The 69,122-nt window shown below is 50.6% G+C and overlaps 5 protein-coding genes across 6 annotated transcripts in view; 4 read left to right on the top strand and 1 right to left on the bottom strand.

The window, feature by feature from the left end:
• LOC120708572 (protein NETWORKED 2A-like) overlaps positions 1–1,675 on the top strand; it is a 3,426-nt gene extending 1,751 nt beyond the window's left edge. Inside the window, exon 2 of the mRNA XM_039993884.1 lies at positions 1–1,675. This exon is cut by the window's left edge and continues 1,089 nt beyond it. Within this exon, the coding sequence (XP_039849818.1) occupies positions 1–1,409 (1,409 nt within the window). The 3' untranslated portion in view covers positions 1,410–1,675.
• A 3,641-nt stretch (positions 1,676–5,316) lies between these two features.
• On the top strand, positions 5,317–6,924 carry LOC120708571. The gene is made up of 3 exons (XM_039993883.1): positions 5,317–5,846; positions 5,954–6,127; positions 6,239–6,924. The coding sequence occupies exons 1-3, from the start codon at positions 5,382–5,384 to the stop codon at positions 6,629–6,631; spliced, it is 1,032 nt and encodes a 343-aa protein (XP_039849817.1). The 5' UTR covers positions 5,317–5,381; the 3' UTR covers positions 6,632–6,924.
• A 5,859-nt stretch (positions 6,925–12,783) lies between these two features.
• On the top strand, positions 12,784–15,369 carry LOC120708570. Of its 2 annotated transcripts, none has more exons than XM_039993881.1 (2): positions 12,784–12,991; positions 14,256–15,369. In XM_039993881.1, exon 2 carries the CDS (start codon positions 14,259–14,261, stop codon positions 15,126–15,128), a length of 870 nt encoding a protein of 289 aa, XP_039849815.1. In that variant the 5' UTR covers positions 12,784–12,991; positions 14,256–14,258; the 3' UTR covers positions 15,129–15,369. The 2 variants fall into 2 exon arrangements, with proteins under 2 accessions (XP_039849815.1, XP_039849816.1); XM_039993882.1 differs by lacking the exon at positions 12,784–12,991 and adding an exon at positions 13,024–13,256 and having other exon boundaries at positions 14,256–15,295.
• On the bottom strand, positions 15,073–19,653 carry LOC120708569 (putative respiratory burst oxidase homolog protein H). The gene is made up of 14 exons (XM_039993880.1): positions 19,123–19,653; positions 18,442–18,604; positions 18,317–18,365; positions 18,093–18,206; positions 17,200–18,006; positions 17,005–17,100; positions 16,751–16,866; positions 16,562–16,664; positions 16,364–16,452; positions 16,118–16,268; positions 15,885–16,031; positions 15,662–15,790; positions 15,505–15,583; positions 15,073–15,428 (listed from the first exon to the last, which is right to left on the bottom strand). The coding sequence occupies exons 1-14, from the start codon at positions 19,514–19,516 to the stop codon at positions 15,319–15,321; spliced, it is 2,547 nt and encodes an 848-aa protein (XP_039849814.1). The 5' UTR covers positions 19,517–19,653; the 3' UTR covers positions 15,073–15,318.
• A 25,307-nt stretch (positions 19,654–44,960) lies between these two features.
• On the top strand, positions 44,961–66,249 carry LOC120708568 (TBC1 domain family member 8B-like). Its single transcript, XM_039993879.1, has 18 exons — positions 44,961–45,331; positions 45,768–45,837; positions 45,929–46,447; positions 46,527–46,712; positions 46,799–46,912; positions 47,219–47,277; positions 47,390–47,456; positions 47,588–47,639; positions 47,736–47,828; positions 48,179–48,262; positions 48,360–48,772; positions 49,464–49,525; positions 63,331–63,400; positions 63,662–63,742; positions 63,825–63,926; positions 64,287–64,426; positions 64,609–64,726; positions 65,744–66,249. Exons 1-18 carry the CDS (start codon positions 45,288–45,290, stop codon positions 65,999–66,001), a joined length of 2,532 nt encoding a protein of 843 aa, XP_039849813.1. The 5' UTR covers positions 44,961–45,287; the 3' UTR covers positions 66,002–66,249.
• Positions 66,250–69,122: the final 2,873 nt, after the last annotated feature.

Raw genomic sequence — 69,122 nt, 5'->3', positions numbered from 1 at the left:
AAACAATACGGCGGATTGAGAAGTCTGTGCACAGTGAAAATGAAAATATTCACAAACAATTGACTGAAGCATTCAACAGTCTTACTGATTTTGTGGAGAAGTTGGATACTCCTCCAAGCGAAGAAATTCTTGATTCATCTGAAGAGTCTAAAGGAATTGCTTCTCAAGAAGATACAAATAAACCTAAGGCACTCGCTGAGCCATTACAAGCTGATTCAGGAACTGCAGATAAATCGATGGATGAAGACTCATTGGACTCATTTGATATCTGTAGCGAGACGCACGAAGAAGAGGCAGATGACACCTTAGGGTGGCAGCAACTAGTTTTGAATGGGTTGGAGGGAAAGGATAAAATCCTCCTAAAAGATTATGCATCCATCCTTCGAAACTACAAAGATACAAAGAAACAGCTTTCAGAAATTGAGAAGAAAAATCGAGAATATCATCTTGAGGCCATGACAGAAATGAAGGAGTTAAAAAGTGCCAACGCAACAAAAGATGACGAGATTCGCTCTCTTAGGCGAATGTTAAGCTCTTTACAGACCAAGTTCAACACTTCTCCACTTCAGTGTGCTGAGAAGTCTGAAGAATCACCCAAAGCTAAAACTGATCCTAATCTTGAAGACAAAGAGATTGGTGCATTAGAAGAATACATGAAAAATTGCCAAGATGAAGAACCACCTCTGTCTTCGTTAGAAGAGAAATTCAGAGACGAAATTAGTAGAATATTGGAGGAAAGTTTGGACTTCTGGTTGAGGTTCAGTACATCGTACCGATATATCCAGAAATTCCAGGGTTCATTTGATAAAGCGAAAGCTGAACTGGATAGACTTACTGATCCAAAAGCTCAGGAGGGCTTAGACCCTGGTTCTGCTAATCAGTCTGCCAGAAAAGAAGAGTCATCTGCCCTTGAAAAGACATTTCGCGACCTTAGTACTGATTTACAAGTTTGGTTGGAAAAGAATGTGTTGTTACAGGGGGAGCTAGAGGGTAGATTCTCTTCGCTGTGCAGCATACAAGAGGAGATATCAAGGATCACAACGGTGGATGAAACCAACGAAGCTCACTTTACCCCTTTCCAGGCTGCAAAGTTCCAAGGAGAGGTGAGTAATATGAAGCAAGAAAATAACAAGGTCACCAAAGAGCTACAAGCTGGGCTTGACCATGTAAGGGGCCTCCAAGTGGAGATTGGGAGGGCTCTTCTGAAGCTCAAAGACAATATAGAACTATCCATTGGGAGAAGCAACCGAGCACAACAGAACTTCAGATCACTGTCAGTGAAAGCTGGGGTACCTCTACGAACTTTCTTATTTGGTTCTAAGCCGAAAAAGCCATCATTATTTTCATGTATGCCTGCAATGCCGAAGCCGGTTTCTGACATGAGGCCAAAGCCAGGGCTTTTTAGATAAGACTGGTTAGATTTGTCAGCTATTTTTTTTTCTTTTGTTTGAATGAGTGTTGTTTTTAGGAAACATGCTAGTTGCGATTGAATGTTGTGTCTTTGTAGGGTTTAAGACCGTAGAGGGTCATGTAATCAACTTTTTTTGTCCTTTCTTTGACCTGTCATTTATGTGTAATCTGTACATCCTTACTGCTAGAGTACTAGAGGAATCTGACATGCGAATGTATCAATGCCAACACTCACTTATGCCATTATTGTGACTTTTGGGTGGGATGGTGTTGAAATGTGTTCAGTTGAAAACTTGTTTTTTAAGATCTAACATGGATTTGTTATTTGCTACCCATTAGAAAAAGTAGTGGTGCAGCTATTTGCAGGTTGACCGCCATCTTTGAGAAAGTTTGGTCTTATACTCTTGTTAGTGCAATTTACTGGCTTCTCCATCAAATATTGCTCTCACCGGCTTCCTTCTCCATTTTCAGGTTCTTTTAGGTAATTGGTTATCATGAATGGAATGCACAGGTTATGCATGTAGTCAAATCAAATATCTAGTTTCTCTTTCAGAGCAACACTCACTGCTGTTAGTGTGAAGCTACACATAATATTCTTGTCATTCCTGATGGTGACATCACCATTATCCATTTATCCGATGACCTTTGCAGGCAGGATTTGGAGAAGCTTCACGATCTCATTGATTTTGCTTTCAGGTGACAATGCCATTCTGCATGCAGGGCATCCATAGTGTTAGACATAAGTGTGCGAAAGCTTCGTCGTGTTTCATTGATATCTAGTTCAAACTTAGTTTTGCCCCCTGCTTGTTTCTATTAAGAACAGTGAAATAAGTTGTGTTTCTTCTGCAACTGAAAGGCACTTGTTATGGTGGATGAGGGAGTAGGAGTAGCGCAGGCGCTCGACAGGATGGCGAGCTCAAGCCTCGCCGCCCCGGAGCTGAGGAGTAACATGAACATGATAGCTTTTGGGGATAACAGATTACTTGCTTGATGTTCCTGGTTACAACCCTGGCTTATATACTGCCGGAATCCAGATGACTCATGTGCCATGTTTTCAAGCCAACAAACTAACAAACCAATCTAGAGTCCAATATGCTAACTAAATCCCCATATGTGTGGCCCCCATATAACATCACTAATATGTTTTTCTTGTATTACTTCATTTCTTATTTAACAATTTTGCAGGCTTTTCTGTTCCATTAAGCAAGAAAGAGATGGCTGATGCTATCATCTAAGGAATATTAACATGGCTGAGATGAGTTTGGTAAGTTCTTTTTTGAAACGGAAAGGTAACTTCATTTGTGATGCATTGGAAAAAAAAAGCTTTTGATACAAGACGAAGTGCCATTGGGCTTCTTGTAATCTTCAGAAAATAGTAGTTCATCTAATGTCTCACTGATAAAATAAAATGGGAACCTTAAATGCATATTCTGGCAACCCTTCCAATAAATAAAACGGGAAAAGAAAGGAAAGAAAATATCAAAGTAAGGCCTACTCTGCATCAGAATTTGGATTGTCAAATTATTTCCATTTGCATTAATAATTGAATATGCCATTCCAAAAGGATAAAAGTTATCAAACTAATAAGTTGAGCTGTTGGAGAAAGCATCTCAAATGTCCAATCTTGATGGATAATGTGCTTATCAACTTAAGCCTTTCTTTAATAGGAGGATGTATTTGGCTAGAACATGCATTTTAAATCATATCTGAACATGTAACAGTTCATGTATTAGTAAATCCACTGAATGGTAGGAAAAACTTGTAGCTTAGAGAGGGCATGTTATAGAGAGATAATTAGCATTGAATCAGGTGGAAATGCAGTTAATCTAAACCAGTAATAAAGTATTCTACGCGAGCAGTTACATAGAGTGAGAGCTTACTGTGAGAATGGAAAAAAAATGTATAAGGAGGCCCATCATACGTACTGCTGCCCCATGCACGTCTTGCCTCATCGTGAGGAAACAATCTAGTTATTACCTCTTTGTCTTAACAGGCATGCTCAGTGGTTCTTCTACTTCAAGAGATAAGTGGTGAGCAGGTGAGGTATCTCCTTTTCTTTTCTGGTCCAATGCAAACTGTGTAACATTGAGACCTACAAGATCTTTGACAACGACGCATATCTTTCATATCAAACTGTATCGGAATAATTCAGTAAAGCATCTCTTGTTCGTCTAACACTGGCACTATGTCTTATGGGGCTACATGAACCTTTGTTCTGCAGTACCACCGGGACCTTACTGTACTGAATGAAGATAAAGGCTGCTTGGCAAAGATCAAGCTGCTTCAGAGTTAAGCTTAGCCGAATCGAAATTGAAGGTTGGAGTCCCAGCAACATATCTATATATCTTTGTCCAACTACAGTAGGCGCTCTACACCTTTCGTTGCATGCTGCGTTTCTGGTTCGCACTCCTGTATTCACAGTGAGTATCTGATCGGCATATCGACAATTGAAGTCAACTGTCAACACAGGTGCTGGGAAGAGTTGATTGTTGTCTGTTCGAGTCAATGGCTATAACAGTTCTCTGTTTGACATGTGCAGCCAAAAGTTTCTCAAGTGGCGCTATATAATTGGGTAACGACCACTTTTTCTTCAGAAGCTCATCGGAAGGTTGTTGACTTGTTAAGGTCGCATTCTCTGATCTTATTGACAAAGACCATCTTATTCATATTAACTGCAGTGAAAACAAAATTACTGTGAACTTGATTTCAGATGGTCGGCAGATGAAAAATATCTTTCAGTAAGCCGAGGCTCAGTACCCTATTGATCCCATTTTATATGGAAAGGGACACTGCATCAAGCTGTTTGTGATTGTTAATCGACGTATACTTAGTTCATTAGTTGGAGCATATTCGCTAGCTGTGACAGCTACGTTCATTCCTCTAATTGTTAATTTTAGAATGACCTTTTTTTTATCAAAGGGCTAGAATATGTGTCTTTTGTTCTGAAGGAAGAGCATCTGGCTTCCAATAGCACCTTAAATTCATATATAGGACAAAACAACTTGTCTAGGAACTGTTGCCCTATGCCTCATAATGCAGCAGTAGAAGAGTGCGTTTGATGCTCTTCAGTGTAGTAGACTCTAGACAAGCTTATAATGGTCAAATTGCGAAGGACATGTGAAGTTCTTAATAAAAGTAACCATCAAAACAAGAAAATAAAGTTAGAAAGTTTGACCACCGGTAATCTCTCGTCACACTTTTGGAACAGTGTTTGTGGTATAATGTCCAACCATCCCCCTCATCCTTAGCCGTTGGATTCTACGTGGACGGCTCAGCATCTTCAACATGGCTTACTATAAATGGATAAATGCTGTCCTGCATCTTTGGGTTGCTGCTTTGCTATATATGTGCAATGTTTCGTGTCAATAGATCGGATGGTTCAAATCACTCAGATGATGCCTAGTTATTCCACCAAAATACATATTTCAGGCACCTATGGGGTGTGTTTGGTTGGTTTGTGACCACGTATGTAAGCCAAGCTTAAACTCCAGCACATTTGATCAATTTTTAGCCACTAGCTAGGTTGGCTGTTAAAATTTGGACCAAATTTAGCTGCCTTTGAGCACCCTAGTTGATTTTAGCAGACGAAGTCACAGCCACCGACGTTTTGACCAAATTTTGGTTTGGCTAGCAGTAGGTGCGCACCCATATCATGTTTCATAGTTCCTACCTTGGAATGGTACAATACAATGTCCCACTGTTGAAGATCGATCTGACTGCGCAGACACATTCCCAGGAGCAGTACAATTATATTGCTGCCACAGAATCTGATAAGATTTTTTGATTTAGAGGCGACCCCGCCGCCCCCTTTCAGCGCACAGCGGCCTGCACTACCAGCAGGCAGCAGAGCACACGGCAACGGCAAGCCTCGCTCCCACTTCTTATAGCGCGCTCCCTCCTCTCGGGGCTCCCCCAAACCAAAGTCCGCGCAAAGTCCCAAGCCTTTTTTCCTCACGTCCAAAAGCGAAGCCATGTTCCGCCACTCCGCCGCCTCCCCCTCGTCGGCGCCGTCCTACAGCGACGCCCTCATGCACCACCAGCACGCGGCGGCGGGCTTCCCCGCCGCGCTGTCCGTCACCGTCCCGGCCCAGATCCCGCGCGGCGCCGCGGCGGGGTACCTCGACGGCAATGTTGGCGCGTTCTCGTCGCCGCCGTCGTCCTGCTACTCCTCGTCGCTGCCTGCTGCTTCGTCCTACTACAACAGCATCCAGAGGAGCATCAGCTCCCACTCGCTCCCGATGCACATCCAGCTCGCCGACGTGTCCTTCGGCGGCGGCGGCAGCAGCAATGGCTTCCTGTCGCCGTCCTCCCCGTCCCCGCACCAGCTGCCGCTGCCGCCGCTTTCCTCCTCCCCGTCCTCTTCCTCCGGCGACCTCTTCGAGTTCACCTCGTCGTCGTGCCCCGTCCGCCGCGTCTTCAGCACCGGCGACCTCCAGGTACTGCTGCCTCATGCATCTAAACAACCATGGCACGCAACAATTCAGAGCTGCACTGCATGCATGGGAATCAGAAACTGAACTCTGCTGCGCTGGCAATGAAACAGGGGATGAACGGGTCGTCGCCGCCACGGCCGGTGCGGGCGGGCGACGGCTGCGGCCAAGAGGGAGGCGGGCCCTTCTCGCAGAAGGTCGGGCGCTACAGCGCCGAGGAGAGGAAAGAGCGGATCGAGCGCTACCGCGTGAAACGGCATCACAGGAACTTCAACAAGAAGATCACTGTAAGAATCGATCGCGTCTCCCCTGCAAATGCTTTGCTCTCTCGCACTCTTTTTTCTCGTTTTTGTTAGCTGACGTCCGGTCGTGCTCGCTGGTTTATTTTTCTTGATCAGTACGCGTGCAGGAAGACGCTGGCCGACAGCCGGCCACGGGTGAAGGGGCGGTTCGCGCGGAACGGCGAGGCCGAGGCGGAGGCCGACGAGCGCGAGGCGTCGGACATCAGCTACGAGTACTGCTGCGGCCACAACGAGCTCAGCAACGGCAACGGCGGCGGCGGCGGCGCCAACCACTACAGGCTGCTGGACGGGCTCGGCAGCAACGGCGCCGTGTCGGCATTCAGCGGCGGCGCCGGCGACAATGGCGAGTGGTGGTGGCGGGCGCCTGGTGCCGCCGCCACCGCGGCCGACGATGCGCAGCGGCTGCCGCGGCAGGTCGGGTTCGACGACGAGGACGAGCTCTGGGCGGCCATCGGCGACATGCTGTCGGGGCACCAGCTGGCGTCCTAGGCCGGCCGCGCGCCTGCAGCTAGCACTAGCAGGCAGGGTCACCAGTCTCTACTAGCCAGGCAGCCCGCCAGGGCGACGGGACGAGCGCGGCGCTGGTGGCCGGTGGGGTCCGGCGCGCGCGCGAGCACTGAGGCTCCGCTCGATCAGGGGCAGTGCGGTGCGGGTGAGAAGTCGGCCCGCCCGCGGTGGCGTCGTTGACCTTCCCTAGTGTATGCATGAATCATGATTGATTTGCCTTGTAACTTTTTAGCCGGAAACATCATGAAGCAACAAAAAAAAGGAAGTTCAGAATTCAGAACAAACTTCCCGTCTCATGTGAGACTGATAGCAGCTCGATCGTGCCCCGTGATTTCCGAGCTGCTTCCACAAAGCAGCTCGGTTTAGCCGGAATGAATTCGTTCTCACTTCTCAGTGCTCCCTGCACCCTGGAAGTGCAGAGATCTAAGCAGGCAGGTAGCTTCCGTGACCGTTCTTGCCTGTCTTCCTCGCACGCACGCACCCAACAATCTGCACCACACTTGACACTTGTTTAAGACTTGGAGCACTCTGTGGATGTGGAGCACATCATATGAACCGTCCCGTCAGTGACACGACGTGACAAGTCATGTCCTCATGGCAGCGTGATTGCTCGCTGGCCTACCTCCCTCCCAAAAAACCAAACCCACCCGTGTGGGGTGCGACTTCTCCCGTTGTTGCGGGAGACGGGAGATCGATGGCGATGGCAGGTGACGACGGAGGCGGCCAGTCAATGGGGCAGTGGCGGAGCTGGCATTGAATCGGGGGGGGGGTTCAGTGCTACAGTGCCGAGCACGGAAGACAAGAAGCTGAAGAACCACCTGAACAGTACAGCGGCTACATGAGCAGCTTCTAGATTGAGCTCTCGAGGAAGAAGAAAAAGACAAGCTGTCGAGGGACGCGCGCTAGAAGCTCCTCCACTGGAGGCAGCTCCACTACAGGTGGCCCTACCTCTTGGTATGTAATCGAATTATTCGCACGTCAGCCGATCTCGATCATGCCGACCGGCCCAACGAGATCATGTCCGCCGTTGCAGCAGCAGCTTGGAGTATCACGGCCTCATTGTTTTTCGTGGGCCAAGAGGGGCCATAGCCCAGTTTCGCCTCCGCAGCCCTCCGCCGCTGCAAAGGGGTGTGGAGATCGCTGTCGCGGCGGCGAGGGCGCGAGCACCGGGGGCGAGGCGTCCGTGACGCGCAACCATCTCGTCCGGCTTTCCGGAGGGGTTCCATCTATCGATCACTTCATCAATGGCCGTCTCGAGGATGTTCGATGGATCCCATTGGCCTGCCGGCGAACACGTGATCGGCAGCTCGGGTTCAGCGAGAGTCGCCGCGAGATGGGATACGGGATGGGATGGCTTAGCTGTTCGGTAAGGGTCATGTCGAGCAGCGACTCTGAATATGTGTTGGGTGGGGCCAATAATTTGGGTATCAACGATGTGCTTTGCCATCTGAAAAAAAAACTCGCGAAATGACATTCCCAGCAATCCAATCCAATGTGTCGTGCCAATTGAAATACAGATAATCGGCAGTACGGAAATACGCCCTGTGCTTGAGCCTGGTGTGGTGAATCATATGTCCCAACCCCACCCGCAAAAAAGAAAAAAAAAGAAAAAAAAGAAGACACCCCCTGATTCGTTCTTGCATTTTAATTCTTTCTTATGTCCCTAGAAGGCAACGAGAATCATATGCAGTATACTAGTATTAGAGAAAAAAAAGAGAAGGAAATTGTACATGGCATTTTTCAGTCAAGATAAGCTGAAAGTTGTGTATCGCAACCAGTGTTCAAAATTTCGGCGAAATTTCGCGAAATTCGCTGATTTTGGCCCCCTCCGAAATTTGATTTCGGAAACAATAATTTAAATATATTTAAAAGTATTTTTAAAAATAGTTTAAAAATAAATTTCGGCCGAAATTTCGCGAAATTCGCTGATTTTGGCCATGTCCAAAAAATTTTGTCAAACGAAATTGAAAACCCTGGTCGCAACCATATTACTCCGCAGGGCAAAATTCGATTCCCCGCGGGAGCTGAAACACGCAATTAATCTCTACTACTAGTAGTAATGCTTTTGACCACCCAAAGGCATCGCAAATTTTATCGTCAGGGAATAAAGCAGCAGCGATCAATTGCGCCTCCAGATATGTAGCACGACAAGGAAATGTAAAGGGACATCCGGGCAGGGAAGACGAGGGCGGGAGAGAGAGAATTCAGTTCCAATCCTTGCCGATATCTCGAGTATATTTCCGCAGGCGTGATCTTGGGAATCATCCATCCAACTATCCAAGAGTTAGAAGAATGGGGGAGAAAAATAAACTTTTAGGCGATCGCAACGGGCACGATCATCCGTCCGTCCAGGACAGTGATCGAGGACAGGATACCGTAAAGATGAGTCAAAAGAGAATAAGAAACCCGATGAGCAAGTGCTTATGTTTCTGCGTCTCCATGATTAGAATTCAGAAGAGCAATGGAGAAGCCTCTCCACGCTTTCCAGGGGAGAGGTGCTAATACAACTATGCAAGATGCAGCGGACAGATTAAAGAGGCCAATTATGTTAACGGCTGTTGCTCTTGAGTCCTAACTAGCAGAAGGCTAGCTAGCTACCTGCCTCTCCCAATTGTTGCATTCCAATGGTGACAAAGCCGTCAATTTCTGACTGTAAAAGGTAAGAGGTCAGTTTGACAGGCGATTTATTAATTACTGTCAGTCAAAAAGGTAAAACAAATCCAACACAAACTCACCTGCATCCTCATATATACGGCATGATGTGATGACGGGATATAGCATTAACCAGCAGGAACTCAATTCAAACTTTAACCACCACATGTCAGTGCTTAACATACTTTTGCAAGGGTGACATTGGGTTTCATGTGATCAGTTGCTTGGGTAATTACATCATGACAGTGACTAATGCGTCTTTAGTTTGCACTTGCAGGAGGTCTCTGTCAATCGACTGTCTCCCTAGTCTCTACTGCTATAATAATTAAGCTACTGGTCTTTTTTCTAGCACAAGACATTCTGAAACTCTGCATCACATGAAGGCCATTACAAACGCAGTTTCTTTTTGGCCGACGAGTAAGTTTCCAAGGGGAGATGTTTTTCAAGTGCTCCATTCGTAGGGTAGGAATTGGGAAAAGGGATTAGTGTTAGCTAGGACGAAGAGAGCCCTATAATTAAGGGCGCACTAATTCCCCCCCACTCGGCCACTCTGGTCAGTATTTTAGAGCAAGCAGCGGACTGCATCTTTCTCGCTGCTGTCTCTTTGGAATTTCTAGCTTTGGCCGAGGCTATCTCAGCTCTCTCTTCCTTTCCTTCGTCTCCCTAGAGGCGGGGAGTGTGGCTGCCGATTCTTTGTCGGCCGGTAACCGGAGTACTTTGTGCAGATAATCTTTGTTAACCAGCTATGATTTCGTTGTAATCAGTACTGCCTTTGTTCATGAATTCTTGTTTTGATGCTAAAGTTCATGGACATGCAAATGCCGCTGCTGAAAATGCTACAGACTGATCTACTACTGAAGAATATAGGTAAAACGCCGCCTTCTGCAGCTGCTAACCTGAGCATTTTTCAGGCAACGCGGCGCGACAGTTGATGTTGCCTAATAACGCGCTAATCTTTCAGGTAGACTAGTAGCGCCAGTATATAGCTCCATGATGATGAGAACTGGGGACAGAATGTAACAGGCAATTGTGTTAGTGCAATGCGTACTAATTTTATAGTGGTGAGTAGCATTCAAAAATAATAACTTACAATTAACTAGAACATTTAGAATTGGGAGCACCAATCCTACCACTTTCTCAAGTGGGGGAAGAAGCAAAAGGGAATCATGTGAGGTGTTGCATTCCCTCTCTATATTGATATATTATACAAATTACTTATACAAGAAGTGAAGGCCCAAGAATCAAATGATGGCCTTGCTTTTGTGGATAAATCAATCATAAGCGAAACACATGGTATGAACATCAGAAAGTGCACACTTGGATGCTATTGTTGACCCTAGTAAGAAACATAGGGGAATAGCCCACTACATACATCACCCAATTAGCAACCTCTTACTTGGGGGGGTTAGAGCAAAACCAAAAAGATGTGATCTTTTTGCGCACTCAAAGGGGATCCTGAATGGGAAAGTAACATTAGTCTAATTACCGGAATCGAGATTAAAGACTCGGAACGCAAGCATAAGGTCTAAAAGTTTTACAGAATTCCATGGAAAGATGGAAGGTCATTGTAAGAAAGATAGAATCAGAGCAATGTCGGAACATTATTACTGGTGCTGTGTGACCAACTGCTACGTAATATCCTCTTCAAAAATGTTATATAGTGTCCTTATAATAATCCCCAAATGCTGCAAATTGTTCAAAGATGCTTAAACTAAGCCAGTGGTTCGTTGCCGCTTACTGCACTCTACGAGATGTAAGTAGTAGTAACCTTATAGTTTAAGCATCCTTGAACAATGGATGCCTAACAGCAATTTAGAGGTGAAAATAGTAATAATTTGTTGTGATTTTCAAGTAATAATGTTTGCGGTTGCCACTATGTTTTCATGTGAAAATGTTTATCACAATAATTGTATGCAATAATAAACCTTTTGATATTGTTACCAAAGAATAGTGGCTGACGCATTAAAAAAATACCACATGTTTGTACCAACACAGGAACAGAGGTAGAGTACCAAAGCTTTGACATGCTATACAATCTAGTGTTCGATTTTCTTGAGATGTCTTTTGGATAGAGCACCCTGAAGACCCTCACGGCCACACTTACGAGTTATTCACACCCTACATTCATACAAACTTGCTCATTTCCTACGTATGATATAAATTAGAGCCTATTTGGGAGGACTTATTGGAGCTCCAGTTTCACCTATATATTTTGCTCGAATCAAAATATTGTAGCGTGAAACTATTTTGTAAGTCCGGTCAAAAATAAACTAGAAGCCGGGTGAAACCAGTTTTTTTTTTTTTTGCTTCACATTTTGAAGGAGCCCTCCTAAACTGCCCCTTAATTTGAGACACACATGAGACTTCTCACTAGACGCACACGCATGTGTGTACACCTAAAAGGAATGAACACTTTTACCTCCATCAAATTTTCAACTATTCAAAGTTAAAATAAAATAGCTGGAGGCTGGAGCCTTCCGTTGGCTAGCGAACTGTTGTGTTGAACAAATTAATATAGGTACAAAATAACGAAGCTAAATATCTAGATATACTTCTCTTTCTATTTATTTATCAAAATAATTTATTTTTATATGTTCGTCTTCTCATCACCTAAATTAATTCTAGTAATGTGGAGTCGTTGTGTCGTGGTTTCAAAGAAGTTGGAACATGTCAGGCCCCGATCAACCTTGACTCGGGTTGAGAAGGTATTCTGTATTACCACCTTTTTACGTGTTACTATGTTACCAAACTTAATTATACCTAATGTGTGCATCAAAAAATTATTCAAAAATATGAATGGATAGATCATGTAAGCATCTACCATTATGTAAAGTTTGAGATTGAACAAAAAGTTATGCATGAAGAAATAAAAAAAAAGAAACTTGTACATAAATAGTTGCGTGTTGCGGATCATCCATAAATAGTTGAATGGGTACATATCAGGTGGAAACCACAGTCTTTGTGAAAACCCGTGCAAATCATGGCAAAATAGTCATCTAAATTCACAAAAAAAATACACATGTAGATGATATGATGATACACAACATTGTAAAATATCCTGTCCAAACTCGACTTCGTTTGTGAGATATAAAAACAACAAATTTCAAGCCAAGAAGCTGTCCAGATAATTTGTTAGTATTTTTATATCTCATAAACGAAGTCGAGTTTGGACAAAATATTTTACAAAATTGTGTATCATCATATCAACTACATGTGTGATTTTAGATGACCCTTTTGCCGTGGTTTGCACAGATTTTCGTGAAGGTTTAGTTTCCACCAGATATGTAGCCTAGTTGAATCTGCAACTATTTAAGTGCAGGTTTCTCGTTTTTATGCATAAATTTTTTCAACCTCAAGTTTGATTCTTAAATACTCTATCCATTCATATTTTTTGATAATTTTTTTATACATAAATTTATATGTAATTAAATTTGATAACACGTTGTCCGGCTGGGGATGAGCTGAGGTGGCAGGCTCGCTCGAACTGGGCTCAGCCGCCCCACTCATCAGGACTCAGGGCCTCAGGTTCATCCCTCTCCTCTGTTTCTTGAGCCTTTTTCCCTTCTTCGGACTCTCTCTCCTCCTTGCTCTTCCTTCCCTGGCGGCGGCGAGCCGGTGACGACTGGGCGAGCGGCGGCGCCATTTGTCGCGTCTTCGCCCAGCCCTTTGCCGGCGACGAGCATCCTTCAGGTATGCCCGCCCCTTCTCTTTCCTTCTGCTGTGCGAGACGGAGCACGCCAAACCCTAACATAACTATTTGTATTCGGATCTGAATCCAGTTACAATATATTAGCTACTAACTTCGATTTCGTTTGCAAAAATTATCGGGTGTACATTTGTACTCCCATGTACTATGCTGGGTCCGCCCCTGGTTGCAGTGGATACTTATCTTCAGTCCATGGGGAACCGTTGGACCTGTATCATTTTTCGGTAGTCCAACTCCCGAATCCTATTGGTAGTACTTTTCCTTTAGCAGCTTAATGAATAATATTTTCATCGTGAGATTCATGTCATATTTAGGTGTCCAATTGACAAAATCCAGTGAACAATTGGAGATATTGTGTCCGATTTAGTCCATTGTTTTGTATTCTTTCCATTGATTTTTTTTTGTTTGATTGGGAAATGCAGAGAGATGCAGATTCAACCCAGCATCTACCTGTGTGTTTAATGTGGGGATCATTCGGTAGTTTCACTGAAATTTCTAACCTAGTTTGTGTCTGATCCAACTTGAAATATACGATAGTCATGTCTTGAGCAGACTTAGAAAGCTGAATTCTAATGATTATCTGCGTAGTGGGGGTAGATTTAGAAGTTGGTAGAGGTACTAACAGTTGGTCTTTGCCCATTAGTTTTCACTCTTTCACCCTTCCCCCAAACAAAACCATAGTGACGCTACTCCTGGTAATCTTTTTGTCTGGAATGCCGGATGCCTAATAAAGTAATAAGTAATGAATAGTCTCAATTTAATTTCATTCTCAAACTGTAACAGCAACATTAAAGCTGATGTTTATCATTGTTATGTTTCAAATTAACATTTGATTCATTGGAAGTTGATTCCTGAACCAGAAGTCCAACTGGCGAATCACCAGTTCAAGCATCATGCATGACCTACTTATTGCAATCCCTACTATGATGCTTATTTGGGTGGCTCGATAGAGAAAAGTACTAGTGTTAGTTTTGAGGGTCACAGGTCTCCGGTGCCATGTTGAAACCCTTAGTTGGTATAATACGTCTTTTGTGTGAAGTACATTACTAGCTAGGTGTTTGCAACTTTGCATACTTTTATGTGTCCACATCCCCAAGTCAGCTAATCCTGCATAATATTATAGCTTGGAGCTGTGAGTTCCTTGGTCCATTGCTGCTTGTCCTGTGAACTCTTGATTGAACTCTTGCTTAATGCCAGCATATATCAACTTGTTTTCTGATATTTTTTTTCATATTTTATTTATGGAAGACCATGGAAGGGGCTGATTTCAAAGAGTCAGAAGCTGAATCTGTCATCAAAGTTGCTAGAGAGCCTGCCATCATTATCAATGGTGTTCCAGACTTGCCCCCTGATTGCACTGCTGGTTCTCAACCTGAGGTACAAAATGATGCAAAATCTCAAGTTGATCCTCATTTTGGTGAATGGCTAGAAGGGAGGAAAGTGAGGAAGCTTTTCGGAGACACATATTATGTAGGAAAAGTAGTCAAGTATGACAGTGAAAGCAACTGGTACAATGTCATCTACAATGATGGAGACCAGGAAGATCTTGAGTGGTGTGAACTTGAGGAGGTCCTGCTGCCGTTGGACATAACTGTTCCACTCAAAACACTTGTTATTGACAAATGCAAACTTCAGGGATCAATTCCTGACTACAGCAGACCTAAGGTGGGTAGACCAAAGAAAGTTTATGCTACAATTGATGGTGATAGGAAGAGAGCGTCAAATATGGTTACAGAATCCCATGGAAATGATGCTATGAAGAATCAGATGGCTATAGTTGGAGTAGAAGGCCAAGGCCAGCAATCAAATAATGATGCAATGAGTGGTCAGTTAGTGATTGTCACAGCAGAAGGTCAAGCATGCTTGCAGGCTAGTAATCAATCTAGAAAGAGGGGCAGGCCTCGAAAAGATGGATCTTTATCTGCTAATAGTCAACCTAAAAAAAGAGGCAGGCCTCCGAAAAACAGGGATGCTTCCGGAAATTCTCAGAGTGCGGAAAATACTCCGGATTCTCTGGCCAACAGCACCCTTCAGCGCAATGCAATGACAGTTCGGGCTGAAAAACTTAAAAGAGAAAATTTGCGTGTTCAAGGCACACCATCAGGAACCCAGAAATTCTAGGAAACAAGTAGTTCCACTTCTCGAATATAGAAATCTGTGAGCATTTCAGAATCTATATGTGATGCTTACATCTAGCTTTCAACCCATATTTTGTACAACCCAGCGAACAACAAAACTTGTAAAGCTAAGTCTGCTATACCAATGCTATTGTAATCTTTCCTATACAAGTGTCTTCTGGTATATGTGGTCTTTAGAAGTTTTCCTTGTGGAAATGGAACCTAGTCGTGGTTGTCTGGCTGAATTCCTTTGAAAGTTCCTTGAGTTGTTTTGTGAGTGTTGGAGATCCACAGTAGAAAACACCTGAAAGGTTTAAAAATACATTAGCTGTCGTAAGTTGAAGTATATTGTCACAAGATGTACCGTTAAAGTAGCTCACCTATGCGAGAGTTCTTGTGGGCATTGGCCAAATCAGAGAATACTTTTCTCCAGTTTGGCCTTGCAAAATGTGTCCGAATCTGCAACAGAGCCAGATAAGGAAAACAATATGCAAAATCATTTGCTGATAGAACAAAGCAAGAAGATGGCGAAAATACCCTGCTGCCGGAAACGATGTCCACGCCATTTTTTGCATGCTGAAGTGACTGCACCATGGCAATCAGAGCTGACCTTGCGTCACCTTCTTCATAGACGCTGGTTAGGTAATTGTGCATCTCTATAACATTCTGCAGTAGCCAGATTTTCTCTTAGTTTCTATTTCTGCAGATAGAAGGATGGTACGGGACGATGCGTTTCAAAGAAATGAGAGTGAGATAGTACGCTGCGATCGCTTTCGGCAACATCATTCATGACTCCTTTGAACCATTCGAACGATCCTTGCTCCCGAGTCACCCAGTAGAAATAAGCTCTTCCTGGACCATTGTTCTTGAAGCTGCCTATCTCAGAGCCGTGGATGCTCTCCACCTCCTGTTACGATCGCCTCAACATAGTTATTATCTATCCTTGAACTTTGTGCATGAGAAGGAATAACTTGTATGAAAAGAGAAAATTACTTCATTGGATTTTAGGTTGTTCAACATATCCTTCAGTATGCTGATGAAAGGAGTTGCTCCAATTCCGAGACCGATAAGCAAAAGAATATCATATTTTTTGTAATTTTGTGCTGGTGCACCATAAGGACCATCTATATAAACCCTCGGAAACCTAAAGAAAAAACAGGTTAGGAAATGTTTTAAAAAATGTCAATGTCATCTCAAAACAAATAGAAATTAGAATTTGGAAAATATGAAGCTAAGCACCTGGTGTCCTCTATCTGGGCGTCTGCCACAACTGTAGTTTCAAGTCTTGTTAGGGTAGCCTTCTTGGAAGTTACTTCTGCCTCGCAAGCCTGTATGAACACCAAGTTCAGTTGTTCATTTTCAATAATTCATGCTATTCTTTTATAGTTCTTAAATAACAGTCTTTCTACTCTTGTAATTGTGTTTTCTCAAACTGACCTTTCCAAAAAGGTTACGAAGTTCAGATGTCCAGTCACCCAGCGTACGGATATGTACGCTCAAGTTTTCATCACCTGGCGCAGAAGTAATAGAGAAGGGGTGCCTGCAAGGAAAAACCAGAGAACTGTAAGCAAGAACCTCAGATAAATACTTCTTGGACATGTATGTAATAATTAATGTAAATGATACCATTCGAAAGGGGAGACATCTGGGCATTTTACAAACAGGTACATCCCGCTCTTGTACTTGAACCCTGGTGGCTTCTTCATGTGAATAGAGAGCACATTCCCAGGATAAATTGCTGCCTGCATAAGTGCATATACATCACAAGATTGGATAACCAATTCATTCAGAAATCAGAATGAACTAAATCATGTTAATTCAATGGGGATCTCCCCCACTGTATAGCTTTCAAAAAAAATCATGTTAATTCAGTAGCTTACCTTCACAATGCTCACGCGATAGTTGTTCTCACGGACTTTTCTGATAGTTCTTTCACAGGCATAGAAGAGGACAGGAACAATCAGGTACATCCATGTCTGAATGATCAATTCAGAAGAAATGTCATTTCACTGCTCCCAACACTGAATTCACTGGAGAAAAGAGTTACGAGTCGAAGGAAGATGTGTGAGGATTACCGTCTTCTTGTACCACTCCCTGGTGAGGAATATGAAGTAGGAGTGCACCACCAGCAGGATATACGCGAGCACCAGAAGGTGGTGGGCGTACCAGAAGGCATTGAAACCGGCAAGGTGGTGCAGGGGCGACGGCAGTTTCACCACGCTCCGCCTGAAGGAGTGCGTTGCCAGCGTGAATGAGAAGGACATTATGATGATCATGAGGATGCCGGTGACCCCGGGTACGCTCTGCAGCAGGTCCGCGTACGTTGGCTGCTTGTAGTGAAAGTTGGACCCCAAGGTGGCCATGAACTTGTCCGTCGGGCAGCTGATCAGCCTCGGGAAGTCGCAGGTGACGTGTGCGAGCGTGTGGATCGCCGTGGCGATAGCAATCGACAGCGCCATGATCTTGTGGAAGTTGATGTTGTCGTCAAATGGTATGACATGGCTGAGCGCGGTGGACCTGAGCGTCGTCAATGTGTTCCGGCAGACGGGTAGCAGGATGAGCGCCATGTTGAGCTTGAGGGTCTCGGCAGCACCCTTGGCGACGCAGACGCAGTAGCCCATCACCTGGAACGCGGAGCGGCGCTTGTACTGCTCGAACTTGTACACGAACAGGGCGAGGTTGACGACCAGCCACAGCGTGACGAGCCATATCCGCTTCCAGTTCTCGTGGATGAAGTCCACCGTCTTGGACAGGTGCCGCTTCAGCGGGCTCCGGTACCGTGATGGGATCATCGTCCGAGCCAGGCTCGACGTCGTCCGCTTCAGCTTCTCCGGCGCCTGCGCGCTCACCATGCCACGGAGCAGCGTCTCCAGCTGCCAAATCTGCATTGCGGAAGGACGCCGTGAGCACACCAGATCATTTATCCATCTTGCTGGGAAAGCAAACAATGTTTCTGTTCGGGCACGACCTCGATGTAGCCACGGTCATCGGGGTCGAGCTCCTCCATGATCAGTGACGCGTAGGTCGCTGCGTGCCCCTTCAACTTGGCCAGCTTGTTTGCTGACGCACTGAGTATAATAACCTGCCGGAGAAAAAAAATGTAAAAAATTAAACGAAATTAATCAAGAGATTGAAATTTCATCTTTAAATGTCTGATCATTCAGCTCACTGAACCCCTATTATATTGTTCACCTCTTTGACTTCGTCTTCCGTGAGCATCCCATCGCCGTTCTTGTCGCACCTGTATCAGGGGGTTCGCTCTGTCAGTATATGAAAATTCCTCATTGGCGCGGGAACGAGAAGCGGTGGCCCTTAACATGTCAAAGAAAATGCGCAGCCGCGAGTCGAAGTTCTGGTCGGTCATCTCCTCCCAGAACTCCTTGAGCTGCTCCTTGGTGATGCCGTCCTCCGGCTCCAGGTTCCGCCGCCGCGCCAGCGCCGCGAACAGCTCGCCGGCGAACTCCTTGGAGTCCCCCATGCCTTGAGAAAGAAATGATGAGTCAGTCAACCACGGATCATCCATCAATAACGCCGGGCATCGGTGGAGATGAACACTGATACTCCAACTTGTTCGATGATCGAAGGATGGCGGTAGAATTATGGTGGTGGCTGCGTGCTAGGATCTCGTTTGCTCAAGTTGATTACTGCCCAAGGACCATTTTGGAGAAAATTCGTCAATTTAGAAACTCTTGGGGAGAAAATGGATCTCAGTTAGGTAGGCTTGCTCTGCCAACTCTTTGGGGGTAGACAGATACAGTTGACGTTATCATCAAAGAATTGTTTCAAGCACAAAAACGGTAAATAAACAGAACAATTTCGTAAGACACAAGATTCCGCTGCATATCCATCGCTGTTATATCGATGGCTTGTACTAGTTTCTATCAGGGATTGACTGTTTGGAGTTTTTTTCCACTCTGGATCAGACCAACCACTCAGCCAGCGCATGCCCAACCCAACCGACAAAAAGCGGCCAACTCGATCGGTCGTCCGGTACTCACCGATGCACTTGCCGAAGCTCTCCTTCTGGAGCCGGCCGCTGCCCTTGGTCATCTCGTCGAAGCGGCGCTCGACGGCCTTCCACCCCTCCTTGCCGCCGGAGGTCTTGTCGAGGAACCGGAGGCCGCGGAGCCCCACCTGGGCGCTGGACTGCATCCGCGTCATCCGGCCCGGCCGCATCCCGGCCACCCCCTCGGGCACCTTCATCGACACCCGCGACGCGAACTGCCGCACCCCGGACGCCAGCCGCGACGGCTGCTTCATGAGCCCGCGCGCAAACCCGCCCGGCGGCGGCGGGAGCCTCCCCGCCCCCGCGCCCGGCGACGGCGCCCTGCCGCCCCCGTCGACGGCGATGCCGTCCAGCGGCAGCGACCGCCGGTCCCCGTACCCCGCCATGCCGCGCCCCGACCAGACGACCGCAATGCCGCCGACCGGCTCGCTCACAACGGCGGGGGACCGGCAGCTGGGCCCACCAGCGGGTGAGGTGTGGGGTGGGGGAGGAAGAGGAAGAGGAGGAAGGGGACAGAGATGGCGGGTAACATGCGCGTCGTCTCCCAGTTATAGCCGTTGAGGCGCCGCGCAGCCACAGCGTTCCACCTGACGACGGCGCGCGGGCCGTGGGATGCGGGATCGGCGGCCCGCGTCTCCCCCCCCCCCCCCCCCCCCCCCCCCGCCCGCGAGATATCGGGTCGGCGACCCGTGCGTGCCGCGCCTACCGTCGCGCGCGAGTTTCTCTTTGCTTCTCGCACGGGCAAGGCCGTGCTCGTGCGCGCGTGGGCGTCCCGTGCACCGTCGGATGAGGAACGTGGGGTGAGAGATAGGGGAGGGTGGAGGGGGCGCGTTTGGTAGGCGGGGAGAGAAACGTGGCGCCTGCTCTCTTGGGGAGTGGGGTGGCACGGCGGTGCACGGTGCTCGGAGGCTGATGGCGTGGGCCCGGGAGGAAAGGGTCCTGCTGGTGCGTGCCGTGTGCGCTGGCTGGGCTGGTGGTGGTCTCAGGCTTTGCCGCTGGCAGCTGGGCCTCGAAGGCAATCGGGAGGTGGAGAACGAACGCTAGGCACATCGATGTCAAATTTATTTCGAATTTGTTTCATTTATTTTGTTAGGACTAGGGTGATATTGAATATTGATGGTGAAGACGGAAGATGAACCCTCAACTTTACAAATCGTGATGGAAATGAGTTTTGCTATGGTACTCCGAAGTGATTGTGGACCGTAGATTTAATGTCATATTACCTCCTAAGAAGTAATGATTTTAATGTTTGTTTTATATATTTATAGGGAAGTATCTTACTAGATCTAACTTCCATGCATGATCAGATAGGAGATCTAATATTTCTTTATTTTTCCTCCTCACGTGGCCCGTCATTCTCATGATCAGATATTTAACGTTACTTTTCTCCTCTCATAACGTCTACATTGTCATAGTTACTAGCGTGGCAGATCGGCCGGTCATTCTCATGATGACATGATCAAATATGTAATGTTTAATAATTTATTTTTTCTCTCATCGTTGCTCATGTCATGGATCTGTTAAGAAAAAGTGACATGCGGCGCATGATTTAATATAGGATCTTACAACAGTGTGTGATATGTTTTCTCCTAATGCATGAGTGAGTTGTATCATTTTTTTCCCCTAACGTGACATGGTCATACCCAACCAAAAACAGGCAAGCATCCCAGTGCCACACGTGTCCTTGTTGGTACTTGTTCAATGGCTCGATCGTATATTTTTCTCAACCGATGAACACGAGGTCATGCGTACTAAATGTACACAACCAAGCTCTATATGAACACGTTCTGTATGCATAGTAGGATTGAGAAAAAAGTTGTGGAAAAATCAAAACAAAATATGACCGGTCTTGGGAGATAATGCCGCAGACCTGCTGTGATATGTGACGGCGTGCATGCATCCATGCATTGTATTGACCGGGGTTTGGGGAGAAGTAGTTAATATCTTCTTTTTGTTTATTTTCGAATTAATTTTTTCTTTATAATCAATGGTCCAGATTTGATTCACATATTACCTCCTTGGAGGTAAAAGGTGTACCGTAGCAAGGCCCGATGGAAATAGTACGAGATGCATGGTTTTATGGTGGGGGCCACGTTGCAGTGGCACCGTGCGCGTATAATGCCAATAAATTGCCACCCTGAGAGTATACATACTGCGTGGCGAAGTAATCATAATGTGTACTTGACAAATTAGGACAGAAGTGCACTGCTGGCAGCATCAAGGCCCCTACAAAACTCGTGCCAAGACTCAACACGAACAGACACTAATGCCAATTTATGCTTGTCTCAGAAGAGCAGACCTTGCAAAAATGGTTTTCTCCTCGAGTACGATCAGCAAGACAGCAATGCATCGTAGTAGATGCTGGAGCCACACGATGGCGGATGGCTAGCTTTGAGACCAGACAAGTTTATCCCGTGCATCAGCGCATAGGCAAAGCGGCTGGCCGCATCTGCCGCCGCCTCGCCGGGCATGCTTGGGAAAAAATACTATATACACATCTTCATCAGAAATGCATGGAGATCGTTGTTTTAGCTGCAGTCTCAGATCTTAGATAAATTGTAGTGAAGCCTACTCGCAAAAAAAAATGTAGAGAAGACTTGCGAAGAATGTACATGGATGCATTTCTTCAAAAAAAAAAATGAGTACATGGATGCACGTTGAAGATTTCCTGTCCTCTGCAAACACAGACGGGGCCAAGCAACAGCCATTGTAAGCCGATCGAAATGGCTGCGAAAGGTAAGGGGCACCTAAAGCTTGACGTGATTCTAAGGCAAGAGAAGGCATGCCGGAAGGCATGATGGGTTTACTGTTGGAGAATAGAAACGCTGATCTGGAGCTGGAACCCACTGTCGCTGCCGGCCACCCCATGTCGGAGCAGAAACGAAACGGGACACATCGTCAGTCCGTCACGCATGGCCTCTCGATTTGGTGAAGTGGGGATGTCAGACGCCCGAGCGAGCCACGTGATCCCTGACGTCGAAAAGGCGCCGGGGTGTGTTTAGATCCCACAAAAACTCTAAATTTTCCATCACATCGAAACATTAAATATATCAAATGACTCATGCATGGAGTACTAAATGTAGGTAAATAAAAAAATTAATTGTATAGTTTTGATGTACGTTGTGAGACGAATCTTTTGAGTCTAGTTAGGTCATGGTATGACAATATTTATCACAAACAAACGAAAAGTGCTATAGTGCGCTACAGTGTCCGATGTGACTTTTTCTTCCACCTTTTCCAGGGATCTAAACACAGCCCGGGCAATGTGATCGGGTTCAGGGAGAATTTGTCTCGCAGTACATGTCAAGGTAATTCCTGCTGTGCTGGTACCTTGCTTGCGAGTTCATGAACGCTGTCTGCAGCCAAGTATATGGGACATCGGATTTATATTTTACGCATCTGAATTCTAAAATCCGTGGGTGCGTTCTGCGTGCCTGTCAGGTAGCCTCGCTCCTTTTTTTTTCAGTTTGCAAAAGCACCAGATGTGAAAGCCATGCGTATGTATGCTGCCGAGCTTTTGCGAAAGGCGCCAATGATCTGAAATCCTGTCTGCAATTCTTTATTTCAGGCATCTTTACGATGCACCACTATCATTGCAACCTCTCAACAAATGTGCTCCTAGTCCTACTAGGACACCTTTACCAAGCAAGCATGCTCCACTCGTCAATGTCATCAAATGATAAGAATCAGGACCCTGAAAAATCCCCTTCAAAAAGAGGACCCTGAAACAAGATTTTACGCGGTAGTGTAGTACCTTGCTTGTGGTCTTGGTCACTAAGACTGAAACGACACGAAGGTTGTTATTAGCTCACCAAATTTCTTGACCACTGACTGGGGTGTGGGGTCTCCCAATTGCAACACAGCTAAGAGCCTAAGAGAGCTTCTTCAGTCGTAGGCAGCTGGAGACTGCATGCAATCCGCAGCTGCTGAGTCTGCCGGTACGAGCTGAAGCTGTCGCCGAGGAGAAGCCGTGGACGTTCGCTCACCGCCGCGCCACATCCACACGACGGGTGGCCGGCCGTCGGGCATGCCGCTTTCGAGCCCACGACGGCTAGATATGAGACACCTGAGCTAAGCCCCGCCAATCGGAGGAATCGGAGCGAGAGACGGCGAGAGTTGCCGCCTGCCGGTGACTAATCCATCGCCTTTTGCTTGCTCGAGAGCCGGTGGAGCACGCTGTCGGTGGGTCTCTATCACCGTCAGGCAGAGGGCAAGCTAGCGTCGCCGGCCTGCGAGGGGGCCACGGTGGTTAGCCGCACGTGCTCATCAGCCATCGGGGCCCTCCGGGGCTCCGGCCATGGCCAGGGCCTGCGTTGCTTTGCAGCTGCCCGGCCGCCACCCGCCAGCTCGACTGACAGCGAGCTTAATGTTGGTTCGGTTATCCTTTTGCGATCAGCAGGGAAAGCCAGGGGGATTATCATGGATTCATGGGGCTCCTTTTGGCCTCAAATTTCAGAGAACAATGCACACAGGACCTGCCCATCGGTTGGGTTAGATAAAGCAGCGTTCACGCACTCGACCAAAAGATAACGACCGAGTGAGCACCACCTCACAGCATCGTTTCTACAACCTAAAGCCCCGGCCTCCCTATGATTAGGTGCTCCATCATTGCAATGGTTTTCTTTATTAGGTGCTCGGATCTTCTCTGACGGTTCACCTGATTCTTCAGTTACGCGGAGAGGCCAGAGGCCTTGTTAAACCCGCAGCCGCGTGCGACGTTGTGCTTGCCACTAAAGAAATGGCGTTCGCAATGGAATGTTCTGAGCCACAGTTGTTTATACGCCAAGGCTAGGATCGCCACCGGCCGGGCTGCTGCAGGGGGGACGAACCGACCGAGCAGTTGACAATCTCTCACGACACGAGAGGTGAGCGGCGAGAGATCGGCGTGGCCGCCGCAAGCGCGAGAGAACGAGAGACCGGCGTGGCCGCAGCGCCTGCCCCCCCGCATGTCTCGCACGCCGCCCGATCAATCAGGCCGCGGGAGTCGTCGCAAAATTGGTGGCGAAGAACTGGGCCGCACGTTGGGGGCTTGGGGTTATTGGGCGGGGCAGAGAGCAAGAGAGGGAGACCAGACGCCGGCCAGTCAAGAGGCGACGCCACCTAGCTCCACGCCCAACCAACCTCCCTGTCCTCTCCTAGCTAAATCTCTCCCGTTTCCGACGGGGGTTTTCTATGCCGCGTGGAGAAGCTGCCGCCGAAACCGTAGGAAAAACGCAACCAGGCGCGTTCATTCCTGCCTGCTGCTTCTGCTGTTTCCTGTGTGCTTCGGGCTTCGGCGACTATGTGGCAACTGCTGGCAAGCAGACCGAACGATTATTATTATTCTACTCGAGATGCACGGATCAGTAATCTATGTCACCTCTGGATGCGCTAAGCATATGGCTGTTGATCACTCTCTGACGGTTGTTTACCTGCTCCCCCTGCCTAAAACCTAAAGGAGGCATTCATTCTGCACATTGGTGTCTGCTCTGCGGTACGATCGTTAGGAGGAACCGAGCTGATCGGCATTATGACTCCCATTTCAAATCAGTGCCCGATCGAGCTTCCGGCTGCTCTCCGCCAAGGGGAAACGATAAGAGTCTTGTCAGTGCGCAGTGCGCTGGTACCTCATCGTTTTCAGGGGTTAATGGGGGCTAACAAACTTTGTGACGTCCAGCAGGTGTTCCCACATGTAAGAAAGGCTTGGCGAGTCTCCTGAGCAAGATTGTACTGAGCACATCGACATCAAAAAAGCTATGAGCGTCCTATCTTATAGATAGAGATGGAAAAAAGGGAGAGGTGCAGGCTAATGCAGGGAGCACTGGAGCAGTACATGTGGCTGCTTAATTTTGACAGCCACTGGGAGATGGTTAGCATATCTTAGTCGGACAGGCAACGCGATGATGTGTTTGTGTAGGGTACCACACGATTCATGGATGAAGTGGACACTTCCTTGCTCGCACATCATCAAGTTGTGTTGGGGGCTACAATACAACAGCAATCATTGAAGGAATAAACGATTACATGGGGCTGGCGTCAGAATATAATGCAGTCAGGTTTTGTCGTCTGTATAGCGATTTTAGGTGTATATGTCTTTTTGATCAGGTCAAGCCAGGGCAGATTAAGACTCGTCTAGTGCGTATGCATGGGCTACCTACCTCTCCGGTTCCGGTCAAGCGTACAGTCATTCATGGCTGCTAAACCGTGTCCATCTCACCTTCCAAGGATATAATGGTTGCACGAAAGCTGCATCCAATCAGGAAATCAAGGTACAGGCAATCGAAAGAGAAGCTGCGATCTCTTTAGACCGTGTGTTTTTCTCTGCTCTCTAGCTACGTTTATCCCCTCTTAAAATAAAGATGTACAACTCTTCTAGGTATTTGAGAAAAAGAAAAACCTGATGTTGATTCTAAAAAAATAAAGAAATAAAAGTTGCCGTGGACGATTCTTCGTACTGCATGCACTGTATTGCTAAAATTTGAAAGGAAAAAAATCCACTCTACACCCTTGAACTATCACAAAAATCTAATTTTTAACCTTCAACTACAAAACCGGATAACATGCCATCACAAGTTCAGAGTGTCAGATTTCGATTTTGCAAGTTCGTGGACCTAAGTGGTGCCTCAGGACAAGTTCAAGGGCCGTTGGTGTATTTAACTCATGATTAACTTTAGTAGTTCTACCGAGCTTTCTTTTCACTAGCGGAGTGAGTATGATCCGGGTATATTTTTGCTTCTTTTATTTGCTTAATAATGTTATTTTAAGGTGGATGAATCATCCGTTGATGCGTCCCTGTTTACCAAGAGGAAGGCACAATGGACAATGTGAAGCATTCCAAAACATAAAATTAATGCAAGTTACCAAGATCCGTTGTAGTCAAGCTGGTTAGGATACTCTCTCTCACCCGAGAGACCCGGGTTCGAGTCCCGGCAACGGAAAATTTTTTTTACTTCCTTTTTATTTGTTTTGTAGGAACTGCTTTTGCAGTTTTGCTTCCTGCAGTCGGGGGCTCGGGGGCGGCTCCTCTGTTGAGCGCAGAAGTTACGCCAAGCAGTCGAAGGCCACCCAGGAGGTTGGCAGTGGCTCCGGACGTGAAGCCAACGTGTACGACTTGTTGCTAGTCTGCTGCGCAGGGATAGAATGTTCAAAGAATTCTGTGCGTACGAAGACGCTAAGAAAAGGGTTGTGCTCACGTATCCCTCAAGCACGATGGGCCGTATCCCTCAAGCACAATGGGCCCACGTATCCTTCAGCAGCACAAAACTTGAGCAGCGCAGTAGCAAACAATTCGATGTCTTAGTAGACAAATAATTTGGGATTATACTTCACCATTTTTTTTGGATTAAAAGTGCAGTGCAATTCAAGTCCTCAAGTGGAAACTTGAGTACTGTAGATGTGAACCAAGAGCCTGGATCTACAAAGAGACCCTGAACAGTCCGTCCGAATACCGGACTGGCTAATCGGTGGAATGCAATGTGCTCAACTGCTCAGCTTGGCTAGTACCGTAGATGCGGATTAATCGAAAGTAGAACCGTACTTTCAGTCAATTTGTTAATGAATTGCGTGCCTCCACTCTCCAATGTCTATAGGTACCTACAGGATCAGCAGAACAATTGCCCTGCCATTCAAACACCCTTTTTCCCACAGGAAAACTCTCAAATCTTAATGCATATAATTGCATTCGAAACCACAATGCAAATCAAGCATTCATCGATTCAAATCAAGCACAAGAACCCACCCGTTCGCAGAGCAAATCAAGCATTCATCGATTCAAACAAATTACTGCTACACATAATGCCGCCGGTAACGAAAACTTCGGAGACACTGCCGTTTGCCAGACAGGAGAAGCTAGCCACAGAGATTTCCTAATTTCCTTACTACTGTAAGGAGGCAACAGCAATCAGCATTCAACAGCATAACAGAAACGAGACACCTCAGTCGAACACCTCGAGCGCGTCGTACTCCGGGCCGGAGATGGCGTCGGCCATGACGGTGGCTGGAGTGAGGTTTCCATCGTCCTCCAGGAAGAGACGCACCAGGTTCTTGGAGTAGCCGCTCACCAGCGCCGCGCCCTCCTGCGCCGCCACCACAGGCATCGACGCCTTGGACGTTCCCACGTTCCAGAAGACCAGAACACCACCTCCGGCACCGCGAAACCCTCGGGGCTGAACTGGTTGCTGATGCCCTGGTACTCCGTGTCCCACGCCGCCGCGGGGCCGGCCCACCCGTCGAAGTCCATGTCGCTCAGCACGAACACCCTCTTCACCATCATGTCCCTGCGGAGCCCGCCCGCCACCGCCGTGCCAAGGATCTTGCTGAACACGCCCTGCAGGTTGGCGCCCTTCTTGCGCGGACCGAGGGCCGCCACCAGCGGCTGCAGCTTCACCTTGAGGTTGGCGCCGTGCAGCTTGTGCAACTGGTGCGTCTCGTCGAAGGTGATCACCCTCCTCTTCCACGGCTCCTGGCTCAGCTCCGAGATCAGGAGCCCCAGCGCGATGGCGGCCGAGGTCGCAGGGTCCGTGGCGGGACCAGTGAGCCCGCACACCGCGATGCAGTTGTCCAGCCGGCCCTCTGCGGCTAGCGCGGACACCATGCTGCGCCACTGGAGCTCCGCCGCCTCGTCGTGCTCCCCATTGAGAGCCGCTTTTCCCTTTTTATTTTCCTTTTCATCACAAAGTTGCTGGTTCCCGCTTGCTTTTGTCATGGCTACAGCCGTTCACGGTTCAACCATACTGCAGGCTTTGGGATGTTGGAATCGGGAAACTCTTTTTTTTTTTGAAAAACCAATCGTGAAACTCTCACTCGGGTTTTTCGGCGCCCCTGTACATGAGTCAATCTAGTTAAGTCGATCCGACACTACGCTATTAGACGGTGGCGGCAGCGCCTTCGTTTGCTCATCCTCGGCGCCCGTTTAGTTGCGCGGCGCCTGCCCACAAGGCCCGAAGATATCATAATGCTCCCACTGATGTTGCCGGTGGCCGCCGCCGGACAGACCTGCTTGTCACCGGCTCGCGACGGTGGTGGGCTGGTGCGATGGAACCGCCAAATTAAAACTTCTAAATTAAACGTAATGGCTGTCATTTGAATATATCGGGCGCATTCGCTTAATGGTTTAATTTGACGGTCCTTTCGCAACCCACGGCCCGATCGAAACAACACCGGTAGTCCCACGCGAAATCGGGCGCAGATGGTACAAGCACGACAATTACTTGAAAATACTACATGGCAAAATGACATAAAAGGATAAAACATAACTTTTACAACACGAGTTTAAATACATTAGTTTCACAAAGCTGGTTCGAATATATACATAACTTACAACTTTTACAACGGAGAAGCCAAGTCCAAATGAAAAAGAATCTACAACTCTACCATTTACTCTAGTTCAGTTTCTATTAACCGGTCAGACCGGTTCACTTAACCGGTCAGACCAGTAACACTAATTTACCCAAGCCTACCGGTCAGACCGGTCCACTGACCGGTTAGACCGGTCTAAGCAAAACAGAAGAGCTGCACACTTCGCCCACAAGCGCACATGCCGCCAACTCGCTAGTCTATGGGTCTCGCTCAACCACCTCCCACCCCTCTGCATCTCTACGGATAAACTTAACGCAGCAGGGGCAGAAGGCAACGTCTGGGTGCCCTGAAACAAAAATTGGTGGCAACAAACCCTGAACAACTAATACTCAGCAAGACTTACCCGACCAATAGGTATAACTTAGCCCACATACCTAGACATGCAAGGCTTTTGGGCTGGTGGTGATTTTGCAGAAAAATGACTAAAGTAATTCCTTACTTTCCTTATTTTAGCCCAAGTTCTATATAAATTAATCATAGCCTAATATTTGCATAACCAAATCTAGAGCAAACATAGTGGAGCAATAAATAATAATTCATTGTGTTCATCATCATAGGTATAACTATTATTCTATCACAACACTACGATGCGATGCAGTGACCAAGATGCTCATATCCGAGAGCGACTGACGGCGAATCGATTCGATTTAACTTTGCAAGGTGGACCTAACCAACACGGCACGCGTATGCCCCGTTGGACCACACACACCAACCCTTCCTCTTCCCGCCTCGAACTACAGAACCGCCCCACCTACATATAGTCAGCCGAGCTCAACGAGAGACCACCAAAAGTAAACATATGCATCCCGTTTCTCTGCGACTACTCGACTCGCCCTAAGGGGTGGTGATGAAGTTCTGTACTTTCGAATCGAAACAGTACTAGGCTTACCGGTTTCGACTACCTCCTACTCCCGGCATGCGGTTAGTACAGTTCAAACATGATCAGCACGGCCAACAACGGTACGGTTCTTAACCGACTCAGACGGGACTAAGACACCCAGGAACCCTGTCCTGCTGCCATATCTATACATCATCATCAATTCCCGTCCGGTCTCAAATTTTCATGCATTCTATATCTATTTCAACAACTCATGTGTCGAAATATAAATAAATCTCATATCTCGCGAGTAACCGGAAATTACTCGACTTCTAAACATCATATATCTCGCGAGTGACAAGAAGTCACTCGACTTCTACCGAGAACTCTTAAGCATAGCATTACTATCGTCCTAACATACTAGTATAAACTCAAGGAAACCTAGGGATCATGCAACTAGGGTTTCAACCAATTCCTATACGTAATGCACAAGTAATAGATATATATATGTGTCATAATTTAAATTAATAGGTTGTGCACCGAGGCTTGCCTTGAGTCTGCTGCCCGGCACCAGGGTCAACTGGGCCTTGGGCCTGGTTCTCACGCCTCTCCACCTGCTTGGCCTGCTATAGCAGCTCCCGTGGCTCCGCAACCACCTCGTACACAACCTCCTCCGCGACGGCTGCTACACATATGCATATGATATGAGGAATGCAATTATGATTTATAATGATAAATTAGTCATTGTACGAGTATAGGTACTAATAATCTACCCAAAGGTATGCCCATACTAGTTGACAACATTTTTAGATATCCGGAATATCCGGACCATTATTCGGAGTGTCCGGACCCCCAAGTCCGGAGTTTCCGGGCCTATACCCGGAGTTTCCCCCGGAGTGTTCCAAACCCGGAGTATCCGGGCTTATACCCGGAGTTTCCCCCGGAGTGTTCCAAATCCGGAGTATCCGGGCTTATACCCGGAGTCTCCGGGCAGACCTAACAAAAGGGCAAAAACAGCATGCATGTCATGGGGTGTAGCGGCGTCCATGACATTCCCAGTGCGCCGGCAATGAAAAAGTGTGGAAGAAAGGCCGAGGAGGGTCGAGAAGGATGCGGTGAAGCTTACCCCTTGCTCGATTCGTGCGGAGGAAGGCCGAACAATGGGGCTCGACGCGTGAGGCGGAGCTTCAAGCGGCCAACAATGGAGGACGCCCGTGTGGAGCCGATTCCGGCCGAGGAATGGATCAAACGGGCTGGGGAAAAGGTGGAGAATGAGGAGAGGAAGATGCTCGTGGAAGGAATCGACGATCCGGCGGCCGAAGGTGGAGATCGATGGGGGGGGGCGAGCCCAGCTCGGGGAGGAAGAAGAAAGAAAGAAAAGAGAGTTGAGTGAGAGTGGAAAGGTTAAGACTTGGATTTAAAGACACCTCAACCGTTTTTCCTGGAGTTTTCGAACCTACGGCCGGAGTATCGGGTCAAGGTGTTACAGCTGGTAATCTCGTCGCTGCTACGGATTTGTAAGCATCCACCAACGAGCATCACCGGCATAAGGTGCACCTCGAGTACACGTCGCGGGGGCTACCTCAGCGCATCATGCATCACCGACAAACCGTGCCGCTCTTCTCGACGAGCAGGAGTGCAGTGCAGGGAACTCCTTGGACTTGGAAAGACAGGAATCACGACCAGCTGCTCCTTTGTTCCACAAGCACGCTGCTGCAGGAAGCGGCCTTCGCCGAGACGCAGACGCATGCCGAGTGGCGAGTGCCCGACTCAGATGAGTTTGTCTGCCAAAAGCCCGCACCAACTCTATCACGGCCGGCTACAAGCCCCGAGAGAAGGCCGGCCCGGGACCGACGTGCCTAGGTGGGCTCACTCCCTCTCTCTGCTCTGGATCGCTGCTGATTTGCCCGTGCTCCGGCGAGCCCGTACGGAGTACGTTTGCCGTGAAGGTCGTGTAGCCGTGTAACATGACTCCCGTTAATGAGCGCGACAGGACGGACCGACGGACTGGTTGGAACTTGTCCGGGCTTCCGGTGCCCAAATCCGCCGGCCAACGGCCGAGACGGGATGCGAGCACGGTTCCGTACCTCCCCTGTAGTAGTAGGTCACGGCGCGCGCACGGTCCGGACGGACTGGTCGTTGGAGCTGCCAGCTGCCAGCTGGGCCTGAACGTTGTTGGACCTTGGAGCCACTTGGAGGCTTGGACGTCCTGCTCCACCATGACAAGTCGAACTACTAGCTGTCTGACACGTCGGATCTCACCTCTGTGGCGTAGATGGCCTCCCTCCCAACAGCTACAGCTGTGGGTCGTTGTATTACTTGTATGACGCTGACGCAAGTAGCGTACGGGAAGATAAAGAGCGTAGAAGTTGCAGTACTGCACCTCTGTGCCTGCCTGGTTCAGATGTCTCGGGCTGTGTTTAGATGGAGGGAAAAGGAAACGAAAAGTCACATCGGACACTGTAGCATATTGTAGCACTTTTCGTTTGTTTGTGGTAAATATTGTCATATCATGACCTAACTAGGCTCAAAAGATTCGTCTCGTCGTGTACATTAAAACTATACAATTAGTTTTTTTATTTACCTACATTTAATGCTCCATGCATGCATTATTTGCTATATTTAATGTTTCGATGTGATATCGACGTGATGAAAAATTTGAAATTAGGGGGGAGTTTTTTGGAACTAAACACAGCCTCGCACTCTCGCCTGGGTTGGGAGGGGCCCAGCAGTAGCCCCCTACTCCCCCAATCCTAATTCAGTACGTAATAACTAATTCTATAATGGACCGTATGTTTTAAAACTCACGATTGATTACGCACGGACCCCAACCCACCACCGGTTTGACTCACGCATGGGCACATATAACCCCGTCCCCACATGGTGGGCCCAGCATTCTATTTATCTTTTCAATTTCTCTTCCGGTTCCATCTTTCGTGTGCTTCTCTCTTTCTCAATCACTCAGTCTCCAACAACATTTTTATTTTTTTTGTTTAGTTCTATCTAAAAATTTTGTTCTGCAAATTTTTTCTTTCAAATTTTCTCTCCAAACTGTTAAAAAAAAGTTTCTCTCCAATATTTTTCTCTTCCAAAATTTTGTTTCCAAATTTTATCCCTTTCTGAATATTAAATTTTTTGTTTCCAATGTTTTCTGCAATGATGTTTTTTAATTTTAATCTTTTGTTCATAATGTTGACTTCTAATTTTTTTTGTTTTGAAATAATTCTAAACTTTTTCTTTTCAAAATTTTTTATTCAAACTTTTATCAAATTTTGTTTCCAAAATTTTTCAGTACAACTATTGCTACATTCATTTTTTATCAACTTTTGTTCTGAAATTATATTTTTATTTTGTTGTTAAAAAATCGCAGAACTTTTCTAAATTATTTTTAATTATATATAAGCTTCACCATCAGTATAGTTTTTCTTATGTTTAAGTTAATGCATCAAAATCTTGATGTTGCAGCCATGCGGGAATCAGAAGTCTATCGGCTAGCATGGTTTGGGCCAACGACAGGGTTCACCAAACCGGTGGGAACCGGTACGGTTTGATCGGTTATCGGTCAAACCGGTCCGGCCCGGTGTTACCGGTCAAACCGGTCCGGCCCGGTGTTACCGGTTTGGGCCGGTACCAAACCGGCCAAATTCAAAATTCAAATTTGAATTCAAAAAAATGAAAAATTTACAAAAAAATTCTAAAAATACTTCAAGGTTCGACGAATCTATTGGTGTCAAATTTTCTCAAAAATTCGATCATTTAGTATAGTTTGCGGGGATTTGAAGTTAAACACAAAAAACGTGCATATAAAAGTATACAAATACAATGTAAAGTGTTCGGGTACCACGATTAGGGACACCCTAATCGGTGTACTAAGATCACTCTAAAAACGCAAACACATGTTAAGGCAACCGGGCCCACGAAGGCCCACGGCCTCCTTCCAATCAGGAAGAAAGGAAAGGACACAAAAGAAGCCCAACATGCGGCCATTCGCACCCCACTCGGGCCCGCGGGACGATCTCCGCTTCGCTCGAGGGCTCCCATCGGGACCCTCGAACTGTGCCCCTCATCTCCGCCTCGCTCGAGGGTAGCGAATCTACCCTCGAGCGGGCAAATCATCTCCGCCTCGCTCGAGGGTAGCGAACCTCCCTCGAGCAGGTAACTTATCTCCGCCTCGCTCGAGGCCACCCCTCGGCATAAGGGACAAACGGCCTTGCCGCTCAACCGCCCGCCGTACGGAGGCATTGAATGCCAACCACTCCTCCACAGTGCTCATGACAGATAGCGTCAGACCGCCATTCCCCATAGTGGCTGTGACCGGAGTCCCATCTGCCAACTCATGTCACTGCTCCACCATCCCGGGCGCTGTGGCAGCACTGTGGGACCTACGACGAGGGACGCAGCGCGCTCGGCACTATCCTTGTACTATTCTGCCAACTCCGGCCGTCCGGACTCCACCTCATCAAACGTATGGACCCGGACCCGTCTCCTGCTTAGGAAGGGGTCCGGCGACGCCGCGTGCCCCTCCAAGAGGGACGCACAGCACACGCAGCCGGGGTCCCTGACCTGCCCCCTCGGGGGGTCCGGGACCTCCACGTGTCTCCCGGACCACCTAGTGTGCGCGCCAGCACTCCGCCCAGGGGGGTCCGGGACCGCCGCGTGCCCCGCCACCACTGGAGCACGCAGGACCCTGGCCTACAGGGCCCATGGAGCGCCATGTCTGGAGGACTGAACATCCTACAGTGACGACGACGCCACCTGCTTGGGTTGGCAGGAGACCGGCGCGATCCCCGCGAAGTCAAGGACGATGCCCAGGATGACCACCATGCCCGACGCCATTCCCCACAGTGTACTTCCTACAGTGTTCGACCACTGCACCCCCGCGATTCGGGGAAAGACGACGACTTTCATGTTCCCCTACTCATGTACACCGCCCCCCTGTGACTACAAAAGGAGGAGGCGGGCTTCCTTTAAAGGGAGACGTTCTAGACATCAGCGACCACGGTCACCTACACTCGCGATCATCGTTATACTCTCAGCACCACTGAGCACTCACCTCAACCGACTTCGCTTCTAGCAGAGACTTGGGAGCCTCCCTCCCTCTCTCGCCTCGCTTGTACCCCCTACTACAAGCACTCCGGGTGCAAGATAATACAATTCCCTCGCACACCCATTTGCTGGACGTACGGCCCCGTGGCCGGAACCAGGATAAACCCGTGCGTTACTGTGTTGCCACTTGCATCAACATCTGGGACGAGGAAACACGCAACATTTACTAGTTGGGATCTGGACCCCCGGGTTAGGACACCGACAGTTGGCGCGCCAGGTAGGGGAGCGTTGCGTGACATTTTCTCTTTTTCCTATTTGATCTTCAGGGATGGCGGGCAGATCCAACCCATACCCAGTGGGTGTTTCGGATCCGCTCCCAGCAGGATTCGTGATCTGGTTCGGGACTGTCGAGTTCAGAGCAACCGGCAACGGTTACCTCATGCAGCTCCTCTCGCCCAGACGCAACCCCGTCACTCCGACTTCACCGGTCCAGCGCAACAAGCGCTCCGGCCAGCGTCCGCGACAAGCGCGCGCGGAGCGGCGCCGTGCGTCATGCCACAGCTCCCCCGCGTGGGTTGAGGCTGGCATGTCGCAACTCAGTATCGCGGCCAACGGGGCCACCGCTTCGTCATCACGTGCCTCGGCGTCGTCTGCGCCGGCACCATCATCTGCTGCAGCACCAGTGCCTCCCAGGGTGGGCTCGACCCCACCGTCGCCATTTCCCTTCGGGATGCACAACGCTACCACCTACACCTCTTCAATCAGCACTAACTTCACCGAGTATGAGGACCTGCCGGGTCATCATCTCCTGTCGATCAGCAGCCTCATCGCGTCGTCTCCTGATGAATCCTACCCCGAAACGGCGAGCTCAATCGCCGACGACGTCAACTTCTTCATGAACAACTTCACGGCCGAGGAGGCCGAGGACTACTCCGGGGTCCGCGACCCCGACGCATTCCGCTCGTTCCAGCTCGCGACGGCCTATTGCCTCACCTGCTCTGAGGACTCCAGCGTGGGGGATTATGATCCCGCCCGGGAGTGTTTCATGGCCGACCTTGCGGACGAGCAAAACGACAATGCTCCGGGCGACGACGGGGACGGCGGGGCGGACATACAGGTGAACCAACCATTGGTGCCGCCTACGGCCCCTTCTTCTTCGTCAAGCTCGACGGCACGGCAAGCACAGCTGGCACAGCTCAAAGAGCTCCAAGCCAAGCTCGACGAGCAGCGTCGGCAAACCCAGGAGCTGCGCACCACGCTCGAGCAGCAGCGCATCGCGCGTGGTGCACATGCCTAGGCAGCGGCGCGCGTTGCCTGGGAGCGCATCCTGGCCGATGACAACGTCGATAAACCTCCGGAAATGAAGACGGCCGGCGAAAAACTCATCGATGCGGCCTATCAGCTCCAAGCCATGCCCTAGCCATCGACTCCTTCGGGCCGTAACCTGCGCCGCGAGGCACAGGCGCTCATCGAGCAAGCTGCCGTGCAGCAAGCCGAGAGCTCTGCGTCTCGAATGCGTTCGAAAGCTCCAGAGCAGCCCGGTGGGACTGCACGCCAGGACCACGAGGCTTCTGTGCACACTCCACAAGCAGGGGAGGGCAAGGCAGCCGTAGCGCCCGGTGCGAAGGCACCCTCGGTGCACGACCACATCGGAAGGCCTCCCGCGAGGGAACGCCTCCACGACACACGCAGGCGCGCCGAAGACGGCGACGCCCGCTACATCGTCGGCGGCAGGAAGTACACCCCCCGACGGGGTGGACGTTTCGACCCCGAGCACGACAGGGGTGAGTCACCGGAGCCTCCGGGGCACCCGGGTGTTCAGCCGGGAGATTCGAACTGCTTCTTTTCCCCCGCGCTTTCGACAACCCACCACCCTCGTCAAGTACTCGGTCGAGACGGATCCTGCCGTCTGGCTCAACGATTACCGCCTAGCGTGCCAGCTGGGCGGTGCGATGGAAGATGCGGTCATCATCCGCAACCTCCCTCTTCACCTTGTAGACGCCGCACGAACGTGGCTCGAGCACTTGCCCGCGGACCAGATCCATAACTGGGCCGACTTAGTCAAGATCTTTGTGGGCAACTTCCAGGGCACATACGTGCGCCCTGGGAACTCCTGGGACCTCAAAGGGTGTCGCCAGAAGCCCAACGAGTCCCTGTGCGACTACGTGCGGCGCTTCTCCAAGCAATGCACTGAGCTCCCTAGCGTTACCCACGTCGAGGTCATCAACGCCTTCCTCGAGGGTACGATGTGCAGGAATCTGCTGCACGAGCTTGCGAGAAGCCGACCCGCCAACACCAATGAGTTATTCGACGCCGCAACCAACTACGCCGCCGGCGAGGAGGCTGTTGGTGCCATCTTCGACGACAAGCCGAGCAAGCGCAAGGACGATGCGCCCGCGGAGGGCAGCAACGTCAAGCCCAACGCCCCCGCCAAGAAACAGAAGCGGGGGAGGAAGGGAAAGAAGCCGGTCCCACCGAACCAGCACGGATCGGGGCAGGCAGAGGACTCCGAGGAGGCCTTCGCTGCCGCCCCGGACTGCAAAGGACCCCGAGGCACCCCTCGAGGCGGTGGTGGCCTGTTTGACGACATGCTTAAGAAGCCGTGTCCTTACCACAAGGGCTCGGTCAATCACACCCTCGAGCAGTGCGAAATGCTCAAGAAATACTACAATCGCGTCGCGCATCGTGACGATGACAAGAAGAAGGATGCTAGCGACAAAGGTGGAGACGACGAGTTCCCCCCGGTGGAGAATGCCTTCTTCATTTTTGGAGGACTAACGACGAATATGACCTCTCGGCAGCGCAAGCGTGAGCGCCGGGAAGTTTTCTCCGTCACCAAGGCCACGCCATCCTACCTCGATTGGTCGAAGGATACCATTTCCTTTGGCCGCGAGGACCACCTCGACTATGTCCCGCACCCGGGACGGTATCCGCTCGTTGTCGACCCCATCATCGACAACACCCGCTTCTCCAAGGTGCTCATGGACGGAGGCAGCAGCCTCAACATCATGTACGCCCACGCCTTGGAGCTCATGGGGATCGGATTGAACAAGCTTCGCATCAGCAAGTCGCCATTTCATGGCGTTGCGCCGGGGAAGCGCATCCAACCCCTCGGCCAGATCGATCTGCCTGTCTGCTTCGACACGGCAGCCAACTTTCGCAAGGAAGTACTCACCTTTGAGGTGGTGGGGTTTCGGGGATCCTATCATGCCATTCTTGGTCGTCCTTGCTACGCCAAGTTCATGGCCATCCCCAACTACACCTACCTCAAGCTGAAGATGCCGGGTTCGAAGGGCGTCATCACCGTCGGCTCTTCGTTTGAGCACGCCTACGAGTGCGACGTCGAGTGCGTTGAGCACGCGGTGGCTCAAGCGGAGGATGAGGCCCTCGCAGCCACCCTCGACAAAATGGCAAGGGAGGCCTTGGACTCCACGCACCGACCCGCGGGAAGCTTCGAGCCCACCGAGGGTATCAAGAAGGTGCCCCTCGACCCGAATCGCTCCGACGACAGGGCGTTGCAGATCAGCGCCACTCTCGACGGCAAATAGGAAGTGGTGCTCGTCGACTTTCTCCACGCCAACGAAGACATCTTTGCGTGGAGCCCCTCGGATATGCCTGGCATACCGAGGGAGGTCGCCGAGCACTCCCTTGATATCCGATCCAACTGCAAGTCGGTGAAGCAGCGCCTGCGACGCGTCGACGAGCTCAAGCGCCGGGCGATCGGCGAGGAGTTGCAGAAACTTCTGGCGGCCGGGTTCATCAAGGAGGTATTCCATCCCGAGTGGCTAGCTAATCCTGTATTAGTGAAGAAAAAGAGTGGAAACTGGAGGATGTGTGTAGATTACACCAGCTTAAATAAGACAAGTTCCCTTTCCTTTGCCATGAATTGATCAGATTGTAGATTCTACTATGGGGTGTGAACTTTTATCCTTTCTTGATGCTTACTCTGGTTACCATCAAATCAAGATGAAAGAATCCGACCAGCTCGCGACTTCTTTTATCACACCTTTCGGCATGTACTGCTATGTCACGATGCCCTTTGGCCTTAGAAACGCCGGGGCTACGTATCAGCGTTGTATGCTCCACATTTTCGGGGACCATCTCGGGCGCAACATAGAGGCATATGTCGACGATATCGTTGTAAAATCCAGGAAGACGGATGACCTGGTTGCCGATCTCAGGACCGCATTCGATTGCCTGCAGGCCAAAGGGGTAAAGGCCAACCCCGAGAAGTGCGTGTTCGGGGTGCCTCGAGGCATGCTCTTGGGCTTCATTGTCTCCCAGCGGGGCATCGAACCCAACCCTGACAAAGTCTCGGCCATCGCTCGGATGGGACCGATCCGAGACCTAAAGGGGGTACAGAGGGTCATGGGATGCCTAGCGTCCCTCAGCTGGTTCATCTCGCGTCTCGGCGAGAAAGGCTTACCCCTGTATCGACTCTTGAGGAAAACCGAGCGCTTCACGTGGACCCCCGAAGCCCAAGAAGCCCTCGACAGGCTGAAGGCATCGCTTACTCACGCTCCCATTCTCACACCACCCACGGACAGCGAGCCCCTCTTTCTGTACGTAGCTGCGACGACCCAAGTGGTCAGCGCGGTGGTCGTTGTCGAAAGACAAGAGGAGGGCCATGCCCTACCTTTCCAACAACCGGTGTACTACATCAGCGAGGTGTTGTCTGAAACTAAGACACGCTATCCGCAGATTCAGAAGCTACTCTACGCAGTGGTTTTGGCTCGGCGCAAGCTGCGCCACTACTTCGAGGCCCATCCCATCACCGTGGTCTCGTCTTTCCCTTTGGGAGAGATAGTCCGCAACCTGTAAGCCGAGGGTAGGATTACCAAATGGTCCGTGGAGCTGATGGGAGAGACTCTCACCTACGCCCCCGCAAAGCGATCAAGTCCCAAATCTTGGCTGACTTCGTGGCTGAGTGGACGGACACTCAGCTACCCCCACCGCAAATCCAGGCCGAATGCTGGACTATGTACTTCGACGGGTCGGTGATGAAAACCAGTGCCGGTGCCAGCCTCCTTTTCATCTCACCCCTCGGAGAACACATGCGGTACGTGATACATTTGCATTTCCCTGCGTCTAACAATATGGCGGAGTACGAGGCCCTCCTCAGCGGCCTCCGCATCGCCATCGAGCTCGGCGTCAAACGCCTCGACGTGCACAGTGACTCTCAACTCGTCATCGACCAAGTCATGAAAGAGTCTAGCTGCCACGACCCGAAGATGGAGGCATACTGCAATGCAGTGCGCCGCCTCGAGGACAAGTTCGACGGCCTAGAACTCAATCATGTCCCGCGCAAGTACAACGAGGATGCCGACGAACTAGCCAAGATTGCGTCGGGGTGGACCACCGTCCCCCCGAGCGTCTTCGCTCGCGACATCATCAAGTACTCCGTCGAATTCAAGGATCCGACGGAGTTGGGCACCTTGATCGCCGGGCCCTCTGACGGGACCCCCCAGCGGACGAGGCCGAGCCCATGGACATTGACTTCGGGACCACCTCCGCGGACGAGGCCGAAGCAATGGAAGTCGACGAGGCCCCCACTTCGCAAGATTGGCGCGTCCAGTACTTTGACTGGATGGTTCGAGGGGTCCTACCCTCGAAGCGCGCTCAGGCGCGGCGCCTCGCCAGGCGGGCCAAGTCCTTCGTTCTAATCGACAGCGAGCTGTACAAGCGCAGTCCCTCGGGAATCCTGCAGCGATGCATCCCCATCCCCGAGGGCAAGGAGCTGATCCGCGACATCCACGCTGGCGTCTGCGGCCACCATGCCGCCCCACGTACACTCGTGGGTAACGCGTTTCGGCAAGGTTTTTACTGGCCCACCGCGGTCGCCGACGCCACCGACGTCGTGTGGACCTGCAAGGGTTGCCAATTCTATGCTCGAAAAATGCATCTCCCAGCGCATGTTCTGCAGACCATCCCCATTACATGGCCTTTCGCTGTGTGGGGATTGGATCTCGTCGGTCCGCTGTAGAAGGCGTCCGGGGGCTTCACCCACTTGCTGGTGGCAGTCGACAAATTCTCCAAGTGGATCGAGGCTCGACCCATCGGCAAGATCAAATCCGAGCAAACGGTTCTGTTCTTCACCGACATCATCTTCAGGTACGGGGTCCCGAATTCGATCATCACCGACAACGGCACCCAGTTCACAGGCAAGAAGTTCTTGGCGTTCTGCGACAGTTTCCACATATGTGTGGACTGGTCGGCTGTGGCGCACCAACAGATGAACGGGCAAGTGGAGCGTGCCAATGGCATGATCCTCCAGGGACTGAAGCCAAGAATCTTCAACAAGTTGAACAAATTTGGCCGGAGGTGGCTCACGGAGCTACACTCGGTCATTTGGAGCCTGAGGACGACCCCTAGTAGAGCCACGGGCTTTACCCCGTTCTTCCTCGTCTATGGCGCCGAAGCCATACTCCCTACGGACTTGGAGTACGGGTCGTCGAGGCTCAAGGCATACCAAGAGCAGCAAAACCAGCGAGCCCGCGAGGACTCGCTGGACCAAGCGGACGAGGCTCGAGACGTGGCGCTCCTACACTCTGCGTGCTACCAGCAGTCTTTACGAAGGTATCAGGCGCAGAGAGTCCGGCGCCGAGACCTCGACAAAGGGGACTTGGTGATGAGGCTTCGACAAGACAACAAGGGCCGCCACAAGCTCTCACCACCACGGGAAGGACCATACATAATCGCCGAGGTGCTCAAACCCGGCACGTACAAGCTGGCGAACGAAAATGGCGAAATCCTCACCAACGCTTGGAACATACAACAGCTACGTCGCTTCTATCATTAGAACTCTGAGCAATTTGTACATCATTTGTACTCGCATTCTCAATTTCCCGAAATAATAAAGAAGTACGCTTTACTTGTTTATTTTTGGGAACCTTCCAGACCCTCGAAGGCTCGGATGTGCACAAATACTGAGGTACGCCTGGCTTTACCCTCGGCAAAACCAAGCCTCCCTCGGGGGCTGCTACGGGGGGAACCCCCGAACGTCCCCAAAAATCACCAACGTTTTTTCGAAATATTTCCGTCTCGCCCCTAAGCTTCTCGTATCCATGGAAAAAACGGACGCGAGGCGTAAGCAACTACGGTACGGGACCAGCCGAGTCGTGGGGCCGCCTACGCCTCCGGGATACGGCACCCCCCTCACCACCCCACGCCTACATTGCTTATGAGAGCGAAATTCCTCGCAGAAGTTTATCTAAGTCGTATACGAGAACACAGAAATAAAGTAAAGAAAACATAGGCTCGAACGCACAAGGCCTCGATGGGCCACACAGTCGATTTAACGAAAACAAGTTTCTTATATTCATAAGCACGATTGCAAAGTGCGATTACAATGAATGCTAATCAATTACATGGGCTTCGAGGCCCAGATTTTCTACAGGCTACCATCCCCCCTTGCGGGTCTTCAGTGGCATCAAATTCGGCGATGGGAGGGATGTCTGCTTCGAGCTTCCTGGCAAGGATTGTGGCGAACGCCTCTGCGGCGGCGTCAACATCGTCCATAATGGCTGACGCGGCGTCCGCGTCAGCGTCATCGGGAACGACGTACCCCGACGACACCCTCTGGAGATCCATGAGGTAGTGTGTCGAGGCCATAGCGAGGGCCCGCAGGACACCGAGGCGGAAGGTGCTCTTGGCGTGTTCGGCAATCCGACCGCCTAGCGCTCGCAGGCGGCTGATCACCGAACTGCCCGAGACGGCACCCTCCCCCTCGAGCTCATGGCACACGCTCACGGCGGTTTGCTCCAGCTCGGCGAACTCCACCTGCGCCGCCGTGAGTGCGGTGTGGACCGCTTCCTTCGCCGCGGACTCATCCGCCACCTTCTGCCTCAGCTCTGATCAAAGGAAATCAACGTAAGCTACGAAAAGAAACAAACCAATGAAAACTCGAAGGTACTTACCCGCGATACTCTTCTGCGCCTCTTCCCTCTGGACTCGGGCGGCCTCTGCGAGCGAGGACAATGAGTCTTCCAATCTGGAAGAAAGGAAATGACTCAAAAGAAGCCCAACATGCGGCCCATTCGCACCCCACTCGGGCCCGCGGGGCGATCTCCGCTTCGCTCTAGGGCTCCCATCGGGGCCCTCGAACTGCGCCCCTCATCTCCGCCTCGCTCGAGGGTAGCGAATCTACCCTCGAGCGGGCAAATCATCTCCGCCTCGCTCGAGGGTAGCGAACCTCCCTCGAGCAGGTAACTTATCTCCGCCTCGCTCGAGGCTACCCCTCGGCATAAGGGACAAACGGCCTTGCCGCTCAACCGCCCGCCGTATGGAGGCATTGAATGCCAACCACTCCTCCATAGTGCTCAGGACAGATAGCGTCAGACCGTCATTCCCCACAGTGGCTGTGACCGGAGTTCCATCTGCCAACTCCTGTCACTGCTCCACCATCCCGGGCGCTGTGGCAGCACTGTTGGACCTACGACGAGGGACGCAGCGCGCTCGGCACTATCCTCGTACTATTCTGCCAACTCCGGCCGTCCGGACTCCACCTCATCACACGTATGGACCCGGACCCGTCTCCTGCTTAGGAAGGGGTCCGGAGACGCCGCGTGCCCATCCAAGAGGGACGCACAACACACGCAGTCGGGGTCCCGGACCTGCCCCCTCGGGGGGTCCGGGACCTCCACGTGTCTCCCGGACCTCCTAGTGTGCGCGCTAGCACTCCGCCCAGGGGGGTCCAGGACCGCCGCGTGCCCCGCCACCGCTGGAGCATGCAGGACCCTGGCCTACAGGGCCCACGGAGCGCCACGTCTGGAGGACTGAACATCCTACAGTGACGACCACTCCGCCTGCTTGGGTTGGCAGGAGACCGGCGCGATCCCCGCGAAGGCAAGGACGATGCCCAGGACGACCACCATGCCCGACACCATTTCCCACAGTGTACTTCCTACAGTGTTCGACCACTGTACCCCCGCGATTCGGGGGAAGACGACGACTTTCATGTTCCCCTACTCATGTACACCGCCCCCCTGTGACTATAAAAGGAGGAGGCGAGCTTCCTTTAAAGGGAGACGTTCTAGACATCAGCGACCACGGTCACGTACACTCGCGATCATCGTTATACTCTCAGCACCACTGAGCACTCACCTCAACCGACTTCTCTTCTAGCAGAGACTTGGGAGCCTTCCTCCTTCTCTCGCCTCGCTTGTACCCCTTACTCCAAGCACTCCGGGTGCAAGATAATACAGTGCCCTCGCACACCCCTTTGCTGGACGTACGGCCCCGTGGCCGGAACCAGGATAAACCCGTGCGTTACTGTGTTGCCACTTGCATCAACATCTGGGACGAGGAAACACGCAGCATTTACTAGTTGGGATCCAGACCCCCGGGTCAGGACATCGACATAAAGTAGTAAAAAAGGGTTGGAGGGTTTATTTAAGTTAAAATATGTTATACAAACATTTATTTAATATACTTTACGGGCATTTGAATTTAAATCAAAAAAGAAAAAAATTTGAATTTGGCCGGTATCAGTCAAACCGACCGGTTATCAGTCAAACCGGTCAAACCGACCGGTCGGAACTGATTAAACATACAATTTTGAATTTGACCGGTTTCCACCGGTTCTCGATCAAACCGGTCCGGTAAACCGCCACCGGACCGCGCCAGTTTAACCGGACGGGATGGTTTATTTAACCCAACGGAAGTCAGCTGGCGGGGCGGAACGTCATGATGATTCACTCTGGTCCGAAATCGACCGCGCGGAAATCTATTGCGCGGGCGCCCGTAAATCAGCATGCCCCCCCCCCCCCCCCCCCCCACCCACTCCCTCGCGTGATGGATCGCCCAGCCGGCCCCTGCTGCGGCAGGTGGCACGTATTCATCATTTCGACTTTGGACCGACATCCAAGCCACACTCAGGAAAATACTCCCACTCCAGCTATTTTAGTGTGAGGCACGTATGAGCATTGTACAAATTTAAAAAATTTATTACTTGGTGCCTGTTAGAGTTAGAGTACTGGTACGAGTACGTAGGAGAGTAGGAGTAGCAGTGCCAGATCTGCTAACACATCACCGTGCACGATAATTTCAAAAATTCAGACCACAGAAACGAGCACAGCTCTCCTGGCACGGAGAATCGGGATCTTGGCGTCACTGAACACTGAACCCGTCCATGTCGACGAAGTGGAACTGGCCACGAGGTCGGCCGGGGTCACTCCCAATCTCCATGCACACCGAACCCCAGATTAATTACAACCACAGAGGAGAGAAAACTCATTTATACTAACAATAAGCCGGCAGTATTTTTCTCTTTCTGCAAATTAGCACCCGCCACAATCTCAGTTGGTACTGATTTAGTCCAGTCTCAGTGACTGTTTTATGGAGGGTTTTATAATATTAAATACTATCAATTTTGCGGACATGGCAAAAAGAGAAAATAATGGAGTTTCATGGAATGTGAGTAGAGTTTCATCACTATGAAACTCATCTGTCACGATTATCTAGTTCTCAGTCTAGATATCTATATCCATAAAACTCTCACTGAGACTGGCTTTAGTGTGAGAGAAAAGTGCTGCTGATTGCCTGCAGCACATAGTGATACAAAATGACAAAAAATTAAGGAAAAAATTGAAAAATATTTAAGGCGCTCCTCCGATTTCCCTACTCCCCAGCAGGCAGTAGCCAGGCGGGCGCTCCGCGGTTTCACACTGCCACGCAGCCACGCAGATCAAATCTCAAATCTCAGCAGCAGCGCTGCCGCAGTACAATAATCGGGGTCGCCACCGACCCCTGAGCTCGAATCGCACTCCACTCCGGTCCTCACTCCCGCACCGTACGCTTCGCTTTTGCACGCCTACGCCAGCGCCACCGGGCGGCCGACGCCGTCGCTGAGTTCGCCGGAGGCGCCGCGCCGCGGGCCGCGGGCCGAGGAGGGAGACGAGGAGGACGGTGGTGGTAGGGCGGGGGTACGGCGCTGGGTGGCCGACGCCGCGGGAGAGGAGATGAAAGCCAAGGCACTCCCCTTCATCGCCTTCGAGCACAAGCGGTTCGTTCCCGCCTCTCCCAGCCGCGCGCATCTCGGCGACGCGTTGGTTGGTCTACGCTGTTTCGGGGGATTTTTTTTCTCTCGGGGAGTTCCTGCTCGAGACTTGCGCTCGTGTGTTTCGGAGATATTTTGGGATTTCGCGGGGATCTCTATCCGGGGCGAGATATTAGGGGGCCGAATTTGGGCAATGTAGCGCCTAGATCTCCGCATTTCTGACGTGATGAATTACTTTTGTTTTCAGAATGTTCGAATTGTGGTTCTGTGATGCTTGCAGGATCTGAGTGATGCGAAACTGTCAATTATCTTTCCATACCTGTACAAATGAATTGTTAAGCTAAATTTAGTGAGCGTGATGGGTTTTAGCAAATTGGTTTGTCCCGTGTCTCTGATGAAGAGGACTGTACATTTCTGACTGGCGCCTTGGGTGGTGGTACAGGGACGCTTATGGTTTTGCTGTGCGACCACAGCACCTGCAGCGGTACAGAGAGTATGCAAATATCTACAAGGTGGAAGAGCAGCCTCCCTGCCGATTCCTACATTTTTCACCATGTTATTTCATCTTGCTGAATTGCATATATTGAGCTGTTGGCTCTGCAGGAGGAGGAAGAGGAGAGGTCCGAGAGATGGAAGAATTTTCTGGATCGGCAGGCTGAGGATGGAGAGTCATCTGGAGAGGACGTTAAGGTTGCACCTTCCAACGAGGATGATGGACCTCCTGGCAAGAATGCTGAGGATGCCAGGCCAGATGAGAAAACATTGAGGCAGCAAAGACCACATAAGATCCAGATATGGTCTGAAATCAGGCCCTCTTTGGGCCACATCGAGGAGATGATGAACTCACGTGTCAAGAAAAAGGAATTTTCTTCTGTTAAAGAGGGGTACACGGCGGATGAACTGCACCCTGATAATACTGAAGAGAGCAAACCATTGGAGGATTCTGATGATGAGTTCTATGATGTAGAGAAGGTTGATCCTAGCCAAGAAGTGCCTGCAGCTGACATTGCCATTGCTGACTCTGGTACAAACAAAGGCGCAGACCAAGAAGATTATTGTCCTTGGAAGGAAGAATTAGAGTGTTTGGTCCGTGATGGGCTTCCAATGGCTCTGAGGGGAGAGGTACATATTGCATTTTTCTAGAACAAGAATTGATGTATTTTCTATTAAAATAACAATCCCTTTTGATTTGTGGAGACAGCTGTGGCAAGCTTTTATTGGTATTGGAGCTCGTCGGGTGAAAGGGTACTATGAGGGGCTCCTTGCAGCAGATGGTGAAAAAGAAGACAGCAAATGTTCCGATTCTCCAACTAGGGAGTGTGGTGATGGAAAACCAAAAGCATCTCAACCATTTTCTTCCGAAAAGTGGAAAGGGCAAATAGAGAAGGTATGTGGATCATTATGATTTTTTTACTCTAAATGGAATACAATATTTCATTTGTTAATGTCATCTTTTACTTTGGAGCCTTTTAGGATTTGCCTAGAACATTTCCAGGGCATCCCGCACTAGATGAAGATGGTAGAAATGCATTAAGACGCTTGCTCACAGCTTATGCTAGACACAATCCAGCAGTTGGTTACTGCCAGGTACATCTCTTCCTTAATGCTTATCGTATTGTTTTTCATGTCAATGAATGCCATTAGCTTGTTGGGGTCTTGGGGGAGCCATCCCACCTCCCTGTGCAATGGTTGCAGGGTCCCAGGCTGCCAAAGAAGCAAGCCCTGGTGAGCTTCCTGCCCTTGACAGGTTTAGGTGGGCTCCTGCTTAAAGCTAAATCAGGGGGGCGTCATCCCCCCAGTCTAGGATTTTTTATTTTGTAATATAATCATCAAACATTTGCACTCACATGCACTGACTACTCAATGCTAAAACTAGTCCTAAAAATAATGCAGGCAATGAACTTCTTTGCTGGTTTGTTACTTCTACTGATGCCAGAGGAGAATGCATTTTGGTAGGTTCTGTAGTACAACTACGATGTTTCATGTTATTTCAGCTGAAATATTGATTACACAATTGTACTGCTGAACTAAACTCCTTTTTGTATGTTCTCATGGGGTCCACAGGGCATTGACAGGCATTATGGATGACTATTTTGATGGTTACTTCTCTGAAGAAATGATCGAATCTCAGGTATTATAAATTACCCTGTTCTTTATTATAATGCTCGCATGCTATTGGGTGGTTCACTGGTTTGACCTTTAATCTTCTTTGTTTATTTTACATTATATCTTTACATTATCTGCATTTTGGTTTCTCCATAGGTGGATCAGCTTGTTTTAGAGGAGTTAGTCCGAGAGAGATTCCCAAAACTAGGTGACTCATTCCTTCAATATTTCATTATTTTACCATATGGCTTAATGATATGCTAACAACACAAGTTTCACAATAACATTCATGTACATTTTACAGTAAATCATCTTGATTACCTTGGTGTACAAGTTGCATGGGTTACTGGACCATGGTTCCTATCTATTTTCATGAACATGCTTCCCTGGGAAAGTGGTAAGCTTTGTTTTGTGCTTTTTGAAACATTTATCATTTTCTTGTCAAAATGATATGTCCTCTGCTCTTGCAATATCTGGGTTTCTTGAGAATTGCCATTCAAACTATGGGACCTTTTAAGAGATCACTAGTGCTATTGCAATACTGTCACAGTGTCACTTTCTACCCTCGTTAGTTGTAATGTTCCATTAAATATGTGTGTGTAAGGTCCAACTTTTCCAAGATTTGGTGTCTTCTTGATATGTGACACTAAGCTTGGACTAATATTCTCTATTTAGAATACATTATAAGTTTACTATTATCCTCTCTATAATCATGCTAACCATTTTGTTACTATTTAAAACTTTCAGTTCTTCGTGTTTGGGATGTGCTTCTTTTTGAGGGAAACCGTGTGATGCTCTTCCGGACAGCCCTTGCACTGATGGAGTTGTATGGTACTGGGGTCCCTCTTTTGCTCGCCGAACCTAACAAATATCTCGGAAGTTTGGTCATGGATGGAGGCTTATTAGTTATTACCAATGTTAATTGCAGGTCCTGCTCTTGTGACAACAAAAGATGCTGGGGATGCTGTAACCCTTTTGCAATCTTTAGCTGGCTCTACTTTCGATAGTAGCCAGCTTGTTTTAACAGCTTGCATGGGATATCAAGCTATAGGTGAAGCCAGGCTGCAAGAACTGAGGAATAAACACCGGCCATCTGTTATCTCTTCAATGGAACAGAGAGCAAGAGGCCTTCGTGTCTGGAGGGACACCAACAGTCTTGCATCTAAACTATATAATTTCAAACGTGACACTGAACCTTTGGTGTCTTTATCAGAAGAACAGTCAAATGACTCGACAGATGGCGATAAGAACCAAGAAACCAGTTCTGGTAATATGAATGATATGTATTGTGGTCTCACTATCAACTCTGAGATTGATTCTTTGCCTGATCCTAAAGACCAGGTATCCTTCTCATTATACTAAACTTTTTTTTCGTCTCCAAATTGTAAACTGTGCTTTCATGGAACTTAAGTGACAGACTAATAAAACATTTCCATTAGTTAGGTTATTCATTGTTCAGTCTATTTATGCGGAAGTTTATATGGTGCCATGCACACTTAGCCTCTGAGAAAGTTGTTCACAGTTTACATCCATCCTTTTTTTGGATATCTTATCTGAATGAGAAGATGGGTGGTCAGAAAAGCAATAGATGTTACATTTCGCTTTTGTTAGAGCAAACTGCTTTTTTATGAAGTAGGTGACTTAACTATTCCTGAAAGAAAATTTAATGACATCCAGTAGTTTACATATCCAACAAGGACTACTGTTCGTAATCTTATAGTCTATCCTGCATTTTCTTAGTATGACAATTTATGCAAATGCATCTGGGCATTACCGCAAAGCGATGGATCTCCTGGCCCAATTAATGTAGTTCTTATAGTTAGCATGCTACCAGGCACCATATCCCCAGGGAATTTAGAGGTTATGTATTGTGTGAGCATTTTGTAGCAACTTTTGCAACCTTTATACTCCATCAATGTAAAGAAATCTGTAGATCAGTCTTGGCTTCCTGTCTATTTTCCTTGAACTTATACTTAAGTAGTAAATTTTTCCTTAAAGAACTAAGAATTTATATTTGGTTGTATTTTCTCAGGTGGTCTGGCTGAAGGGAGAATTGTGCCAATTGCTAGAGGAGAGAAGATCAGCTGTTCTGAGGTTAGTAGTTTCAAATATTCAAGACTATGACCTTTAGGTTGCTTGAGTCATTTTCTGACCATAAAACATGAACAAACATTACATGCACCATTTTAATTCATTTTGGAACTTAGGTCAAACAGTGATGGTTCCTGTCATATTTACCACTGGCTGGCTGCATGTCATTGTTCTGTAGCTAAACCTTGATTTTTTTTTTCTCACCGCCATCACCATGCTCTAGTAGCCCACTAGTGAGAGCTCATCTAGATGTATTGAAAACAATCTTTTTGTTCTCCATATGTGCGAAAGTTAGTCAAGTTTGATGATTTTTTCAGCCAAAATTAGTTGAGCTTACATGTTTGTTTTTCTTTATTGAACACATGGGAGATCCGCGCATCTTTGTATTAGAGAGAAGCTTACATGTTTATCATGGATACTGTAGGAGAGAATATTCAGTGTATTCCTCCAAACCCTAGAAGGGTGGGTAATATAGTAGCTGCACATGAGCCACTAGATGGGCTTAACACACGGGCCATATGGGCCACACATATACACCAACACCCTCCGCAGTCTGAACTACCGGCGCAGCGGAGTTCAAGACTGGACAACAAAGAAAGCACTCACAGGGACAACACCCCCCCCGCAGCCACAACTAGCCACCTGTTACGTTGAGGCTGGAGCGAAACTCCGAGAAAGTCGAGGAGGGGAGACCCTTGGTGAAGATGTCAGCAGGAGGTGGTCGGGACATGGAGGACCCGAACTTCACCGATAGCGACCCTGTCGCGAACGAAGTGTAAGTCGATCTCCACATGCTTCGTCCGCTGATGCTGAACGGGGTTGGTGGAGAGATACACGGCGCTGACGTTGTCGCAGTAGACGCGTGTGCTCTTGGCGAGCGGGCTATGGAGCTCCGCCAAGAGCTGTCGAAGCCAGGACGCCTCCGCCACGCCGTTAGCGACAGCACGGTACTCCGCCTCGGCACTGGAGCGGGAGACAACCGGCTGCCGCTTGGACGACCAGGAGACAAGGTTGCCGCCCAGGAAGACGGCATAGCCGGAAGTGGAGCGGCGAGTGTCCGGACAGCCAGCCCAGTCAGCGTCGGTGTAGACAACCAGCTCAGCAGAGGGAGATCGGTGAAGAACCAGGCCGAAGTCAACAGTGCCACGGACGTAGCGGAGGAGACGCTTCAGCGTAGCAAGATGTGACTCCCGGGGATCATGCATATGAAGGCAGACCTGCTGAACGGCATATGTGAGGTCCGGCCTGGTGAAAGTGAGGTACTGCAAGGCTACAACAAGACTCCGGTATGCAGTAGGATCAGCTACGGGATCACTCAGAGTAGCAGACAGCTTCGCCTGAGTGTCGACAGGAGTGGAGTATGGCTTACAATCAGTCATCCCAGCCCGCTCCAGAATATCAAGTGCATACTGCCGCTGGTGAAGGAGAAGGCTAGAAGGACGAGGCTCAACAGTAACACCCAAGAAGTGATGGAGCTGACCAAGATCATTCATAGCAAACTCCTGTTGTAAAGAGGAGATGATGCGCTGAAGCAACTGCTGACTGGAGGCTGTGAGCACAATGTCATCAACATAGAGCAGCAGGTAGGCAGTCTCATCCCTATGGCGGTAGATGAACAGAGAAGTGTCAGACTTGGCCTCGGTGAACCCCAATGTCAACAAGAACATGGCGAACCGAGAATATCAAGCCCGAGGAGCCTGCTTCAGACCATAGAGAGACTTGTTGAGCCGGCAGACCATGTCCGGACGACTGGAGTCCACAAATCCCGCCGGCTGAGTACAGTAGACAGTCTCGGACAAAGTGCCATAGAGAAACACATTCTTCACATCCAGCTGGTGCACAGGCCAAGAGCGAGAGGGAGCGAGTGCAAGGACCGTGCGCACTGTAGCAGGCTTCACCACTGGACTGAAGGTCTCATCTGTAGGGGGATCCAGTGAGAACCTAGCGAGCCTTGTAGCGATCCAGTGTACCATCTGCCCGACGCTTATGCGTCCAGATCCACTTGCCAGTGACCACATTGCAACCAGACGGACGTGGCACGAGATCCCACGTCTGGTTGGCAAGAAGAGCCACGTACTCCTCTTCCATCGCGCGACGCCAGTGAAGATCCGCCAGGGCGTCGCGGACAGAGGAGGGTACCGGAGAGATCCGCGGCTCTCACGGTGGTGGAGAGAGTCGCGAGCCGAGAAGCCATCCGCCGAGTCACCATGGGATGAATATGACCAGAGTCCCGATGGATGACGGGCGGGTGGTACACCGCCGGCTCGACACGAGAGCGATGCGGTGGAGATGGCGGTGGCGACGGCTTCCGTGTATGTGGCGGCGGCGACTGCTCCGGTGTAGGCGATGCAGGAGCCTCCGGAGCCGGAGTCGGCGCCGGTACCGAACGATGCCGGTACACCTGCACCGGCTGAGCGTAGCGCGCAGGCGCAGGAGGAGGCACCGGGGCCGCGCGTGGCGCAGCAGGAGACACCGGGGCCGCGCGTGGCGCGACAGAAGGCACCGGGGCTGCGCGTGGAGCGACAGAAGGCACCGGGGTCGCGCGAGGCGCAACAGAGATCACCGGGGGCGGTGCCGGTGTACCAGGAAAACCTGCAGGAAAAGGACAGACAGACAAAGATGGTTGAACCATTGGGTCAGGCGAAAACAGGGACACCAACTCGGGGTCAGGGGAAGGTATAGAGGAGGTGGAGTAGGGGAAATTCGACTCGTCAAACACAACGTGTCGGGAGATGAGGACCCGGCGAGAGGTGAGGTCAAAGCATCGGTACCCCTTGTGGTCAGGGGTGTAACTAAGAAACACACAACGAGTCGAGCGGGGCGCCAGCTTGTGAGGAGCAGTGGCGGAGATGTTAGGATAACATGCACATCCGAAGACACGAAGGTGGTCGTAGCGAGGGATACCGAAAAGAGCGTGGTGTGGAATGGGAGCAGGGAAAGCTGTGGACGGAAGGCGGTTGAGCAAGTAGGTGGCGGTGTGGAGACTCTCAGCCCAGAAGCGGGGAGGCAGAGAGGCCTGGATCAGAAGGGTGCGCATGACGTCGTTCGTCGTGGGAATCATCCGCTCAGCCTTGCCGTTCTGGGGAGAGGTATACGGACAAGACATACGCAGCTTGTGACACCTCGGCCCAGGGCTTAATATGATTAATAGGATACTCATACCAACAAATTGTAATTTTTTTTTTCCGGAAGCCGATCTCCAAAGAACTCCGAGGTTAAGCATGCTTGGCCCGGAGAAATTTGGGGATGGGTGATCGACCGGGAAGTTCTTTCCGGGTGCGCACGAGTGAGGACAAAGTGTGCAGGAAAGAATGGTGTTGGTCTGTGAGGGCAGTCTATGTTCTAGAAAGCAGCCAGATGTAAGTGGGCCCGGCCTCGGGGAGGCGGGACGTTACAGAATGGCATCAGAGCCGACTCTCGCGGTTTCACGGGCACATACGGGCGTAAGTGCGGAGGCATGAGCACGGACGCGTGGCGGGTCAGTGCGCGGTCATCTGGGATGCGCCGTTGGCACTGGACGCCCGGACGTGGCACAGGGACTGTTGGCACTGGACACACGGACGTGGCACATGGGCTGCTGGCACTGGACATACGAGAAGTGGCCAAGAGAGGACGTTCCTGGCTTGGGATTGCCTGACGAGGACGTCGGTCTCTTAAGGAGGTGAGTATGTGACACCCGCCCAGAGCTTAATAGGATTAATAGGATAATTATACCAACAAGTTGCAATTTTTTTTTCGGAAGCCGATCTCCAAAGAACTCCGAGGTTAAGCGTGCTTGGCTCGGAGAAATTTGGGGATGGGTGACCGACCGGGAAGTTCTTTCCGGATGCGCACGAGGACAAAGTGTGCAGAAAAGACTGGTGTTGGTCTGTGAGGGCAGTCTATGTCCTAGAAAGCAGCCAGATGTAAGTGGGCCCGGCCTCGGGGAGGCGGGACGTTACATAGCTGAACACCCCGAAAGAGGAAGAAAGAACGGGAGTTGGTGTTGTCGAACTCACGCCCGTTGTCACACTGGACGGCCTTAATGGTGAGGCCGAATTGAGTGGACACCCAGGCAAAGAAGTGGAGGAGGGTGGGAAAGGTCTCAGACTTGGTGCGCAAAGGAAAAGTCCAAAAGTAATGAGAGAAATCATCAACCACCACCAGATAGTATTTATAACCAGAAATGCTGGGTATAGGAGAAGTCCACAGGTCAGTGAACAAGATCAAAGGCATGCGAAGAAGAAGAAAAAGAAAGTCTAACATGACGACCTAGCTGGCACGCATGATAGAGGTGCTTAGTAGGAGCCCTAGTACAAGGAACATCGGTACTACGACTGAGCTGAGCCAAAACGTCGCGGCCGGGGTGACCAAGCCGGCGGTGTCAGGTGGTGGAAGACGACTTCGCGGCAAAGACAACAGACGAAGAAGAAGTCGAATGCGGAGCAGCGGAAGCAGGAAGACGAAGGGTGTAAAGGGGCCCCGAGCTGTCACATCGGAGGAGCGGACGCCGGGAAGCCGAATCCTTCACAGTAAGACCAAATGAGTCAAATTCGATGGAACAAGAATTGTCAGCAGTAAGCTGGCGAATGGAAAGAAGATTATGAATCATCTGAGTAGCAATAAAAACATTGGGAAGATGCAAAGAACCAGGAGCAGAACCCACGGCGGTGACAGGAAGACAAGACCCATCGCCTGGAAGAAGGACAAGAGGGATGCGAGGGTCGGACAGAAGAGAGGATACCGGCATCTGTGGTGGTGTGGAAGAAGGCACCCGAGTCGGCGATCCACTCGGTGCTGACCGGCGGTGTCAGTCCCATGGTGCTGAAGGACCGCGCCAGCGCGGCATGGTCCCATCCCCCAGGCCAGGTCGGTGGCTGGCTGGCTGGGCTGAATGGGTGGAGTCCAGGACGGCGCGAACAGGGGAGCAGTATCGGTGAACATGGCCGTCGGCTGGAGCTGAGGACGAGCCCCCCCATGACCCTAAAACGACCACATCGAGTTGCGCCCTGACCATGGGTTACTGAAGGATGGCTAGGGCGTACCTCTAGGGGCAGGGACAGGAGCGGGAGCCGGAGTCGGCGTGCCCCGACGCCCCCCACCAGCACCACCACCGGTACCAGCACCACCAGAAGCAGGGCCACCAGTACCACCACATCCCCCCCGCCGACGACGTCCACCACGCCCCCCAACCCCCGGTCTGCCCGGTGGGAGGAGCACCAAGGAGGGAGGTGGCTGGCGAGGCGGAGGAAGCCGGTGGAGCAGCCACGAGCACGGTGGAGGAGGACAAGCCAGGGGCGGGACCTCTGGTGATCTCCTCGAGAACGAGGTCATCCCGGACCTGCAGGAAGGAGGGGAAGGGCCTCTGGTGGGTGATCCATGTCCGCAGGTGGTCATAGGTGCTGTTGAGACCCCGCAGGACATTGAGCACCAAGACCCGGTCGGGCACCGAGCACCCGAGGTCGTGAAGAGCATCAGCCATGCCCTTCATCCTCCTGCAGAACTCACCAACGGAGAGGTCCCCCTGCTCGAAGGTGCGGAAGGAGGCGTCGAGCTGGAAAGCGCGGAACTTCCCGTTACCAAGGAACTGCCCCTCGAGCGCCAACCAGGCCTGGCGCGCGGTGCCGCCGTGAGTCCTGACGATGTCCTGTAGATCTAGGGAGATAGTCCCAAAGATCTAGGACATGGCGACGCTGTCGAGGCACAGCCACACCACGTCCCGCAACTCGACCGGCGTGTCGAGGAGGACGTGGTCGTCGAGGGCGTAGCGGCGGAGGGCGAGGAGGACCTGGTCCCGCCAGCGCCCGTAGGAGGTGGACGTAGGGTCGAGGAGGACGGTGACTAGGGTCTTGATGTTCTGAACACCGGCGGCTTGGAGGTGGAGCTGGGCGACTATGGGGATCGGTTGGGTCGAGCCGGGGTCTAGGTCCAGAGGGCGGAGCCTGGTGGGAAGAAGAAGCGTCGTGCTCGGTGAAGAGGACGACGGGCTGTTGGCCGGAGGAGACAAGTTGTGCTCCACCTCGGCGACCTGACGAGTGAGCATCGGCCGCGGAGCGCTCGCGCTCCCAAGCGAGGGCAGCCGCGCGGACCCGCTCCTGAGCTGCCGCAGCCTCAGACTTGGCGGCGAGGAGGGCCGCGGCGAGAGCAGCGTCGGTCGTAGTAGCTCCGGCGACGATCTGCTTCCTGCGGAAGGCAGCGGTGGCGAACGGCGCGTCCGCGGAGGACATCCCGAGCCCAGGCCATGGAGAAGGTGGGGCGGCGGCGGCACCCCCCGCGGCTGCACCCTGTGCGGCGGCTGCACCCCCCGCGGCTGCACCCTGGGCAGCGGCGGCGGCGGCAACTTGGGCCGCGCCCGCGCCCTGGGCAGCGGCCTGGGCCTGGGCCACGCCCGTGCCCAGGGCTGCGGCGGCGGCGGGCGAAGGAGGAGGAGGAGGTGCCCCGGCGGCCCCCGCTGCGACGGCGAAGGCGACAGCGGTGGAGGCGGCCGAGCACCGGCGCCAAGGGCCCAGGCGCCCAGATCTGGGGCCCGAGCGGGAGCAGAGGAGAGGGGTGGCGGCGGCGGCTGGAGATGGAGGAGAGGAGGAGATGGCTAAATTGATACTATGTAGGAGAGAATACTCAGTGTATTCCTCTAAACCCTAATAGGGTGGGTAATATAGTAGTTGTACATGGGCCACTAGATGGGCCTTAACACACGGGCCATATGGGCCACACATATACACCAACAGATAGTGTTATCGTAAAATACTATAGTCATGGATGTACTCAAAATCATCAGAACTGTATACTACAACTCTAGTTGTGCCGGTTTGTCTCCTGAAGTGGTAAGAAAATGGTCCTTGCATATCGTTTACTCGCAACCCTGTGTCCACATGGCCACTATTTGATGGGTTAACAGGAGAGGGGACGAAGATGGGCATATGTTCCTTTGATGGTAAATAGGGAAGGTTTTGTGATACTGTGCTTGGGAAATAAGTTGATTACCCAATGTTTTTTTTTTCTCTCGAACGTGCAGGAGAGCTGCGTATCATTGTATTGATAGAAGAAGAAAAGAGTCATACATAGACCCAAACACACCTCCCACCCCTCTTTTGACCTTTGCTACTAATCGCCTATTACAGATAGACGCTACAACCGACCCACTCCTCTAGACCTCGCCCTGGATAGAAAGCAGGGAAAGGCCCCTAGCTCCTGCCAAGCTCCACAAGTGCGCTTCCTCAAAGGCCAATGCAATGGCAGCAGCGACACTCGGGCTGGACCCATTAAAAACACACATGTTTCGGTGTCTCCAAATGCTCCAGGCTCCAAGAATGACTAGGGAGTTCGGCTCCAAGAATGACTAGGGATTTCAGCCCCTTCCTTAAATCCCCCGCGACCGAAGCTTCCACTTTCTCCCACCAATCATCAAAGGAAATGTCCTGACTCCTGAGGCCGAGGGGCAAGTGAGATGAGGCCAAACCGCCGAAAGAGGGAGAACCAGAATTGTCTCGAGAACACACACCCGACAAGCAGATGTTGGATATTTTCTTCCTCTTGATCGCACAACAAACATCTGGCTGGGTGAGGGAGACCTCGTCGAGCTAGTCTGTCGGCTGTCCAGCAGCGTTTGTGGGCGACCAGCCTCTGTCAATGTTGTGATCAAAATATTTGTGCCAAAGCCCTTGTTCTCTAGTTGAGTAGGCTACATCATCTGCTTTACAAAATGGTCTTGATCATCACTGGTTTGCAACACAGAAATATAGGCTGCATCTGTGGTTCCATTAATATCAATATTTCAGTAACTAAAGAGTAAAGTATACTAGGGATTTCATGGACAAGGTCACTTTATTGGCACAGAAAAGGTGGATATGTATGCTCTTCCTCATTGTGAGGATGCGTTTATGTTTATGTTTACTAATTTAGAGTGGAAAATGCAATTCTTTCTCTGCGGTGGTACAAAAAGAGTCATAGCTGTTAGCGAGGCAGTTAGTGGGCTGGCCCTTGGGCCGTGGCGCCAGCCTAGGCGGCTAGGATTGTCCTTTGGGTTTATGGTAATTGATCTAGATTAGGCAAGGATCTCCGTTGATTGGATATTCTATAAACCCTAGATGATCCTTGCCTATATAGTGTACTCCTTGTACTTTCATTAATTCAATCACCAATTCCCGAACCATATATTGGTGTATATGTGAGCCCATGTATAGAGGCCCATCTAGAGGCCCATGTATAGGATCTATATATCCCACCCTTCTAGGGTTTGGAGGAATACAAGTCATTATTCTCTTCTACATGGTATCAGCTAGCTCTTCCTTCCTCTAGCCGCCGCCGCCATGGCTGGCTGGCCACCGGCGCCCCCTTCCCTCCTCACCTTTCCTCTCCTTCCCTTCTCTGCTCCTGCGCCGTGCGCGTGGAGCCACCCTGCAGCCGCCTTTGCCGCTGCTGCGGGCGGCCCCCATGTCGCCCCTGCCGCCGCCACCTCCCAGGCTGGCCGGCAGCCAGCGCCGCCGGCCTTTGCCGCTGCTGCGGGCGGCCTCCATGGCGCCCCCTGCCGCCGCCACCTCCCTGGCCGGCCGGCAGCCAGCGCCGCCAGCGTGGATCTCCTCTGCTTCGGGGCCGCCTGGATCCGCCGCGTGGGGCCCCTGAGCCGCCGCCGCCCACACTGCGGGCGCGGCTGGTGCGGCCACGGCCGCCGCCCCTGCAGCCCTTGCGGCCGCGGCCGGCACGGGCTCCTCTGCTCCGCGCGCTGCTGGTCCTCCTGCCCCTGACGCTGGCCTGGTCGCCCCCTTGCTGAGCCGCACGGCGTCCTGCACCGAGTGGCTCTGCTCCTGGCGCGGGTTGGCTGCACAGGGCGTGGAGCCAACGACCGCGGGCCCCTGCTGCTCGCCGGCCGCAGCTGTGTGCAGCGAGCACGACCCGAGCCGCCGCCGCGCGACGCTGCGGCTGCTGCCTCCAGCAGCGCGAACCTGCGCCTGCTCACCCAGGCCTCCTGCGCGGACCCTGTTGCTGCGCCCGTCGCCCATGGTCGTTCGGCATTCGCCTTCGCCGGGGCCGTGCAGCCCGCGCCTGCTGCTGTGGGCGCGCCCAGCGCCGCCGCCGCCTACGGCGCAGCGGCCGGCCCTCCCTCTGGCCCCGGCCCTGGCGCCTGACGCCGCGGCCCCCGCGGCCCTCGCTGCGGCCTGCCCTGCTGCCCCCGCGGCCCTTGTTGCCGCGGCCGGCGCGGGCCCTGCTGCCGTTGCAGTAGCTGCTGCTACCCCCGCGGGTGCGGTCGCCGCCAAGCTGTCGCGCGTGCTGGCTGTCGCGCGTGCTGGCTGTCGCGCGCGCTCCAGCAGCAGCTGCGCGGCCCACCTCCTCCTTGGCGCGGATTGGCGATGCCCCCTGCGCCCGTGGCCGGGCGTGGCGCCTCTTCCCGCGCCCGCGGCGCCTCTCCCCGCGACGGCCGCGCTGGCCATGGCGTTCGGTATGCCCCCTGCGGACGTGCCGTTCACCGCCGCCGCCTTCCGCAAGCAGCAGGCCGCCGCCGACGCTGCTACGGCCGACGCTCTCGCTCGTCGGGTAGCCGCGGAGCAGCACCACTTCCTTGCCCCGCCTGTCGTCCCCTTCACCGAGCACGGCGCTTCGTTCTCCCACCAGGCTCCGCCCTCTGGTGCTCCTCTCACCGGCCCGACCGGGGGTGCCGGACGACGCCAGCGTCGTCGGCCGGGCGGACATGGTGGTGGTGGTGGTGCTGGCGGCACTGCCCCTGGTGGTACTGCTGGAGGCTGTTGGGACACTCCGACTCCTGCTCCCGCTCTTGCTCCTGGCCCTGTAGATACGCCCTGGCCATCCTTCAGCACCCCGTGGCCAGGGCTCCTCCCGATGTGGCCGGTTCAGGGTCAGGGGGGGCCCTTGTCCTCAGCCCCAGCCGGCGGCCATGCTCGCCGCTGCTGCTCCCCTGTTCGCGCCGTTCTGGACCCCGCCCGCTCCACCCAGCCAGTAGCCGACCTGGCCTGGGGGGTGGGACCAGGCCGCACTGGTGCAGTCCTTCAGCGCCATGGGGCGGACGCCGCCGGTCAGCACCGAGTGGATCGCCGACTCGTGTGCCTCCTTCCACACCACCCCAGATGCCGGTATCCTCTCTTCTGTCCGACCGCCACACCCCTCTTATCCTTCTTCCATCATGGTTGGTGATGGGTCTTGCCTTCCTGTCACCGCCGTGGGTTCTGCTCCTGGCTCTTTTCGTCTTCCCAATGTCCCTGTTGCTCCTCAGATGGTTCATAACCTTCTTTCCATTCGTCAGTTTACAACTGACAATTCTTGTTCCATCGAGTTTGATTCTTCTGGCCTTACTGTAAAGGATTCGGCCTCCCGGCGTCTGCCACTCCGGTGTGACAGCACGGGGCCCCTTTACACCCTTCACCTTACTTCTTCCGCTGCACCACTCTCGCCTTCTTCTTCGCCTTGGCCGGCTTGGTCTGCCGCGATGCCGTCTTCCACCACCTGGCATCGCCGTCTTGGTCACCCTGGCCGCGACGTTCTGGCTCAGCTCAGTTGAGTACCGATGTTCCTGGTACTAGGGCTCCTGCTGAGCCCCTCTGCCATGCGTGCCAGCTTGGTCGTCATGTTCGGCTCTCTTTTTCTTCTTGTTCGCATGCGACGCATGCATTTTATCTTGTTCACTGTGACTTGTAGACCTCTCCTGTTTTTAGCCTTTCTGGCTATAAGTACTATCTAGTGGTGGTCGATGATTTCTCGCACTACTCTTGGATGTTTCCTTTGCGCGCCAAGTTTGAGACCTTCCCCACCCTCCTCCACTTCTTTGCTTGGGTGTTCACTCAGTTCGGCCTCACCGTTAAGGCCATCCAGTGTGACAACGGGCGGGAGTTCGACAACTTCACCTCCCGTTCTTTCTTCCTCTCTCGGGGTGTTCGCCTGCGTATGTCTTCACCGTATACCTCTCCTCAGAACGGCAAGGTTGAGCAGATGATTCGCACGACGAACGACGTCGTGCGCACCCTTCTGATCCAGGCCTCTCTGCCCCGCGCTTCTGGGCTGAGAGCCTCCACACCGCCATCTACTTGCTCAACCGTCTTCCGTCTACTGCTTCTCCTGCTCCCACTCCACACCACGCTCTTTTCGGTACTCCTCCTCGCTACGACCACCTTCGGGTCTTCGGGTGTGCGTGTTACCCTAACACCTCCGCCACTGCTCCTCACAAACTGGCGCCCCGCTCGACTCGTTGTGTGTTACTCCCCTGACCACAAGGGGTACCGATGCTTTGACCTCACCTCTCGCCGCGTCCTGATCTCCCGATACGTCGTCTTTGACGAGTCGGATTTCCCCTACTCCACCTCCTCCACACCTTCTCCTGACCCCGAGCTGGAGTCTCTATTTCTGACTGACCCGGTGGTTCAGCCACCTTTTCCTGTCTGTTCTTTTCCTGTAGGTTTTTCCGGTACACCGGCACCGTTTCCGGTGATCCCTGCTGCGCCGAGCGCGGCCTCGGGGCTCGCAGTCGCGCCACGTGCGGCCCCTGGACCTCTGATTGTGCCGCGCGCGGACCCGGTGTCTCCTGCTGCGCCACGTGCGGCCCCGGTGTCTACTGCTGCGCCACGCGCGGCTCCAGTGCCTTCCCCTGCACCTGCGCGGTACGCTGAGCCGGCGCAGGTGTACCGGCGTCGTTCGGCGCCGACACCGGCACCGCCGCGGTACGCTGAGCCGGTGCAGGTGTACCGGCGCCGACTCTGGCTCCGGAGGCTCCTCCGACGTCTACACCGGAGTCGTCGCCGCCGCTGCCTCCGCCGACTCGCTCTCGAGTCGAGCCGGAGGTGTACCACCTGCCAGTCATCTATCGGGATCCTCGGCATATCTATCCCATGGTGACTCAGCGGATGGCGTCTCAGGCCGCGACCCTCTCCGCCACCGAGGGCGAGCCGCAGATTCTCTCCGGTACCCTCCTCTGTCCGCGACGCCCTGGCGGATCCTCACTGGCGTCGCGCGATGGAAGAGTACGCGGCTCTCCTTGCCAACCAGACGTGGGACCTCGTACCGCGTCCGTCTGGTTGCAATGTGGTCCCCGGCAAGTGGATTTGGATGCATAAGCGTCGTACTGACGGCACACTGGAGCGCTACAAGGCTCGCTGGGTTCTCCGGGGTTTCACTCAGCGGCCTGGTGTGGACTTTGATGAGACCTTCAGTCCAGTGGTGAAGCCCGCTACGGTGCGCACGGTCCTCTCGCTTGCGCTCTCTCGCTCCTGGCCTGTGCACCAGCTGGATGTGAAGAATGTCTTTCTTCACGGCACTCTGTCAGAGACAGTGTACTGCTCTCAGCCAGCGGGATTTGTGGACTCGAGTCGTCCGGATAAGGTCTGCCGGCTCAACAAGTCCCTTTATGGTATGAAGTAGGCTCTTCGGGCTTGGTACGCTCGGTTCGCCACGTTCTTGCTGATTTTGGGATTCACCGAGGCCAAGGCTGACACTTCTCTGTTCATCTACCGCCGTGGAGATGAGACTGCCTACCTGCTGCTCTATATTGATGATATTGTGCTCACAGCATCCAGTCAGCAGTTGCTTGAGCGCGTCATCTCCTATCTGCAGCAGGAGTTTGCTATGAAGGATCTTGGTCAGCTCCACCACTTCTTGGGCGTTACTGTTGAGACTCGCCCGTCTGGCCTGTTCCTTCACCAGCGGCAGTATGCACTCGACATTCTGGAGTGGGCTAGGATGACTGATTGCAAGCCATGCTCCACTCCTGTCGATACTCAGGCGAAGCTGTCTGCTGATCTAGGTGATCCCGTGGCTGATTCTACTGCCTACCGGAGCCTTGCCGGTGCCTTGCAGTACCTGACCTTCACCCGGCCGGATCTCCCCTATGCCATTCAGCAGGTCTGTCTTCACATGCATGATCCCCGGGAGTCTCACCTAGCTGCACTGAAGCGTCTCCTCCGCTACGTCCGTGGCACTGTTGGCTTCGGCTTGGTTCTTCACCGCTCTCCCACCTCTGAGCTGGTGGTCTACACCGACGCTGACTGGGCTGGCTGCCCGGACACTTGCCGCTCCATTTCCGGCTACGCTGTCTTCCTGGGCGGCAACCTTCTCCTGGTCGTCCAAGCGGCAGCCGGTTGTCTCCCGCTCCAGTGCTAAGGCGGAGTACCGGGCTGTCGCTAACGGCGTGGCGGAGGCGTCTGGGCTCCGATAGCTCTTGGCGGAGCTCCACAGCCCGCTCGCCAAGAGCACGCTCGTCTAATGCGACAACGTCAGCGCCGTGTACCTCTCCACCAACCTTGTCCAGCATCAGCGGACGAAGCATGTGGAGATCGACCTACACTTCGTGCGCGATAGAGTCGTCATCGGCGATGTTCGGGTACTCCGTGTCCCGACTACCTCCCAGTTTGCTGACATCTTCACCAAGGGACTGCCCTCCTCGACCTTCTCGGAGTTTCGCTCCAGCCTCAACATAGCTGGTGGCTAGTTGTGGCTGGGGGGTATTTGCCCATTGTATTCTCTTTGTACTCTCTTCTTGTCCAGTCTTGAACACCGCTGCGCTGGTAGTTCAGACTGCGGGGGGTGTTGGCTTTCTTGTTGTCCAGTCTTGAACACCGCTGCGCCGGTAGTTCAGACTGCGGGGGGTGTTGTTGTATATGGGAGCCCATGTATAGGATCTATATCCCACCCTTCTAGGGTTTGGAGGAATACAAATCATTATTCTCTCCACCATATTTGCTTTCAATAGCTATAAATTCCTACAGTGCTTGCCCCATTTTAGTGTGCCCTGCATTTTACAAGGGTTAGTCTCTTTGGTCAGTACTCACTAGGATTAAACATGAGTGCTTACTTGCATATTGAATTAACTTTTTTTAATTATCTTTATCTAGGGCTGATGAATTAGAGACAGCACTGATGGAAATGGTTAAGCAAGATAACAGACGTGAACTTAGTGCAAAGGTATTACAAAATTTTTTTTTTCATCTCTGTTCGACTGTTTGTTGATTTTTTCTTTTTGAGACCATGTTTGTTGAATTTGTTGGGATCTTGCATGTTAAACCTGAAGTTTGCAAAATAGTGTCATATCTTTTCGCAGCCAATTTATCTGTTAGATTATCCTGTTTAATTAACAGTTATTAGTAAAGTAGCTAACCTTTATAGATGAAATTTTTTTGGTTCCTTGGGATATAATTGTTTCTATATTTGCCTGTCAATTCCTAGGTCGAGCAGTTGGAACAAGAGTTATCAGAGCTAAGGCAAGCTCTATCAGACAAGCAGGAACAGGAGCGAGCAATGCTTCAGGTACAATTCTTATCCATATGTTGCTATAAACCTTGTTACCGCTATGTCATATGCAGCTACCCACCAACTAGGTCAATTGCAGGTCCTGATGCGTGTGGAGCAAGAACAGAAAGTCACAGAGGATGCCCGCATCTGTGCTGAGCAAGATGCTGCTTCTAAGAAATATGCTGCGCATGTTCTCCAGGTTAATTCAGTTTGAGCTAGAATCCATGCTGTTGTGTTCGCATGCTATTATATGTCTTGATCTGACTGCCATGTTTGCTTGTGTGACAACTGGTCTTTTTTTTTTTGTATAGCAACTGGAAGACAGCTTTGAGTTTATAATAGCCTTTACAATACCTTGCCTTTTCCTGCTCTTGAAAAAACTGTTCCTACTGGATTTGTTGATATTTATATGCAGCTTTGTGCTCTGATATCTAGGCTCCTTTACAAAGCTACAATGGCCTTTGCAATAAATGGTTTTTCCTGCTCTAAAGAATAAAGCAAGTCAATGTTCTTTGTTCAGCTTATGATTTGCTGCTTGTGTACTTGGTTATGTACACAGGAGAAGTACGAGGAAGCTATGGCTTCACTTGCACAAATGGAGAACAGAGCAGTTATGGCTGAAACAATGCTAGAGGCAACACTTCAGTACCAATCTGGTCAGCAGAAAGCGCAGCTGCCGTCTCCTTCTCCTTCTCCAAGGTACCATAATGGCCAATTTGTTGAACTTTTCCATTCCTTTTTTTCAATAAGAATTTTTTTCCCAAATGCAAGTAGATGTGATTTGACCTACTAATCTTTCCTTGTGAAATGTTCCACTCATTTGCTGTTGGGGTTCTCCACTGCTAACTTGACACTGCTGCTTAATATTTCATTCCTTGAAGAACCCCAACACGAGATGGATCACCTGGTCAAGTGAACCAAGATTCATCACAGGAGTTCCAGCCTAGAAGAATAAGTTTGCTTGCTCCATTTTCCCACGGCTGGCGAGACAAGAACAAGGTACTGTGCTTTGGTTGGTGGATTATGATTTACTGGATATTAGATGATCCTTTTATTTCAGTGCAGTATCACACTTATACTAGTGAATTATTTACTCAAACTCCTAAGTTGGGGACATCAAAATCTCACTCCTGTGACAGTTTTTTCCCTTTTTCTGAAAAGATGTCAGGAACTCTGCATTGCATTAATTAGAAGAAAGGAGTTGCGACATACTACCTCCATCCCAAATTACAATTTGTTTCGGCTTTTTTAGATACATGCTCCTTCATACGGAAGAAAACCTTATCCGTTACAGTGCATTTTCGTTAGTTTAGGAATGGTATAGGCATGTGGGGAACAGGCAGAAAGTGCTGGTGTCACTAAAAAACCTGATTTGGGAAATTTTGCTCAAGCACATGTAGGTGTCAGAAAATGTTAGTTTAAGAACGGTTTAGGCAGCTTGTGTCTTAAAATTGCTGTGAGGAGGTAATGGTGTGATAGGGTACTAAAGTTTTGCGTGTCTATCACTATTGTGTCAGACTGATCTTCCAGCTGACTGCAAAAGGAGCAAAACATTAAGTGTGGTACCTGAAAGATGCTGCGAGTGTTATATCTTCCTGTCATTAAGAATGTCGTTCAGAAAGATAGAATTTGCCATGAGTTGTCTTGCTGCTTGCAATATAAAAAAAGAATCTGTCTGCTATAAGATAACTTGAATTGTAATTTTTATAAGTTCAGACTACTATTATACTGAAGTTCTTCCAAACTGATTCGACCTGCTATTGACCGTGGTATTATACTGGAGTTCTTCCTACCTCCTGGTAAACATTTTAGAGGGGTTGGATTCTGCCATATTATGGAGAAGGCCTTTATTTCTTGTTACTTTTCTTCGAGATTCTTGGACTGTTCTTATATTTTTATTTTCACATATAAGCTTTAGGATTTACCTCGTCTAGGATAATTGGACTTTTTCTGTACAAGAAGTGTCATACTTTGCTTGATTTGAAGTTATTTGTACCCTGCCTTGGTTGATCACAGGGCAAGCAGAACAGCACCAATGAGTCAACAAATGGCAAGCTGAATAATGACACTGGAAGTGTTGAAACACCCAAGAAGGACGATGAAAAGCAGGGTGACTCGCCAAAAGAGGATGGACAAAGAATAGAAACACCCAAACGAGAGAGCGAACCCAGATTAGAGATGCCCAATATGGATGAGGATATATCAAGCGTGGAAAGGAGCATAAAAGATTTGGACCGGCAGGAAGATCAGCTGGAGGAAATAAAATTGGATTGACGTCCTCTGGCTGGCCAATGTTGCCAAGTCACAACATAAGTTACCATTTTTTAAATTATGTATTGGTGTATTTAGTTTCCCCCACTTTTACCTTCTTTTAGGTTTATAGATTCTTTGGACTGTAACTTGAGAGAGGGGAGAGAATGAATAAGTATTTTTTGCCTGTTAATTTTGTCGATTGGCTGTAAGTTATCAATACACATGAAAACACTCCAAATAGAAGGTAAATTACAAAGCAGTTTAACATATTGCTCTCGGCTGTAAACACCTTACGGAAAAAGTACCATTGTTCTGGTGACTTTCTGCTTGCCTTCATCATTTTGTTGGCTGCTCTCTGCTCCACTAGTTGGTGGCTGGTGCCGATTTGCTGTGAGAGAAAAGTACCGCTGGTTAGCTGGTGGTTTGTGATTGGTGCTAATTTGGTGTGAGAAAAATATTGTTGCTGATTGCCAGCAGAATAGAGTGGCAATCTGCATTGATGTACAATGAGCTCTGCCAGTCTATCTTACATGACTGGTAATGTTCTCACTTGTTCCCATCTGTTTTTCCATTCGGTACAGGCAACTGCGAGGTTATATGTAAAGCACAGCGTGCTGATGCCATGGAATGGAAACAATGGTTGCCGCACGAGCCAATTGCAAAGCGTTTGCTTTACTCCACTGTCACTGTGCTTCCTTTTAAAAGCACAAGGGCACTCGGAATACCTTTTTTTCTTCACTGGTCCACTGTCAGACGTCAACATCTTGGAATGTCAAAAATGATGCGGCATCCTAGCCGTGTTTAGTTGCCCCCCTAAATTTTGTGAAAGGGCATCTTTCTACATTTGAAGTACTAAATATAGACTAATTACAAAAATAATTATAGAACTCGTCTGTAAATCGCGAGACGAATCTAATGAGCCTAATTAATCTATCATTAGAGTGCTTACTGTAGCATTACTGTAGCAATTTAGTGTCTAATTACAGCCTAATTAGGTTCATTAGATTCGTCTCGCGATTTACAGGCAGCAGTCGCAATGCGTTTTTTATTTCGTTTAGATTTAAGTTTCCATACAGGTGCTGAATTTTTTTTTGGAATTTTGATTTTTGGAACTAAACACGGCGTGAGCATGTGCCTTTCGTGCGCGTGTGCGTGCATTCGGACGAGTGGTGTCACGTCCTGCCAGCACTTTCGTGTCCGGGCTGTGGATCCCTTCGGCTCCTGCTCCTTGCTCGACCCCGCCGCCGGGGACTGGGATACGCGGGTGGTCGGATCCTTTGTTCCGGATCCGAATAGAATTGCAGCAGCGCTGATGCGCGATTTGTACTTGCGTTCGTTTGTATAAGCCGAACCGTCTCGAATTCAAATCGATGTTTTCTGATCTCATCATCGATTTCGACTCGGATTCTGCACTCCTGCCTCGCTCGATCTAGATATAAATCGAACCCTTTGCTTTATACTCTCTTCATATTGTAAAGGGATAAGTCTATTTTACAATCTTGAACTAGTCAAGAAGTCCGTTTTTCAACCTCCTACTACGAAACCGGGTAACCTAGGCCCTCGAACTGACAAAATCGTTCGAATCACCCCCTCGAGCACGGTAGCAAGCTGTTTTGAGGGCGGTTTTGCTACAGTAACATTTTCGAATTTCTAGAATTTCACACCTCTCTCAATTAAATAAGAAAGAAAGCATAGTTAATATTGTCTAAAAATCATGATATTTTTTTTAGGAGGTAGATAAAAAGACAAGGAATTTATTTTGGGTAGATGTGATACATTAAACATAATGAAATTTGAATTATAAAATTTTAAAAATGGGTAAAATTCAAAATTTCTTGAATTTTTGGGTTAGCTAAACCTTTGATAAAAATAAAATAAAAATATGATAATTCATAATTTTTTATTTTATTTAATAAAGTATTTTTTATTGGCCCAAGTTTTTATGAACAGCCTCTTGGGCAGCCTCTTGGCCCAAGTTTTTATGAACAGCCTCTTGGTGCCGGGCGCCAAGAACAGGGACCGCAGCTTCGGGAGATAAGCAAAGCAGGAGCGCTGGAGCAGTGCTTGCAGTGGCAGCTATCTGAGGATATGCATCCCGTGGCGCTTGAGATAGCGATTGTGCAGACAGAAGAGTTTTTGTTTTTCTCTTTACTAATAGTTTAATTAGGTACCCGTTGGTGCTAAGTTTTGCCAGGTTCCTAGCTGCTGGAACGCAGCTTAGAACTCTCCTCGTTGTGATTATTAAGCAATGCAAAGAGAGAGGTTACTGTTTCTTGTTCTTGTGTACGGACTGCGAGTTCCTGACAGTATGTGCCACTTATAAGATGGTTTTGGTGTTAATTGGCTGAGTGCGTTACTTCAAAACTTCATTGTAGCAGTTTGAGTTAAAGGCAAACAGGCAGGGGACCTTTCACCTTTCCCTTTCCCCTGTGTCTGTCTCAGTCGTCCAGCCAGGGTTAAAAAAACTGGTCGGAACCGGTCCGGTTACCGCGGTTACCGGTCTTACCGGCTCCGGTATCGGGCGGTTAGAAACCGGCCCAAATTCAAATTTTAAATTTGAATTCCAAAAAATGGAAAAATCCTAAAAAATTCCTAAAAATACTTCAAGGTGCGACGAATCTAATGGTGTCAAATTTTCTCAAAAAATCGTTCATTTAGTATAGTTTGCGGGGATTTGAAGTTAAATCAAAAAAGAAAAAAAAAATGGGCCGGCCCATTAAGGCCCACCAGTCGAACCGGTCAAACCGGTTGCACGGGAGCTTTTGAATTTGGATTTGAATTCAAACCAGTCAAACCGACCGGTAAACCGGTAAAACCGGCTGGTAAACCGGTCAAACTGGCCGGTAAACCGGTCGGAACCGGTTGAACAGGAACTTTTGAATTTATTTGAATTTAAATTTGAATTCAACCGGTTTCCACCGATTACCGGTCCAACCGGTCCGGTAAACCGGAACCGGTGGCCGGCGGTTTGGGTTAACCGGTCGGGAAAAAAAACCCTACGTCCAGCTGCCGAACTGAATCGACCTGTTCAGACGTTCAGTTGGCCGCATCACCCGCCTGGCCACCTACGCTCCAGCCTCTCCGCCTCCGGGGCCTCTCGGAGCGGCCGTCTGAATGGATGGATGGATGGATGCTCATCACC

This window comes from Panicum virgatum, chromosome 5K (genome assembly GCF_016808335.1).
Source record: "Panicum virgatum strain AP13 chromosome 5K, P.virgatum_v5, whole genome shotgun sequence".
Classification (NCBI taxonomy): domain Eukaryota; kingdom Viridiplantae; phylum Streptophyta; class Magnoliopsida; order Poales; family Poaceae; genus Panicum; species Panicum virgatum.
This window is presented reverse-complemented; position numbering and strand designations above follow the sequence as displayed.

What these genes read in the sequence shown, in the direction of transcription:
- LOC120708571 (XM_039993883.1), top strand. Translation starts at nt 5,382, where the DNA reads ATGTTCCGCCACTCCGCCGCCTCCCCCTCGTCGGCGCCGTCCTACAGC. An exon ending in TCAGCACCGGCGACCTCCAG is followed by an intron (nt 5,847 to 5,953) that starts GTACTGCTGCCT and finishes GCAATGAAACAG; the next exon opens with GGGATGAACGGGTCGTCGCC. An exon ending in ACTTCAACAAGAAGATCACT is followed by an intron (nt 6,128 to 6,238) that starts GTAAGAATCGAT and finishes TTTCTTGATCAG; the next exon opens with TACGCGTGCAGGAAGACGCT.
- LOC120708570 (XM_039993881.1), top strand. Translation starts at nt 14,259, where the DNA reads ATGGAAGGGGCTGATTTCAAAGAGTCAGAAGCTGAATCTGTCATCAAA.
- LOC120708569 (XM_039993880.1), bottom strand. Translation starts at nt 19,516, where the DNA reads ATGGCGGGGTACGGGGACCGGCGGTCGCTGCCGCTGGACGGCATCGCC. An exon ending in CTGCGCATTTTCTTTGACAT is followed by an intron (nt 18,366 to 18,441) that starts GTTAAGGGCCAC and finishes CCCCTGATACAG; the next exon opens with GTGCGACAAGAACGGCGATG. An exon ending in TTGCCGAAAGCGATCGCAGC is followed by an intron (nt 15,791 to 15,884) that starts GTACTATCTCAC and finishes TGGCTACTGCAG; the next exon opens with AATGTTATAGAGATGCACAA.
- LOC120708568 (XM_039993879.1), top strand. Translation starts at nt 45,288, where the DNA reads ATGAAAGCCAAGGCACTCCCCTTCATCGCCTTCGAGCACAAGCG. An exon ending in CCAGAGGAGAATGCATTTTG is followed by an intron (nt 47,278 to 47,389) that starts GTAGGTTCTGTA and finishes TGGGGTCCACAG; the next exon opens with GGCATTGACAGGCATTATGG. An exon ending in GCTGGCGAGACAAGAACAAG is followed by an intron (nt 64,727 to 65,743) that starts GTACTGTGCTTT and finishes GGTTGATCACAG; the next exon opens with GGCAAGCAGAACAGCACCAA.